At 39.3% G+C, this 72,089-nt stretch overlaps 1 protein-coding gene and 1 non-coding gene across 6 annotated transcripts; both read right to left on the bottom strand.

Moving 5' to 3' along the window:
* Window positions 1-27,308: 27,308 nt before the first annotated feature.
* Window positions 27,309-44,582, bottom strand: LOC100803243 (ribonuclease II, chloroplastic/mitochondrial). Of its 5 annotated transcripts, none has more exons than XM_006602367.4 (14): window positions 44,130-44,580; window positions 41,474-41,633; window positions 41,227-41,340; window positions 41,050-41,127; window positions 40,849-40,980; window positions 39,066-39,287; window positions 35,473-35,658; window positions 34,443-34,505; window positions 34,222-34,328; window positions 33,990-34,139; window positions 33,157-33,316; window positions 30,188-30,583; window positions 28,577-28,801; window positions 27,309-27,898 (listed from the first exon to the last, which is right to left on the bottom strand). In XM_006602367.4, exons 1-14 carry the CDS (start codon window positions 44,363-44,365, stop codon window positions 27,773-27,775), a joined length of 2,355 nt encoding a protein of 784 aa, XP_006602430.1. In that variant the 5' UTR covers window positions 44,366-44,580; the 3' UTR covers window positions 27,309-27,772. The 5 variants fall into 5 exon arrangements, with proteins under 5 accessions (XP_006602430.1, XP_003551278.1, XP_006602433.1 ...); XM_003551230.5 differs by having other exon boundaries at window positions 35,473-35,655; XM_006602368.4 differs by lacking the exon at window positions 27,309-27,898 and adding an exon at window positions 28,897-28,920 and having other exon boundaries at window positions 28,678-28,801; window positions 44,130-44,582.
* Window positions 31,143-31,373, bottom strand: MIR10442 (microRNA MIR10442). The gene has a single exon (NR_161738.1). It is a non-coding gene; the product is annotated as a microRNA MIR10442 (primary transcript).
* Window positions 44,583-72,089: the final 27,507 nt, after the last annotated feature.

Below are 72,089 nucleotides of genomic sequence, written 5' to 3'. Positions count from 1 at the left end.
TGCAAAATATGTTTTTATTGAACAAAAGGTCATTTAAGGTGTTGAACCATTAAAATATGTTTTTATTGAACAAAAGGTCATTTAAGGTGTTGAACCATTAAACGGTCTTTTGATTTTGAAAGGGGAGAAACGTTAAGGTGTTGGACCATTAACGATCTCTTGGGGTGGTCGACAAAAGCGGGGCTTTTGCTCCTACGTATCCTCAATGAGGAACTCAGACCTACGTAGTTCTTGCTTATCAAATGATTCTTTTTTACTTAAGTGGTGATCATTTTAAGGCGTTGGACCTTAAAAATGATCCATTTTACTTAGTGTGATCATTTTAAGGCGTTGGACCTTAAAAATGATCCATTTTACTTAGTGAGAAATTGAAATGACAAACTTCAAAAGCCTATTTTTGTGGACGAGCTTGACTAGGCGAGTTGATTTTAGCCTTAATTTCACTTTAGTTATTAATCAATTCAATTAAGAATGAGAAATCCCAAAGAGAAAACGTCCGATTGATTTTCCGCTTTATTTCACTAAAAAGATATTTTTTTTATTATTATATTTTTTTTTACCTCTTTTTGATTTCCAACGTGGTTACGGCATGACCGAACGGTCGGAATTTATTTTAACCGAAGTTAATGGATAATACAACTCAAACGTTCGGTGGAAATTTATTTTATTTTTAAGTTAAGCGAGAAATGACTTAAGTAAAATGGCTTAAGCACGTCAACAGGGGGTATAAAAAGTAAACAAAACGAGAATAAAAAATGCACGAAACACAATGTGGACCACTACGGGTACATAGAATGAATCGAGAAGCTTGGTTCGAGGTACTTACCCGTTGAAGATCGAAGAACGATGAAGAACGAATGAAGAACGTCGAAGAACGGTTGAAACCTTTGCGAGATTCCTCACGGAAAACGTTACGGAAACGTTTCGGAAGCGCCTCGGCTTAGATTTTCTTCACGGAAACACTTTTTCCAAGCAAATTCCAAAGAGAGAGAAGTGCCTAAGGGGCTGGACCCCTTCCTTCTTCATTTCCTCCCCTATTTATAGCAAAATAGGGGAGGTGGTTGCCGCCCAGCTCGCCCAGGCGAGCTCAGCTCGCCCAGGCGAGCAGGGTTGCTTCCTCCAGAAGCAACCGCCTTCTGGAGGAATCTTCTGGAGGGCCCAAATGGGCCTGGGTGCTATTTGCACCCCCATTTTTACTAAGTACACCCCCCTCTGCTGTTTTTTGGTGATTCTTTTTTCGTAAAGTTACGGAAACTTACGAATTTCGTAACGATACTTGTTTTCTTTCCGTAATGTTACGGAACCTTGCGGATTACATAATCATCCCCTTTTTGACTTACGGAATGTTACGGAACCTCACTTAATTATGCAACGATGCTTCCTTTTGATTTCCGGTGTGTCACGGAAACTTACGGATTGTGCATCAATATTTTTTTGGTTTTCCGGCATGTCCTGAAATTTCACAAATTGCCTAATGATGGGTGCCAAGCACCTCACGAGGACCAAAGAATGGTCACACGTCATCGAGCAAAGGTTCCCGGACGAAATTAGGGTATGACAGGGAGCTTACTATATTTAACAGCTAGCAGACCCGACATCACCTATGCAGTAGGTGTTTGTGCAAGATATCAAGCCAATCCCAAGATAAGTCACTTGACTCAAGTAAAGAGAATTCTGAAATATGTAAATGGCACCAGTGACTATGGGATTATGTACTGTCATTGTTCAGATTCAATGCTGGTTTGGTATTGTGATGCTGATTGGGCTGGAAGTGCAGATGACAGAAAAAGCACTTCTGGTGGATGCTTCTATTTGGGAAACAACCTTATTTCATGGTTCAGCAAGAAGCAGAACTGTGTGTCCCTATCTACTGCAGAAGCCGAGTATATTGCAGCAGGAAGCAGCTGTTCACAACTAGTTTGGATGAAGCAGATGCTGAAGGAGTACAATGTCGAACAAGATGTCATGACATTGTACTGTGACAACATGAGTGCTATTAATATTTCTAAAAATCCTGTTCAACACAGCAGAACCAAGCACATTGACATTAGACATCACTATATCAGAGATCTTGTTGATGATAAAGTGATCACACTGAAGCATGTTGACACTGAGGAACAAATAGCAGATATTTTCACAAAGGCTTTGGATGCAAATCAGTTTGAAAAACTGAGGGGCAAGCTGGGCATTTGTCTGCTAGAGGAATTATAGCAGCTACTGCAATCTGAACGTGCCCAAACGAATCACTTAACATTAATAGCACGTTCACCACAAAGCAAATTCGACCGTTGCCTCACACGCCCCTCTACATTCTTCATTCAAATTTATATCTGCTTGGCATTCGTGTTTTCTCCAGCATTTCCCAATAGCTTTCTGAGATTTACGAAATCATTCCAAACGCTCTGCTTTTCCATGGCTACCTCACCAAAAGAAACTGCAGCTTCTGGTTCACCCGCAGTACCATCATCTCCGCACCAGGAACAACCTGAATTCAACATCCAACCCATCCAAATAATTCCTGGTCAAGCTTCTGTCCCTGAGAAACTGGTTCCCAGAAGACAACAGGGAGTGAAGATTGCTGAAAACCCTAGCCTTGCAACAAGTCCTAGGGAAGTAGACACGGAGATGGACAAGAAAATCCGCAGTATTGTGAGTAGCATTTTAAAAGACGCCTCTGTTCCTGAAGCTGATGAAGATGTTCCAACATCTTCCACCCCGAATGTTTCTGTGCCTGATGTTGAGAAAGATGTTCCAACATCTTCCGGGCCAAATGCTGAAGTACTCTCTTCCCCCAGCAAAGAGAGATCAACAGAGGAAGATGATCAAGCGACAAAGGAGACTCCTGCACCACGGGCACCAGAAACTGCTCCAGGTGACCTCATTGACCTGGAAGAAGTCGAATCTGATGAAGAACCCATTGCCAACAGGTTGGCACCTGGCATTGCGGAAAGACTTCAAAACAGAAAGGGAAAAACCCCCCTTAAGAGGTCTGGACGAATCAAGACTATGGCACAGAAGAAGAGTACTCCAATCACTCCTGCCACATCCAGAAGAAGCAAGGTTGCTATCCCCTCCAAGAAAAGGAAAGAAATTTCCTCATCCGATTCTGATGATGATGTCGAACTAGATGTCTCGACATCTAAGAGGGCCAAGAAATCTGGAAGAAAAGTGCCTGGAAATGTTCCTGATGCACCATTGGACAACATCTCTTTCCACTCCATTGGCAATATTGAAAAGTGGAAATATGTGTATCAACGCAGACTTGCGGTTGAAAGAGAACTGGGAAGAGATGCCTTGGATGGCAAGGAGACCATGGACCTCATCAAGGCTGCTGGACTACTGAAGACAGTCACCAAGTTGGGAGACTGTTATGAAGGCCTAGTCAGGGAATTCATTGTCAACATTCCCTCTGACATATCAAACAGAAAAAGTGATGATTATCAAAGAGTGTTTGTCAGAGGAAAGTGTGTTAGATTCTCCCCTGCTGTGATCAACAATCATCTGGGCAGACCTACTGAAGGAATGGTGGATATTGATGTTTCTGAGCATCAGATTGCCAAGGAAATCACTGCCAAACAAGTCCAGCATTGGCCGAAGAAAGGGAAGCTTTCAGCAGGGAAGCTAAGTGTGAAGTATGCAATTCTGCACAGGATTGGAGCTGCAAACTGGGTTCCCACCAATCATACTTCCACTGTTGCCACAGGTTTGGGTAAATTTCTGTATGCTGTTGGAACCAAGTCCAAATTTAATTTTGGAAACTATATTTTTGATCAAACTGTTAAGCATTCAGAATCATTTGCTGTCAAATTACCCATTGCCTTCCCTACTGTATTGTGTGGCATTATGTTGAGTCAACATCCCAATATGTTAAACTACACTGACTCTGTGATGAAGAGAGAATCGCCTCTATCCCTGCATTACAAATTGTTTGAGGGGACACATGTCCCAGACATTGTCTCGACATCAGGGAAAGCTGCTGCTTCAGGTGCTGTGTCCAAGGATGCCTTGATTGCTGAACTCAAGGACACATGCAAGGTGCTGGAAGCAACCATCAAAGCCACCACAGAAAAGAAGATGGAGCTAGAACGGCTGATCACAAGGCTCTCAGAAAGTGGCATTGATGATGAAGAAGCAGCTGAAGAAGAGGAAGAGGCAGCTGAGGAAGACAAAGAAGCAGCTGAAGAAGAAGAAGAAGCTGCTGAGGAAGAGGAAGATGCAGCAGAAGAGACAGAATCAGATGATGATTCTGAAGCCACCCCATGATCATCAGACCCTTATGTTTGCTTTTCACTTTTATTAGCTAAAGGGGCATGTCCCTTTGAACAATTGATTGTTATTGGTCTGTAATCTTCGCACATTAATTTCATGCATCCTACTTTTGCCAAATTTATGTCTAAAAAGGGGGAGTAATAGTATTATGCTTGCTATTATGCATGATTTTGAGTAATAGGATACTATGTATGCAATAGTAGATGTATGGCAGTAGGATACGATGTATGCATGATTCATGACCTTGAGGGGGAGTTGTATGTACACGATTTTGAGGGGGAGACTGCTGCTGATGACGATTGATGTAAGCTACTAGAAGATGCTGCAGTAAAGAGCATGAAGACAGGGGGAGCAGATAGCGGATGTCACATGAGATGTCTCGACATCCTGGAAAAGACTAGTAGCTGATAGAAAACGCTGCAGTAAGCATGGAGACAGGGGGAGCAGTAGCAGAAAGCTGATGTCACGAGAGATGTCTTGACATCCTGGAGAAGAATTGTAGATTTGCAACTTGAAGAATTTCCGCTGTGCTTGATTACTCTGATAATGAAAGTTGCTGATCCCACTTGCATAACTGCTCGCACCTGCTCAGGAAGTGTCTAAGTATGTTTTAGACAAAATTTGCCAAAGGGGGAGATTGTTAGTGCTTAGCTCTACTGAGTGTTTAAAAGGTTGGCTAAGATTTTGTTAAAACATAAGCACTTAGACAATGAAGGAAAGCTGGAGTTGCTGCACATGATGTCCAACGTTATGTCAAGGAACAAGATCGGGCTGCACAATGCACAAGGCAAGATAAAATGTCAAATGAAGAAGTGAAGTTGCAGGATCCACGATGTCGGATACAATGTCCTGACATCCTGCCCGAGAATACTGGAGTTGCTGTACAATGCAAGATAAAAGTCAAGTGCAGAATTGAAGTTGCAGGATCCACGATGTCGGATACAATGTCCTGACATCCTGCCCGAGAATACTGGAGTTGCTGTACAATGCAAGATAAAAGTCAAGTGCAGAAGTGCAGCTGCAGGATCCACGATGTCGGACACGATGTCCTGACATCCGGCCCGATAATACTGGACATATAAATCTGTTATATCTTTAACAGATTATTGTGCAGTTAGCAGAAGATTAGAAGATCTATCTCTTGGAACGAATTAAAAGATAATTAAAGTTCGAATTTCAAGTAGAAGAGTTCGTTCAGGGATTAAAGATTAAAGATTAAAGATTCAAACTAAAAGATCAAAAGTTATCTTTTAGTTCTTTAACTGCAGATTTTTCAGAAGAAGATAGATCTCCTCCAGCATCAAGCCGTTGCAGCCCAGAAACGCAAATTGCTATATAATCATGGAGGCTGCACGAGTTCTGTACCAAGTCCGGGATTGAAGAGTTAGTTTGTGAGTTTTTGGGACTTGAGTCTTTTGTGAGCCACCTTGATGGTACCCTAGCATCAAGTGTTGGACCTATGTGTGTAGAGTTGATCTCTTGTGTCTAGAGTTGATCTCTAGTGTGTAGAGTTGATCTCTTTTGTTCAGAGTTGATCTCTGGTGTGTCTTTGACTTAATTGTAAACACGGGAGTGTGAGTGAGAGGGAGTGAGCAGAGGTTCTCATATCTAAGAGTGGCTCTTAGGTAGAGATCGCACGGGTAGTGGTTAGGTGAGAAGGTTGTAAACAGGGGCTGTTAGACCTTGAACTAACACTATTGAGAGTGGATTTCCTCCCTGGCTTGGTAGCCCCCAGATGTAGGTGAGGTTGCACCGAACTGGGTTAACAATTCTCTTGTGTTATTTACTTGTTTAATCTGTTCATACGGACACATATAATCTGCATGTTCTGAAGCGTGATGTCGTGACATCCGGTACGACATCTGTCCCCTGGTATCAGAATTTCAAATTTTTATCTTTACTTCTTTTTATTTTTTTAATATGCACTTATTCCCCTTTGCTCCTCTATTCCTTTGGGATTTAGCCACTTATTCCATATTTCTCCATACCTTGTCCTTGGCCCCATTACAACCTTAAAAGACCTTTTGATCCTCATGTGCTTGTGTTTATGGGTTGATTGTCAATTTTAGAATCTTGCCAAGTTTATGTGGTGTTTGCTTTCATGGGTGCTTTGAGGGTAAATAGTAGCCTAGACACTTGAGAGATAGAGTGTATATCTTGTGAGGCTTTATCACTTTTCATTCTTGAGCTGATTAACTATTTTGCCATGATTGGGTTGCTTGGATGATTTTCATGAATGTCTTGACTTTTTGGATCTCCTTATGTTAGATGTTACCCATTCCTTTCATTCCTTGATGTTCATTGAGAAATATGTGAATGTTTTTGTTTGTCTCCCTTTCATATCCTTGGATTTTGTTCTTTGTTTCATTTTGCCCAGGAGTGCAAAAGGCTAAGTATGGGGGGTTTTGATGTGCCATCATTTTCTTCTATTTTCTAAACCCTTTTTGCACCATTTTAATTATTGATTGGTCTTAATTGTCAATTAATTAGGCAGTTTTATTATTTGGGCTCATTTAGCTAATTTGATGTTTTTAATCTAATTTCAAGAATTAATGAAACATTGGGCTTAATCCGGATTTTGGTTGTGGACTTGAAGAGGGCAAATAAAGCAGCGCTTACCTTAGTTAATTTCTAATTAGGAAATTTCGCAATTTTATGTTGTTCAGTGTTTATTTCGTTTTGGGCCAGAGTATTGTAATAGGGCCCAGTGACTTTGAGTGACTCTTTTTAAATAGCTGCCTTGGGATTCGTGCAGGGCATTCGATTCGGCTATGCTATTTTCATTATTCAAAGCTTTGGTTTTAGGTTTTCACGTTTTTCTGTGCCCTTGTTACAGTTTTCGTAATGCAAATTTCCGTTTTCTGCTTCTAATTACGAGTTCATTCTTGCTTCTTCTTCTACTTTCATTTACGTTTATGTTCATTTACGTTTCTGTTCATTTACGTTTCTGTTTATTTACGTTTCTGTTCATTTACGTTTCTGTTCATTTACGTTCTTGTTCATTTACGTTTCTGCTTCATGTTTCATTTGCGTTTTCTGTTTGAATCCATGGAAGGCTAGATTTTCTGGTGTTGTTTCCTTTTGAGGACGAAGCCCAACTCTCTTTGAGGTTTCGTTTGTAATGTGGTTTCCTGGCAGTTTTCCCTTCACCAGTTATCCCAATTTCGTGAATATTAATCAGTGCACGCTTCGTGTTCGATTAAGTGCCTCTGAGCCTAACTTGCGTTCATGCTTAATGGACGAAGGGCTAACTGGTGTATGTGGTGCCTAATCACGTATTGAAAACCCTAAGTTGATTTTCGCTTAGTAAATTGAAATAGGGTTGGATTAAGTGGTTGACTGTTAGGGACGAATTCTCCATAACCCAGGATAAGAGAGTGGCTTCTGAATCAGAGGAAACAACCCGTTTTTAATATTAGTAGTTTCGTATTCCATTTTATTTGTCTGCTCTTTAATTACCAAACAACCAAACCCCCCCCCCCCATCATTACTGTTACTGCAAGTATATTATGAACATTTGGCTTGTCACTGCTTGTTGGGAAACGACCTAGGATCACTTCCTAGTTACTGCATTTTCATGTTTATTTGATTCGGGTACGGCCTCGATCACTCTCGTGTCCGTAAAATGCATTCATATCATGCATCGCATAAGCATCTCTTCATAACATCATAATGAACATATCGTTCCTGCATTTGTCCGTTATCATATTCCAGTCTCACATTTTGCATGAGTCATTGCATCATCATGCATATGCGTTCAACATACTTTTTGTTCTACAAACTGCATACCTTTTGTTTTCATTTTTGCTCATGCATGAACCTTGCATTTTCCTCTACAAAACAAAATCAAAAAAGGAAGCATGAAAATTCATGATGCATTCTTGGTTGCATATATTCGGTACCATGAGCCAACCATGTTGGGATCATAAACCCGTTTCACTTAAAAACAAAATGAGTGAACATGGTACCTAATGCATAGTTAACTAAGAAAAGATGTTTCTTCGGGCATCTCAATTTGATAATTACATTCTCCATGCATAGTATGCGTATTCCCGAATCTTTCATCCCTATGAAATGTTGTTGAAGTATTGGCGATCAAAATTGCCATTCCCTGGGTTACGGGGTTGAACCAAGCTCATGCTTTTTCGAAAAAAGTTCATCAAGTCAAGTTGAAGTATGGAAGTAACTATCTTGCAAAAATTGGGGCAAAAGATGAATCGAGTCACATCACTGCTTCGTCTACTGCCAAACATATTTAGGATTGTTGATGTCCTTGTTACTTCCAGTTTCACCTTGACAAAGATGTCATGGACCATGTTGAAAATCTAAATTGATTCAACCCCATGTCCTGCGTAAAAATTCGCAATACTTCAACTATGCATCATTCGCATACATCCATACTTTTCATTGGTTGCATTGCTCATTACATTCTTTCCTTGAAAAAAAAAAAGAGAACTTAATCATTGTTATAAAAAAGAAAAAAAAAACACATGCTTTACGGTGCCCTCACCGAACTTGTGCTAGAGCTAGAGTAATGGGTGAAGTAGAGGAGATACAAGAGAAGATGAAGGCCGACATGGAGGCCATTAAAGAGAAAATGGCCACAATGATGGAGGCCATGATGAGCGTGAAGAAGATAATGGAAGCCAATGCGGTTGCAATTGCCGCTACCAGCGTTGTTGCTAAGGTGAACCCGACGTCCCCATCCGGCATCAACCAAATGAATCATCCAACCTCAGATATGGTAGGCAAAGATTTGGGAAGTACGGGCGGCCCCCATGATGTGCAAATTCAAAACGAGCACGCCTTCCCGTCATATGGCTTGCCTCTCAACTATACGCCACCCAATGTGGCGTACACTCCCAATAAGAATGTCAATAACTCCACTCCTATCCCCATTGAGAGCCAGCAACCCCAAACTGATCATGCACATGTCTCTTAAACCGTGGAAGAGACACATGAAATTCCCCACCACAATCTAGCCGACTTCAAGCCTTGGCTCGGATATGCCACTGAAGGGCAAGCAGTTGGTGGTATACCCCTTGAAAACACTTCGGAAGGCCCTCAGTATCACCCCCAGCTACACCTCTTGCATTCCACAACAAGTAAAAACCCTCGTGCTATGGCAGAAATGGAAAAGTTGGATCATTTAGAGGAAAGGCTCAGGGCCATTGAAGGAGGTGAATATTATGCCTTTGCTAACCTAAAAGAGTTGTTCCTAGAACCCAATATCATCACCCCTCCCAAGTTCAAGGTGCTGGACTTTGACAAGTACAAGGGGACTACTTGCCCCAAGAACCATCTAAAGATGTATTATCGGAAGATGGGGGCATGCGCAAAAGATAAGGAATTACTGATACATTCCTTCCAAGAAAGTCTTACTGGGGTAGCTGTTACCTGGTACACTAACTTGGAACCTTCCCGAGTCCATTCTTGGAAGGACCTAGTGGTTGCCTTCGTTAGGCAGTGTCAGTATAATGTCTTCGGATAGGATGCAACTACAGAACATGTGCAAAAAGGGGGCACAAATCTTTCAAAGAATACGCCCAAAGGTGGAGAACCTGGCAGCTCAAAGTGGCACCTCAATGACGAAAAAACGATGACAATGATAGTAGACACATTACCAGTATTCTACTATGGAAAATGGTGGGCTACGCACCTTCAAAGCTTTGAGGATTTGGTCTTTGCCAGTGAAAGGATCGATGTGGGTCTGAAAAAAGGAAAATTTAGTCATCCTGCTTGGACGAATGAGAAAACTGGGGCAAATGAAGAGGGTGAGAAAGAGGGAGAAACCCATGCTGTGACTGCCATTCCTATACGGCCAAGTTTCCCACCAACCCAACAATGTCATTACTCAGCCAATAACAAACCTCCTCCTTACCCACCGCCCAGTTATCCACAAAGGCCATCCCTAAATCAACCACAAAGCCTGTCTACCGCACTTCCAATGACGAAGACCACCTTTAGCACAAACCAAGAAACACCAACAAAAAGGAATTTTGCAGCAAAAAGCCTGTAGGGTTCACCCCAAATTCCGTTGTCATATGCTCGAACGCAACGTGTGCTTATAATGGAGGAGCCCCGGGGCATTCCATTGAGCATTGTATGACCCCGAAGCATAAAGTGTGAAGTCTAATTGATACGGGCTGGCTGAAATTTGAGGAGAATCGCTTGTTGAATCCTAACATTGACAAGCAACACCATACATGGGGCAATTCTGGAAGCTGTTGTTATGACTCATCAGGATTTTCAAGTTTATGCCATAAACCACAGTTACAATGCTAAATGATATGGATAAAATGGACATCCTCTCACGAACACATCTTTGCTTATTCAACTTCCACCGGAATGTGAGTGTAAGCCATTGGTCTGTTTGCTCAAGCAACCTGCGCTCCTGAGTGTTGACTTCCAAGACCGTTCAATCAGAGATTACTCATCTTGCACGTTGGTGGGGGTGTCGTAAAATGACGAGTAAAGTAAAAACAAAAAAACAAAAAAAGAAGAGAGGGCATTTGATTGACTGTGTTTTCAAGTAAAAATATAGACGTTCATGTGACCTCATTTTATCATGCCGGAAAGTTTGTCTTCTTAGAGAAGCGAGTTGTCAAGAATAGGATGTTGGACAAATGGCCTCAGTTATCTTAAGAAAGGGGGGGTTGAATTAAGATGCAAAGACTATTCCCCAATTGAACTATCACTCTTTCTTTTTGGATTAACAATGCACCCTTAACATGAATTACTCAAAAGACAAATCAAAATAAACTTCTTTAAAGCAAAAGATAAATAGCAATAAAAGAAGTTTAAAGGAAGAGAGAAATGCAAACTTGATTTATACTGGTTCGGCCACTTCCCGCGCCTACGTCCAGTCCTCAAGAAACCCACTTGAGATTTTCCACTCTCTTTGTAAAACAACTTTTACAAAGTCTGAACCACACAGGGACAACCCTTCCCTTGTGTTCAAGAATCCTCTACAATAAGAGACTCTCAGTCTCTTAATCCCTTTTCAGAAGTAAGAAGAAGAGAAGAAGAAATCTCTCTTAAAAAAGATAGATTGTACAATGAAGATCAATCAAAATTCCTTATTGAATATGCAAGTGGTTGACCAAGGAATCTTTTTGAGAGGATAAGACATTTCAGTTCAGAAAAACTCTTAATCTTTTGAGAGGATAAAACTTTTTGGGCAATGAAAACTCTCTTTAAATTCGTGTTTCCAAGTCACCTTTGATGGCCATTCATAAACCATTTGAATAGATGTGACTCTTGGAAATTATTTTCTGAAAATCTCCTCTGGTAATCGATTACAAGACTTGTGTAATCGATCACAGGCTTTAAAATTTGAATAAACTGCTGGTAATCAATTACCATCCATGTGTAATCCATTACACATTATAAATTTTGAATTCAAATTTCTAGTGACTATTATAAACATTTTCAGCTGTTGGTAATTGATTACCAGAGAGTAAATCTCAATTTAAAATGATTTAGATAGAATTCTTTGGCCAAACCTTTTGCTTTTTCAATTTGTAAACTTCTTCCTAAGATTCTAGAGATCAACTTGATCATATATCTTGATTTTCTTGGATTCTTGGATTCTTGTCTTGAATAAAACTTGGAAGCACTTGACCCTTTGGCATCATCAAAACATCTTGCTTCTACATAGGAGTCATTTGACTTAATCCATCAAAAAATCCTTCAACTATTTCTCGTCCTTGGAAAAATTCTTTTTGCAAGAATCAACTGCTTCTTTCATTCTTCCTCACTACGGGGCTATGAAAACAAGACAACGATGGTTACCTCATAGCCCTACACTAGGGCAATGAAAGGCATCGTGCATGAGCCTCAAGTGAACCTAGGTGCAGATTAGAATTTCTCACCCAATAGGTTCCCTCCTACAAGGTCATGACGAAAGACAACGATTGGTACCTCAAAGCCTTACACTGGGGCAATGAGGGGCACCGTGCATGAGCCTCAAGTGAACATAGGGGCCGATCAAAAGTTCTCACCCATCGATGTTTTTAACAAAAAAAAGGGGACAAACCCTAGGATTTCAATGGATTGATTAAACATCAAACGACTCCATTGCCGTCACTCCAAAATGGTCAAATGACTAAATCAAACAGAACACACACTCTGAGGGAGTTCTCGGAGAGATTTGCAAAAGATAGGATAAGGTTGTATGGACTATCACCTCTTTCAAAAGGAGAGTCAATTTGTGTTTTCCAAAAAAAAAAATCAAATCAAAATCAAAATCAAAAAATAGGGAAAAAATGTCATGAACATTGTACAACTTTCCATTACATTGCATTGTTTCATATGAAGTCCGCATTTACCAAATTTCACGACAAAGGTTGCATGCATTTGCATCCCTAAAAATCATGTTAACTGCATAGATTTCCTACATCTAATGTCCAAATCTTGTGGATTTGGGATGATCGGCCCTCTCGATGAGTCGATCTCTTGCTTTCTCATAAGGGTGGACCCTTGGGTACTTATCCCTATCGCCTTGAGAGGACTACACGTCCTCACCTTGAGAGGACTACACGTCCTCGCCTTGAGAGGACTACACGTCCTCACCATCAGAGGGCTGCACGCCCTCACCTCCAGAGGACTACACGTCCTCGCCTTGAGAGGGCTACCCGCCCTCGCCTTGGGTACTAGTTACCCTCACCTCCAGAGGACTACACGTCCTCGCCTTGAGAGGGCTACCCGCCCTCGCCTTGGGTACTAGTTACCCTCACCTTCAGAGGACTACACGTCCTCACCTTCAGAGGGCTACACGCCCTCGCCATCAGAGGACTGCATGTCCTCACCTTCGTAGGGCTACACGCCCTCACCTTTAGAGGACCACACGTCCTCACCTTCAGAGGGCTACACGCCCTCGCAATCAGAGGACTGCATGTCCTCACCTTCGTAGGGCTACACGCCCTCACCTTGAGAGGGCTACACGCCCTCGCCATCAGAGGACTGCATGTCCTCACCATCAGAGGGCTGCACGCCCTCACCTTGAGAGGACTACACGTCCTCGCCATCAGAGGGCTGCACGCCCTCACCTCCAGAGGACTACACATCCTCGCCATCAGAGGGCTGCACGCCCTCACCTCCAGAGGACTACACATCCTCGTCTTGAGAGGGCTGCACGCCCTCACCTTTAGAGGGCTACGTGTCCTCATTTTCAGTGTGCTCCACATCTACACCTTAAGAGAATTTAAGGTCCTCTGTCCTTAAATGCTTAACCGAGACTTGCACTCCCGGTTAAGGGGCCAGTAGTTTCCTTTTAACGGTTCCTAGGCCACCCCCTGATATTGGAGGAGGGCCAACTGTGCGAGCACAACCAGAGAGGGAGGCTGTCACACAGCTACTATGCATACCAGGGCAAGATTTCACCCGTGCTGCTGCAAAGAGACGAGTGCGGATCATGCGCACCAACATGACCACTCTTACACAGATATAGATGACATTGCTACTTAGCAACATTCTGCCCAGCGACCGCAATACCATCAGTTGGTCTGTGTCGTCCCGACATGGGTAAGTATGCATATGGTTCAACTGATTTCTGATACCATCTATTGTTTGCAGGGATCGTACCCACAAAGACACCCAGTGAACCTGAAGAAGTCCAACAGGGCCCTGGGGTTTTCAGCTCTGGTTACGGGCCTCTGTCGGCCCTACAGGGCGCCCGTCCCCCCAGCAAGCTCATGCCATCATGACATAGGTAAGTATGCACCTCCCCCAACTGATTTCTGATGTCATCTATTGTTTGCAGGGATCTTGCCCACAAGACACCTAGTGGACCCGAAGAAGGCCAACAGGGTCTTGGAGTTGCCAGCCCTAAATACGGGTCTCTATCAGTTCAAGGGAGTGCCTGTCGCCCCCAGCAAGGTCATCAGGCCCCCCTACCAATCGAGCTTTCATTAAGAAGTACTGCGCCCCCAGGCAGGCGCAGGGCGAAACACCACATCAGCATTGGGATGGCCGGTAGTGGGCAATAGACACACCGCCACCACCTCTAGAGTTCAACTCAGCTCATCCATAAAAAGGTTAGAGTGTTGCCTACGACACATGGTCGACCCATAGGCGACCAAGTCCAAAGCCAAAGGTAAGCAAAGTACTAGGTCAGTGACCAACAAGTCATAAGGCGTCCAGCTAAAGACGTTAAAGAAGCGCTACTAGGAGGCAACCTAGTAACTTTTAAATTTTTGATTGTTATTTGATCACCTTTTGTTTCTCAAGTCATAGTAGGACACACCTAGTTGCTCTTGATCCTAGGAATTTAAATAAATCAAGCACAAGCTCGAAAGGTAGTCATACCTCACAAAATATATATATGTATGTTTATGTAGAAAGATACCTTAAATATGCATGTATGTAAACAAAAAATACTTCACAAAATATATATATGTATGTTTAGGTAGAAAGATACCTTGGATATGCATGTATATAGCAAAAATACCTTACAAAACATATATATGTATGTTTAGGTAGCAAGATACCTTGGATATGCGTGTATATAACAAAAATACCTCACAAAAATATACACATGTTTAGGTAGCAAAATACCTCATGAAAAAAAAAACAAACAAGAAAAAGAAATAAACAAATGATAATGATAAAAAAAAGGAAGAAAAAAAAAGAAAAATAAGTTTTCTAGCTGAAAAACCAACATGCTTTTGAAAAGAGATGACTTCCAACTCTTCTTTGAAAAAAAAATTTCGCTGATCATAGCTAGTTTTTGAAAAAAAAAATGTGTGTACACCTGAAGGGTGAATGCTGTGAAATTTTCCCGAGTACCTGAAATGGACTCGGATGAATGCACAAATTGATAAAAGAACATATTTTGGAAACATTGGGTTGATTTAAAATAAAGGAAATGAATCCTGAGCCCTAGCATCACATGACCATAAAAATTTGACACTTGAGTGTCCGCATAGGTGCATGCATGACCAGTTTTGCATAAAATTTCCAAATCATCATCTTTGCATTTGTGTCATGGAAATAATGTGGGGCATCCCTTTTTATCCTTGAACCAAACCAAACCCTGACATGTATCATGTCTAGCCATTCTACAAGCCTTGAGCCAAAATCCTAACTCACCATAAACCTTGACCCAGGGTGAGAATGTCAATCCTTACCCTCGGAAGCAAAAAAGAAGAGAAGGAAAATTTCCAATCAAAGAGGAAGCAAAAAAAGAAAAGAAGGAAAATTTCCAATCAAAGAAAAAAAAAAGAGGAAAGGAAATTCCCAATCAAAGAGTGGGAGAAAGCAAAAAGAAAAGAAAGAAAATTCCCAACCAAAGAATGGGAGAAAGTAAAAAAGGAAGGAAAGAAAGTTCCTGATCAAAGAAACTAGAAGAAATGTGCAGAAAGGTCTTTTGACCAGACAATATCTGAACAATACAGAATTGTCACCAAAAGAACAAAAGGAAGGAAAGGAAACCATGACCTAAAGTGGTCTTCTCCCTTTGATTGCCAACCAAAATCCTGTGCGTTGGTGACTTGCTCGCCTTGCGTCAAACAAAAACAGAAAAGGAAAAGGCCAAAAACACACAAAAGCCGAAAAACCCACCAAAAGAACCCGTTTCCAAGGGAAGTCCTATTGATCCATGATCACGCATGTAATCTTTGATTTGATAGGAAATGATTTGTAAAATCAAGTCATGACATATCTATGGTTCGGAATTAGGATGAAACACTTACCTGTGTGAGATTGATATACTTTGAGTGATTTTCTTCTATTTTTGTCGAACCCAGTGTTTCCTCTAAATGGTCATTTAGAAACGAAATGCTAAACATCCAAAATCTCATTTGTGGTTATGAGAAAATTTCATCAGCAGATTCTCCTTCCCCGGTAGACACATTGTTTTTTGTCCGAAAAGCATATGTTGATCTGATTAGTTGGAAGTTTTATCTCTTTACTAAAGCACGTTCGCATTTTAGGGAAGAAAACATCGAGACTATTTCTAGTCTCACAAGTTATCCAGAACTATGTAGGTCTGAGTTCCTCATTGGAGGATACGTAGGAGCAGGAGCCTTGCTTTTGTCGACCGCACCGCTTTTTGTTACCATGACCCAAAAGCTGGTAGCCCGCTTTGACACCTTACGGTTATCCGCACCTCGTCATTCAGTGACCCCAAGTGTGATTAACGAGCGGAGGCCAATATGGTCATCTGCGCCCTTTCCGGAGGTGTCAGCATTTTCCGGTGGAGACTTTTTCAAGTCTCACAAGTTATCCAGAACTACGTAGGTCTGAGTTCCTCATTGAGGATGCGTAGGAGCAAGAGCCTTGCTTTTGTCGGCCGCCCCACAATCTCTATCATACTAACCCTGAGGTCATGTGACATGCGGAGACAAATTATGGTCATTCCGCACACCTTTTTGCCATTCAGACACAGTTGTGTCCGATGGCACGCAGAGACAAATTATGGTCATTCTACGCCCTTTTGTCATCCAGAGGCGGCGGGCCCGATGACATGCGGAGACAAATTATGGTCATTCCGCACACCTTTTGCCATTCAGACACAGTTGTGTCCGATGGCACGCAGAGACAAATTATGGTCATTCTGTGCCCTTTTGTCATCCAGAGGCGGCGAGCCCGATGACATGCGGAGACAAATTACGGTCATTCCGCACACCTTTTTGCCATTCAGACACAGTTGTGTCCGATGGCATGCAGAGACAAATTATGGTCATTCTGCGCCCTTCGTCAATCGCGGCCGACAAGCCCGTTGACACACAGAGATTTACGTCATCTTCCGTGCTCACAAGATCTGTCATACTGACATTTGAGTCACGCTGACGGGCGGAAATACCCGAGTGGTTATCCGTGTAAACATTCTTTTGCTATCTGTAAGACAGAACGCTTGATAGCATGCAGAGACTGACATCGTCTTCTGCACCTTTTGTTCCCCCGGGGACATCAAGTCATTTACATGCGGAGGTATTTTATGGTCACCCGCGACTCTCGTCAACCGAGAGGAACGAAATTAGTGTCTTATCTTTACTTCCCTTTTATCTCCAATAAAAGACAAGTAAAGAGGGGCAACTGTCATACCCTAATTTCGTCCGGGGACCTTTGCTTGATGACATGCAACTTTTGTTTGGTCCTTGTGAGGTGCTTGGCACCCATCATTAGGCAATTTGTGAAATTCCGGGACATGCCGGAAAACAAAAGAAAATATTGATGCACAATCTGTAAGGTTCCGTGACACACCGGAAATCAAATGGAAGCATCGTTGCACAATTAGTGAGGTTCCGTAACATTCCGTAAGTCAAAAAAGGGGATGATTATGTAATCCGCAAGGTTCCGTAACATTCCGTAAGTCAAAAAAGGGGATGATTATGTAATCTGCAAGGTTCCGTAACATTACGGAAAGAAAACAAGTATCGTTACGAAATTCATAAGTTTCTGTAACTTTAGGAAAAAATAATCACCAAAAAAGGCAGGGGGTGTACTTAGTAAAAATGGGGGTGCAAATAGCAACCAAGCCCACTTGGGCCCTCCAGAAGATTCCTCCAGAAGGCTGTTGCTTCTGGAGGAAGCAACCCTGCTCGCCTGGGCGAGCTGGGTGGCAAGCTTCTCCCCCAATTTTCTATAAATAGGGGGAGAAGTGAAGTAGAAAAGAGTTCAGCCCCTTAGGCACTTCTCTCTCTTTCGAATTTGCTTAGGAAAATTGTTTCCGTGAAGAAAATCCAAGCCGAGGCGCTTCCGTAACGTTTCCGTGAGTGATTTCGCGAAGGTTTTCGACCGTTCTTCGACGTTCTTCATTCATTCTTCATCCGTTCTTCGTTCTTCAACGGGTAAGTTTTCGAATCCGAGACTTTCAATTCATTTCTTGTTTTTTAAGCTTTCATCTTTATTTCGTTCATTTTCGATTTCTTTTCTTCCGTCTTTAACGCGCTTTTACCGTTTATTTAAGCCGTTTTCTCACCTAATAAATGATAAAATGAATTTCAACCGATCATTTGTGTTGTAATCTCATTTAATCACTTTTAAAACGAAATCTAACCGATCGTTCACGCTATAACCTCGGTTAAACTAAAAAAGTAAAATAATAATAAAATAATCAAAATATCTTGAAAAATAATAATAAAATAATCAAAATATCTTTGAATAAAATAAATCAAAAAAATCAATGGGACGTTTTTCTTTGGAAGTTTCCTTGAATGAATTGATTAATAACCAAAGTGAAACTAAGACTAAAATCAACTCACAAATCAAGTTTTGTCCGAAAAATCACTAAAAACCGTTTTAAGGTCCAACGCCTTAAACGGTCCTCTTTGCTTTAATCGGTTAACATGGACCGTTCAAAAGCATAAAATCAACATGTAACTTTACCGCTTTTGCAAGAACTATGTAGGTCTGATTTCCTCATCGCAATTGAGGATACGTAGGAGCAAAAGCCCCGCTTTTGTCGACCACCCCAAGAGATCGTTAATGGTCCAATGCCTTAACGTTTCTCTCCTTTCAAAAACAAGAGATCGTTAATGGTCCAAACGCCTTAACGTTTCTCTCCTTTCAAAATCAAAAGACCGTTTAATGGTCCAACACCTTAAATGACCTTTTGTTCAATAAAAACATATTTTGCAAAAAAAGACAAAAACAACTTAACCAAACACTTTGTTCCGAAAGAACTACGTAGGTATGATTTCCTCATCGCAATTGAGGAATACATAGGAGCAAAGGGAAACACCCTTGTCGACCACAAAAAGAGAAAAATATAAAAAGGGTATAAAGGATATAAAGACATAAAAAGGGAACGTAAAAATCAAAGTCATGTTTGCACATTCGATTAAAGGCTGCCGTCCCTTGGGACGGACGTGTGGGGTGCTAATACCTTCCCCGTGCGTAAATACAACTCCCGAGCCTTTCACTTAAAAGTTCGTAGATCGCGTCTTTTCCGGTTTTTCCGACGTTTTCCTCAAATAAACGTTGGTGGCGACTCCGCGCGTATTCCTTTCGTGGAACACGCATCCCGCGAGTCACACGTCGCCCTCCCGCCGGGAGAGCGAATAGAATGCTAAACCCAATTTCCCAAAAGAAAGGGATGGGGAAGGAGAAGTGAAAAGAAAGAAAAGGAAGAAATGGAAAGGAAGAAAAAGAAAAAGATGAAAATAAAGAAAAGAATAATAAAAAAGAAAGAAAGAGAAGGATTCCCGATCAAAGGTCGAAAGGAAGTAAAAATGGAAAAGAAGCAATTCTCAATCAATGAAAGAAAGAGAACGGAAGATCTTCAGACCAGATAAATTTTCAGTAAGGAAAGGGACTGCTGGCAAAGGAAAACCCATTTTTGGTGTCTCTTCCCTTCAGATTGCCATTCAAGGTCGTTCTCGACTGGCGATATCCCACCCCACCTGAACAAAGAGGAAAAGACCGAAACACCCAGCTTCCTCTCCAAAAACACTACCCTCGAGAAAATCCTATTGGTCCGTGATCGTACGTTTGATCTTTGATTCGATAGGAAGTCATGTGCAAAATAGAATCATGGTGCAGTTATGGTTTGGGAATAGGATAAAACATTTGCCTTCTGAGTTTTATACACTATGAGTGATTTATTTTCAGCTTAGCCCGATGTTTCCCCTGCGTGTTCATTTAAAAGCTAAAAGTTGACATCCTGCCCTTCATTCTCGGTTACAAGGAAGATTACCCTTGGCACAAGTATATTGTTTCTCTAAGATATGGTGCTCTAGCGAATGATTTATTTTTCTTTACAAAAAGCATGTTTTCCTTTTAGGTGGAAAAACCCGGTGGACCGTTCGGTCTTGCCAATCTTTTCCGGAGCTTCATGAATTGCGTTTTCGTTCATGTTTCCTCCACTTTCGAGTTTGGAGCTGTGTTTCATGATTGCCTAAGTGCGGACCCTCAAGGCAATCCTCCATTCTCCCCCTTTTTCGGAGCTCCGTGAATTGTGTTTTCGTTCATGTGTCCTCCACTTTCGAGTTTGGAGCTGTGTTTCATGATTGCCTAAGTGCGGACCCTCAAGGCAATCCTCCATTCTCCCCCTTTTTCAGAGCTCCATGAATTGCGTTTTCGTTCATGTGTCCTCCACTTTCGAGTTTGGAGCTGTGTTTCATGATTTCCTAAGTGCGGACCCTCAAGGCAATCCTCCATTCTCCCCCTTTTTCGGAGCTCCATGAATTGCGTTTTCGTTCATGTGTCCTCCACTTTCGAGTTTGGAGCTGTGTTTCATGATTGCCTAAGTGCGGACCCTCAAGGGAATCCTCCATTCTCCCCCTTTTTTCGGAGCCCCATGAATGTTATTGCCTAGCGCTGTTCATGTGTCCTCCACTTTCGAGTTTGGAGCTATGTTTCATGATTGCCTAAGTGCGGACCCTCAAGGCAATCCTCCATTCTCCCCCTTTTTTCGGAGCCCCATGAATGTTATTGCCTTGCGCTGTTCATGTGTCCTCCACTTTCGAGTTTGGAGCTATGTTTCATGATTGCCTAAGGCGGACACTCAAGGCAATCCTCCATTCTCCTTCTTTTTCGGAGCTCCATGAATTGCGTTTTCGTTCATGTGTCCTCCACTTTCGAGTTTGGAGTTGTGTTTCATGATTGCCTAAGTGCGGACCCTCAAGGCAATCCTCCATTCTCCCCCTTTTTTCGGAGCCTCATGAATGTTATTGTCTAGCGCTGTTCATGTGTCCACCATTTTCGAGTTTGGAGCTATGTTTCATGATTGCCTAAGTGCGGACCCTCAAGAAAATCCTCCATTCTCCCCCTTTTTCGGAGCTCCATGAATTGCGTTTTCGTTCATGTGTCCTCCACTTTCGAGTTTGGAGTTGTGTTTCATGATTGCCTAAATGCGGACCCTCAAGGCAATCCTCCATTCTCCCCCTTTTTCGGAGCCCCATGAATGTTATTGCCTAGCGCTGTTCATGTGTCCTCCACTTTCGAGTTTGGAGCCGTGTTTCATGATTGTCTAAGTGCGGACCCTCAAGGCAATCCTCCATTCTCCCCTTTTTTCGGATCCCCATGAATGTCATTGCCTAGCGCTGTTCATGTGTCCTCCATTATCAAGCGCGGAACCTCTGGTGACTGGGGAATATGTTCTTCTGTTGTTTTCCGGATCGGTTCCTTCGCCAGATATGCGTATATGTGTATATGTATATTATATTCGTTGTTCTTGTTGTTGTTTGTATTTTGTTTTGTGCAGAAGAAAAAAGAAGGAGTAGAGACGAGAGTCGTCATCATGGAAAGGGCAGGACGAACGAAATCAGTGTCTTATCTTTGCTTTCCTCTTATCTCCGATGAGAGGTAAGTAAAGAGGGGCAACTGTCATACCCTAATTTCGTCCGGGGATTATTACTTGGTGACATGCAACCTTTGGTTAGCCACTTTGAGATACTTGGCGTCCTTAGTTGCACAATAAATGAAGTCCCGAGACGTGTCAGAAATCAAAAGGAAGTAGGCTTGCGCGATCCGTGAAATTCCGTGATGTGGCGGAAATCGAAAAGATGTGTTTTTGCGCGATCCGTGAGTTTCCGTAACTTCTTCGAAATCTAAAAAAGAGTAAATACATAATCCGTAAGGATTCGTAACCTTGCGGAAGGAAAATAAGTATCGTTACGAAATTCGTAAAGTTTCGTAACGTTACGGAAAAAGAATTACCAAAAAAAATAGAAGGGGGTGCATTTAGTAAAAAGGGGGGTACAAATAGCAATCTGGCCCACTTGGGCCTTCCAGATCCTTCCTCCAGAAGGCTGTTGCTTCTGGAGGAAGCAACCTTGCTTGCTTGGGCGAGCTGGGTGGCAAGCTCCTCCCCTATTTTGCTATAAATAGGGGGAGGAGTGAAGAAGAAAAGGGTTCAGCCTTCTTGGCACTTCTCTCTCTCTCGAAATTGCTGAGGAAAATTATTTCCGTGAAGAAAATCCAAGCCGAGGCGCTTCCGTAACGTTTCCGTAACGTTTCCGTGAGTAATTACGCGAAGATTCTCGACCGTTCTTCAACATTCATCGTTTGTTCTTCGTTTTCTTCATTCTTCAACGGGTAAGTACCTCAAACCGAGCTTTTCAATTCATTCTATGTACCCATGGTGGTCCACATTTTTGTTTCATGTATTTTTATTCTCGTTTTCATTTGCTTTTTATACCCCCTTTTGACGTGCTTAAGCCATTTATTTAAGTCATTTCTCGCTTAATCTAAAAATAAAATAAATTTCCACCGATCGTTTGAATTTTATCATCCGTTAATTTCGGTTAAAATGAATTCCGATCGTTCGGTCGTGCCGTAACCACGTTGGAAATCAAAAAAGAGGTAAAATAATAATATAATAATCAAAAAAATACCTTTTAGTAAAGTAAAGCGAAAAATCAATCGGACGTTTTCTCTTTGGGATTTCTCATTCTTAATTGAATTGACTAATAACTAAAGTGAAATTAAGGCTAAAATCGAACTCGCCTAGTCAAGCTCGTCCACAAAAATAGGTTTTTGAAAGTTTATCATTTCAGTTTCTTACTAAGTAAAAAGGATCATTTTTAAGGTCCAACGCCTTAAAATGATCACCCCTCAAGTAAAAAATCAATCACTTGATTCACGCATAAAAAAGAACTACGTAGGTCTGATTTCCTCTTCGATGGAGGGTACGTAGGAGCAAAAGTCCCGCTTTTGTCGACCTCAAAAAATAAAAAGAAATAAAAGTTAAGGTAATACAATTTCCACAATTCTAAAAAATAGGCTGTTGTCCTTCGAGACAAACGTGAGAGGTGCTAATACCTTCCTCAAACGTAAATACAACTCCCGAACTTAGAATTTTCATTTTGACCGGTTTCCTTCGGTTTTCCCGACGTTTTCCTTAAATAAACGTTGGTGGCGACTCCGTGCATCTTTCCTCCTTTGGAAAGCGCACCCATGAGCCTCACCTTCGCTCGCCCGCAAAAGGTCATGTTGCGACACAAACACAAATTGTAACTATCCAAGCCTTAAGCAACATAAACACTACTCTTGATTTCTAGGTTGAAATCGCTGGTGTTGGCAGCTTGAACATACGAACTTGTATAAATTACTTGGAATTGGTCACTACATTTTTTGAGCTGAAAGTTTTACTGAATTTTCTAGACATATGGACCAAAATTATAAAAAAAGAACCAAACGATTTGGATTAAAGGAAAAAATAAGAAAAATCGCAATGGTTGGTAGAAAAATCAGTGTCCAGGAAAAAAAAAGTGAAAGGAAAGTGTGCTTGTTGTTTTGGCTCAAAATTTGTTCTATAATTGGTGCCTATTTTATACCAATCCGAGTTCTGAAATTTCAATTGAAAATTATTGTGAAAACAAGTGCCAAAACTAGAGGTTTCTTGAGTCTTTTTTTTTAGAGTTTTTCTACTCTACTCCAGAGCCATTCTAGGTTTCTCTTTGAGTCCTAGCTTGCTTTTTTGTGCTTTTCATTGCTTTAATTGTTGAATAATCCTTGGAAATTTGTCTTGTTAAAACTCTATTGGTTTAGCTTTCATTTCATTTTTTTTGGTCTTTGGTTATTGCTTGTCTCTTTGTTTCCTTGATTGTGAGTTGCCATATAGGGAATTGGAAAGGAGGATTGGTGCTATATCTTTAAGAATTTGAGTCAAGAAGCAAGGGGCCAACCACCTTAAGAGCTATTGGACTAAAAAGCACTCCAAATTGAGTGAAATACTAAAGAGAGAATAGCCACCACAATTGAGGACTTTTTTTTTGTAATTTTGTAATTGGCAATTTGCTTTGCTTTCAAATTTTGTAACAAAAAGGCCTTTCATTGGAAGTAAGTTGGGAGCCTCCGCTAGGTCACCCTACTTCCATTTGTGTGAAATAATTTTAGGCAATTTTCCCTTAGGATAGTGAGTGTTTTGTTGGGAACCTTAAATGAGGTCATCCAAACACTCTTAGGATCCGCCTAGTTTGCATTTCTTGCACTTTAATTTCTTGCTTACTTTCATAGCTTATTTCCTTTACTCTCCATTGTCAAACCGCCTAGGTAGTTTGCCTTTTACCAATTAGTTTTTACCTTAACTTTCACACCTCTTTTAGTGTTTATTTTTGGCTAGTTTCAACCATAGTTTCTTTTACCTTTTGTTTTCAAACCCCCAACAAGAAAGAACCATAACTTAGGAACCAACATGAGTCTTCATTCTTCATCTAGTGTTAATGGTAAGGGTTCTACTACTAAGGACCCCTTGTATAAGATATTAGATGAGTTGAGATCCCTTAAGTTGTGGAAAGAAAAACAAGAGAGAAAAGAAAAAGGGAAAAAAAGATTGGAAGAAATAAGTCAAGATGAAAGAGAGAAAAATAAGAGAGGAAGAAAGAAGAAAAATAATAAAAGAAATGAAAAGAGAAAAACATGCCTCCTTTAGTAGTCATGACTCTTGCAAGAGTTTAAGTGAAGAACTTAGTGACTATTATAGAGGGCACCATAGTTCACATACTAAACATCACTCCCGAAGAAGAGAACATGAAAGAAAGCCTCAAGAGGCTAACATTAACCTCCCATACTTCCATGGGAAGGACAATGTGGAGGCTTACTTAGATTGGGAAATAAGGGTAGAGCAAAAACTTAAAAGAAAGTTTACTTTAAAATCTTATGGCTCTCATTCTTATCCAAAGAAAGACCAAGGTCTAGGCATCTTAGGGGCAGCACCTTCTAAGCCCAATGATGATAAGGGGAAGAAAATAGAAAAGCAACCCCCTAAGGCTAGTATGCAAGAAAAGACTAGCTCTATAAAGTGCTTTAAATGTCTTGGAAGAGGACACATTACTTCTTAATGCCCCACCAAGAAAACCATGAATATGAGGAGCCAAGACATTTATAGTAGCCAATATGAGGCTACTACTTCACCTTCCTCTAGTGAAAGTGAAGAAGCAAAAGGGGAAGAATCTAGTGAAGAAATCTACCCCCAAGAAGAAGGAAAACCTTTAATGGTTAAGGAGGAGTGTAAGGAGGTAAGTGTCACCTCCAAGAGGTTAGCTAAGAAGGAAAGCCATTTTGAAATAAAGACAAATACTAAAGAAATTTCCCTTCTTAGACAACCTCCACATTTTCTCCTTTGTAAAAAGACACTTGTTAGCATTGCCACACCTCTTGGGCTTGAGTTTATTCCTCTAGTAAAGGAGTTGTTGGATGAGGGTTTGGTTCGCAAGAGCTTAAATCCTTGTGCTTTGTTGGTGCCCAAAATAGGTATTATTAGGCACCAAATCCCTAAAATAGGTGGTATGATGAATGTTTTGAGTGGTGCAACCCTCTTTTGTGAAATCACTCGTGCACCCAACAACTTCATGATTTGTGTACATAGGGACTCATTAGGTAGGTTTGTTCTTATTTTTAGTTTCAATACAAACTTAGGTACTCATATGGGACACCTTAGGTTTGTCATAATTTTTTGTAGGAATAATCAACATGAAAATAAAGAAAAAGGTATGTTTTCTTCCATTATTTTCCTTAACTTTTTAAATAGTGATCAAGGGCTTCCCATGGACCCTAAGAGAATAAAGGTCATTCCTGAGCGGCCTACTCCAACAAGTCTAAGGGAAATTTGGGGCTTCAATATCTTAACAAACTTTTACAAAAGGTTTGTCCCATATTTTACTATACTTGTAGCACCACTCATTGAGTTGGTGAGGAACTATATTCTCTTATGGAAAGATGGCCAGGAAAGGGGTTTTTAGTCCTTACCGTACTCTAACACACCCAACATAACTAATACATATGTTTTTATTCTTTTTACAGGTGTTGAGGAAAGAATTAATGAGTTTCAAGAACCTCGGGTACTACTTTTGTAAGAGATTATAGTTGGCTTTGTAATATCTTTCTAATCAATATACAAATCCATTTTTCTCTCTTCAATCATTTGTACATAATGTATGTATCCATAATTTAAAATTAAAATTATAATCTTATCCTTGAGCTTTCACTTAAACTTATTTTAGTCACTATACATTAAATTGATAAGTTTAATCCTTTCACTTAATAAGTGAATTTAGTCCCTCTCAAATTTTGTACTAGTAAACAACCGTCACTAAAATATACGAAAGAACTAAATTCACTTTTTTTTTTTTTAAAAAAAAAAAGTTTAAACGTTAAGACAAAAAAAAGTAGTATCTTTCTAAATTCACTTTTTTTTTAAAAAAAAAAAAGTTTAAACGTTAAGACAAAAAAAAAGTAGTAGGTCACGAGAAAATTGGAATTGAGGGAAAGTTGAATAGAGAATGGGCACGTCTAAACGAAAAGAAGAAAAATATCAAATAACTACTATATTGTCACTACATTTTGAAAGGGTGTATTTTTTAAAATACTGAAAATGATCTATTTTTTTTTTTCAAATTTGAGTTTCTTTCAAAAGCATTTTTAAAGAAAACATTTTCTAAAATTAAAATCAAACATTGTGAGTTGTATTTTCAATTTTCTTTGAAAATAAAAATAGAAAACAGTGAACCAAGCAAGCCCTAAATTCATCAATTTGAAAATACAAAAACCAAAATCAAGTTTGACTGACTGGGATAAAATAATACATTTTTTTTTCTCTTAAAGTTATTAGGATGTCCCTATTTAAATAGAGTTACTCTAAAAATTAACATAGAAACTAAAATCAAGTTTGACTGACTGGGATAAAATAATACATTTTTTTTCTCTTAAAAGTTATTAGGATGTCCCTATTTAAATAGAGTTACTCTAAAAATTAACATACAAACTAAATTATTTCAAAATTTATGTTTTAATAACAGAAAGATAAATTTACTTTTCGAATAAATGTTTTAAAATTGAATTTCTTTTTATTTTTATTTTTTGCTCCATTCACTCAAATCTAATTTTTAACCAAAATGATCTAAAATAAAGTTTACAAACTCTAATCTAAAGACACCTAGAAATTGTTAGTAGTAGGAACAAATGTCTCCAAATATTCTTAGCCCCTGAATGCAAATGTTATGAACAGTTACATAATGCAATGATCATTTGAGATGACATCGCTTGTATTCCACAATTTTAGCCCTTCATGATCAATTATAGTGGTATATGGGAAACTGGGTGTAAGCGTATATCATGTAAAAATGTCTCTTCCGCGTAATCACCCGCAGTACTGAAACTCTAGATTTTCGGATGTTATTGCACGAAGAATGTGATATTACAATGAAAGCTCACTTAGATCTTCATATGAATTGTAAGGCCAACCATATACTACTACTACTACACCAAATCAGGTGAATGGGCAAAATTACTTGCTCAAGTGAGGAACAAAACCGATAGACCTCATGTGACTATGGTTGGAGAAAATGTTTGAAGGACTGTACACTTGTTGGCTATTACATCCATGAACTTCTCTGCCAGAAATGACACTTCAAGATTTGATTTGAACCACTTAACAATGTTTCAAATGATGAAATTCTGCCAGTGAAAGTGTGATCTCTCTTCCATGCAATAGACCAGGAAGGAGGCTGCATCCTACCAGCCAAATTGAGTGGATTTGGGATGCGGAAAGATGTTTACCCTATTGAATAAATCGTTGAACAATGATAAAGCCTATTCAAAATCCTATCTTAGCTCATCACTCTTTTACAACCTCCTTCAGAAATAGAATATCATCACGTGGATGTGCTTCTTCCACCTTAACTTCTACTTCATCCCCTATCTGCATTCCTACAGGGATCCAGGCAGAAGCTTGAAATCCAACCTGCAAATAGAAATCACATTAGGAATTCAAAACAAGAAAATATCATAATTTGCATCTTTTCACCACATTAAACATGGGGCAAGACACTGGTAAAAGCAATATCTATGAGGACTAAACATAGCCATAAGCATAGCCAAGTAAAACAAGAAACTGACAAGGGTGAGAAATATTATAATACCAATTTTAATATCTGTATTATTTGGACAATGAGTCATCCATCAGTTTGAAAAACCATTTTTTCTTTGCAAATATTTTTAACAAACTAGAAATTACCTCCAAACAAAACAACCCTGTGAGAAGTGTGCACTGGCATAAGAACGGCCAAATTAAATATTCAGTTATTAACTGAATAAAAATCTCAATCCAAGTGTAACTACTAAAAAATAGTAAAATTCGATCACAGAAGTGGGTATCCCTATAATTATGTTGTATTCCAGTAAATCTGGAGAAGGTAACCAAAGAAATTAATTCATCATTCCTCGCAGATTAATAAGATGATTGAGATTACATTTCACCACTGATCTAAAAAAAAGTAAAGTCATCCCTAACTAACTAATCACAGATGCAACTAGCCCATCTTGGATGTTTTATACACTGAGATTTTGTACTAGGGCAATCAACAAATGGCATGGAGAGTCAAACAGATTATACAGGAACCATTAGCTGCCTAGTGCTTACCTCAAGCAACAATAGAGCTGCAATTCGATCTTTCAAAAATCTAAGGACCAATGCACGATATGTTCTCTCTTTTGGTTGTCTTCGTAAATATTCTAATATCCAGTACCGAAGACTGCTGCTGCAGAGTTTCCTCACTGTTCTAACATTCTCATTTACAACAGCTGCTATCCCTTCAAGCTTACCAGCTGTAAAGGGTGGAGGCTTGCCTCTAAGGAATGCCTTTACCTAAAGAAAACAAACATTCCAGACAATCAAAACAGAGACAGCAAAATGTCTTAAAGAAAATACCAAAATGTAGTAGTATACTAATATAAGCATACCAATTATACTTTATTGAAACACTTCTACAAGGTGGTTAGGAAGCAAAGCCCACAAAAAAAGAAAAAAAAAATATCTCAGTAACTTGCAAATCCAAACATCTAAAGACCAAAACATGAATTATTAAAATCAAGTATTCTAGGTTGTATGCCTTGCATAAATAAATCCAATTAGTACTTATATTACATGCATATAAATGTCAAATGGCATTTTATTTCCCAACTATAAGTAACTCATCTAAGGAAACCCAAAAGGTATTAGTAAATAGTTAATGCAAAAAAGGAAAATAAATGAGATAAAAAGTTACAAGTGGATTATGACTATGGAATGGACACACTCTCATACGGCGTATAAAGGTCACAAGCAAACAAAGTATTACCTCCGTTCCTATTTATAAGACTTAAATTAAAAGTGATATTGTTTCTTTTCATAAGACCCAATCCATAATATCCCTTGCAGTAATTATTTTTATACTAAAATACCCTAATTAAATATGAGAGGGGTTGTATTGACAAACATTTAGGAGAAAGAGAAGCATTAATGACAATGGTATTTTTAGGGAAATATATACATTTAGAACAAATTTATTGCTATAAAAAATTAACTGCTTTCCTTAATCCTAATGAATTAGGTAATTGAACCTTATTAATGAGAACAGAGTACAATATAGGGAAGGGAAAGAAATTCTCAAAAGAGAGAGATACAGAGAGAGAAGAAAAAAATAAGTAAACAAAAAAAAAAAAGATAACAAGAAATTCAACAAAGCTGTCCAGTCTTTGAATATAGTAGATGTATATCTCAAAACACAACTACAGGTAAATAGGTATCCTTAAATATGATACGGGCATTTAACTTCAACCAAGTACACCCCAGAACCATTGGAACCTTCTTGTACAAAAAAAAGTTACACCCCAGAACTCTAAGAAAAATTGCATGCTGATAAAAAAATTAGCTTGTTTGATTTTACCTGTAGTATTTTTATTAATCCAATAAGGACTTTAGATGTAATCATTACCTAGTTAGATCAATAGATCCCATAAAAGAATTTTATACATCAGTGAAATTTTTTGTATATCTATATTCTTCCAAACACAAGTAGAAAACAAAATTCAATGGCTCCAGTGTTTGCATAGTCTGCATCCTGTCCCTTGGTGAAGGGAGCATGTATCACGATATTTTTCATTTCATTTGACTTTGCTGATTCTTGCAGATTTTAAAAATAAGAGTTTCATAGCAAGCATCACCTTCTGCAATCTATTATAACTGCAAATTATAAAATTGAAAATGACTTACCTGATAATGAGCAAGAAGATCCAAATATCTACGGATGGGGGATGTAAACTGAACGTAACCAGGAATCCCCAAAACACCATGGCGTGCTGGCTTCCTGAAATCGATTTCAGCAGCACGCATTACTCTGACCAGTGCAAAGCTCCTAACAGGTCCTTCTGGGAGATGGGAAAATTCAGAAACATTCATATCTGATTGGGGCTGTCCCCTGTATGGTAAAGGAATGTCATTCCGAGATCCAAATGTGGCAACAGCTTCACCGCAAAGTATCATCATCTCAGAGACTAATCGCATTGCAGGGTCTGCCTGGTTTTCCACATAAAGTTTCATTGATGGCTCTGGATCCTCTGGATTAGACACTTTAATGCGAGTATCTAATGTTGCTGTCTCAATCGCGCCCTGAACAACGGCAGGGAAAGGAAATGTTTACATATCAGAGGCTATTAATTCTCAATAATATATATATATATAGGCAATTTTATGCTAAATCAACCTATATAGGCAATCCTATACTGAGTTGACTATATTTAAAGAATGAATCCTACACACTGACACGAGCCGGCCGGCGCAGGGTGGAGGTGGGCGGCGTCATGTGCATCAAGCTTGAGGAGTGTGCAAGTGAGGAGTGCTCCAAGGAGAACACCACCATAGGAGAATGTTGCTCCAATGTGAATGAGAAACACCTCCAAAAAAACAAATGGACCATCCCTGCCTAAAGGCCGGAATTTCTCCGCCAAGCCTTGAATCATTTTACTTCTCTCCGAGAAGAAGAAACCACAAACGAGGTTCAAGAAGAAATGCAAGGGGAGCCATTCATGTCAGAGGAGAATCAGCCACTGTGGTTCATGTCAGTACTTATCTGATGACTCAGTTTGATCTTGTAATGCTATGGGTTCGGTGATTACACTCAACTTACTAGCACCTGGGCCAGGATCTTCTCTCAATGTGTGTATTAGACTACTCCACTCACTACATGCTGCACATGGATCCTAACTGAAGTGAAGCAGGACTTGAGATTGGCTGGCAACAGTATATGTTGCCATCGCTCCTTTCCTTAACAGTATATGCAGTGATTTGCTCCACAAGCATAATAGAAATCTTGCAGTGCATGCGGCCAAGACGAGCATGCTCTAAATGGAGTGATTCTTCACTTAGTGAGGATCCAAGTGCAGCATGTAGCGAGCGGAGCAGTCCACACCATATCTTGAGAGTAGATCCTGGCCCTGGTGTCAGTGAGTTGAGCATAACCACCAAACCCATTGCAATACAACATCAAACCGGGGCAGCAGATAACCCATGCAAGTGTAAGTACTAACACGAACCACACCACAGTGGCTGCTTCTCGATGTGAATGGCTCCCCCTGCATTCTTCTCGAAACTCGTTTATGGTTTCTTCGAGAGTGAAATGGAATTATTCAAGGCTTGGCGTTGGAATCTCGGCCTTGAGGCAGGGGTTGTCCATTTATTCTAGAGGTGTTTCTCATTCACACCGGAGGAGCATTCTCCTACAGTGGTGATCTAGGAGCACTCCTTGCTTGCACACTCTTCAAGATTGACACACATTACGTCGTCCACCACCACCTTGCACTGGTCAGCTCGTATCAGTGTGTAGGATCCACAGTTAACTCAGTACAGGATTAACTATATAGGTTGACTTAGTTTTCTCATGGATTTAGCACAAAATTAACTATATAGGTTGATTTAGTAGACATACAGATTGAGTACAGTATAGATAGACCGACAAAGTAATACATAAAATGTCTCAATGTTTGTCAATTTCTTGCCACTCAAAAAAAAAGTTGCTATACAGTGGGCTTGGGACATAACTCAACCTTACAAAACCGACTTGTAAGGTGAGGATTGCTTCTCACTTATATATCATAGCACTAAAGCCGATGTGGGATTTCAGCACACCATTCTTTACCCATGGCTACCCACCACAACTATGATGGGCTAGGGATAACTGCAATTCAGGCGGCTTTCCAATACTCCCCATCACGCTGAAGACTATCCAGCTGAAGCGTGATAAACATAAGTGAGCGACCAATGGATCTAAAAAATGCTTTTTTACCATCTTAGAAAGTGGGTTATGGACCTAACTCAACCCTACAAAACTAGCTTGAAAGGTGAAGTTTGCGGCTCATTTTTATACTCTATTTTAGCCATATCACTAGTCTATGTGGAATCTCCAACATATAAATATATATATATATATATATATATATATATAGCTAATTCCACATTGCTTTATGAATTCACATGCATGTGTTTCAATCACTAAGCCAAATTATTCATTCAAGCATTCAGATAAACCTATTATTTAATTAGAGTCAATATAGAGTACAAACTTTCCTATAAAATCTCAGAATGTTTCTAACTATGCATGTTGAGTAAAAAAAAATGTTTAAAAACATTTCATAGCCTCTCGGTACATTAGATCAAAAAAGCTTTTCTACAGCATAGAAAACAAACAGGTAAAAATTACATCCATCTGAGCATAATACAATTTTACAGTATTTGTGGTTGCTTTGCTAAATAACAAAATATAAAATAGCAAAGCAAGTTTTCATCACTTATCCGAGGGTAACGAACTTCTGAGTTACATGAGATGGACAAAAGCTCCAGAACAAACTACAAACATTGTTGTTGCACAATTTAATACCAAGTTCCATGGGATGGACCAAAGAGCCTAGACAAATATAAATATTATTGGACAATTTAATTAACAGGTCTCAGGTTATGATTTATTTACAGTTTTGAAATCTGCAATGTCATAATTTGTGAATCATTGATAAAGTTAAATGGAAAACCTTCCTCAAATGTATACAAGATATGTGAATTTTCAAATTATAGCAAATTGTGTGACCTAAGCGAAGAATCAATTCCTTTTATCAAAAGGAAGAAAGAAAAAACCCAAATTCCTCAAAACACAATTTTATATGCCCGAGTCAAAAGAACAAATTACAACCTACCTGCTGACGGCGCCAATTTGAACGAAGGTTTGCAGCCTCAGACAAAATTCTGAGTTCACCCTCCTCCTGAAGGTTCAAATGGAGTAGCTCAGATGCACTCTCATATGTAAGCATGTATGTTGGTTTAATCACTGAGTTAAACACTGAATATTCTGCAATGCTGTTACACCCACATAGAACATCTATTATTATTACTACAATTACTTAGGACAGAAGATTCATTTATAGAAGCAGGGGTTGAGGACTAGGAATCACCCTAGGGAAAGGAAAGAAAAAAGAACTGAAAAGGAAATTAATGATCCAGGACATGAGTATAAAGTTAAAAAGAAAAACAGACTTAAGCTGTTAAGTGAGCAAAATTTAAACAGCTTTATATATTTAGCACATCCCTAATGCAGCACGAGCCTTTAGGTTTGAAACATGAACAAAGTGCATGTACATTTTACCTGGTGGGCTACTGAAATTAAACTTAGTTATGAAAAATAGAGAGCTGAGGAACAAATTCAAGTTTAAAATGAGTTGGCCATCACAGCACATTCACATAAATTAAACAAAAGAAGATAAAAAAAATAAAGGTTTTGCTAGTCAATTTTGTTCAAACTTCAAACCATCCCCTACCCTATTATAGGCTTCAACAACCCCCTTACTCCTCCAACCTAACAAATATGGAGTTCTATTGTTACCTCCAACAACTCCCACCCCCATTTGGCCATTTCACAATCCACGCTTCATGACAGGTCCTAACAGATTATCTCACTTTCTAATGTGATGTTATACTCCTAGTAAATCAGGTGAATTTCTACCACACAATGGAACAGTGCATTTAAATTTACCTGCCATCATTATGCAGCACAACTGATACAGTAACTGCATTACAAAGCTCTCCTTGTCTCAAACTCATGCCCCCCATGGCAAGATTTTCTGGAAACATAGAATATGTAGCAGTGGGCAAGAAAACAGAAGTTCCTCTTCTCATAGCCTCCCTGCAAGCCATGAAGCACATTATAGAGGAACACACAACACCAAATATTCAATTAAATATCTCATTGAATCTCAGCCAGATACCTGTCCACAATACTTCCAGGTTGAACATATCTAGTTGGATCTGCAACATGTATCCACACTTTAATCCGACCATCTTGCAACTTTGTTGCACTCAAAGCATCATCAAGCTACATATTATGGATCATCAGTTAATAAAATAATAAGCTTCCTAACTAAGATAAATGGAGAAACACTTGAAAGAATCTCAACCAAACCAATTATAGAAAGGATTTATTGTTCACCTCATCAGCCTCATCAACATCAATGGCATAGACCTTTAAATCGGTAAGATTCTTCCTATCAATCTGAACATAGTAAAACACAAAATGATTATCTACCAAAAATATTAAGATGTGATCAAATAATGATTAGAATAATTACAGCAGTAAAGTAGAACAACATGTAAGAAAAGTTTTAGAGTCCAGCATCTACAGCAATTTAAAACACCCAGAACAGCTGTAAAGTTCAAGTATTTAGCAGAAGAATTTTTTTAATCCATCCTTCTACAGGAGTTAGGTATATAAACAGGAATTAGGTACATAAACATCATGAAAGGGAGTAAGACAATGGGGAATAAGAAATCTAGATATTTAAAATTACCATGTTTGTATGACAACAACTCAAATTCCTAAATCCTAGGTATGATTAATGCCCTAGGTTAAATGCATGTAGCAATCTTAGATATTCAACTTTAAACATCTAACAATATCTAATAAGAATCTTTGGAGAACCTAAATACAAAAGCTGGCCAGTGTAGTTGGAGAGTCAAGACCTTATAAACCCCACACTAGAATCTCATACTTCCAATATGGGATTCAAGCCCCTACCATGCAATTTAATCCAAACAATATCCTTTCTCAACACTATACACATAACTGAAAATAAAGATATTGATACCATGTAACTGCAAGATATTGATACCATGCAATAGCATATTAAAAATAAACAGTTAATGACTAATTGTTGACAAAAGTATTTATAAGAAAAATTATTCATAACAAATTTTCTTGTTACCCTTTAACAACATAAGACAGCTTAAACCCTCATTAACAATCTACAAATCTCAGTGTGCTTCAACTCTATACTTTGTAGTATTTGGTTTCAAAGGATGGGAATTAATAATAATAATAATGATAATAATAATAGTAATGTCAACAAATTTCGAAATCTTAATTCTATGTAACTTAAAATACCATCATAAAAAATCCAGCCATGAAAACATATATAATTGACCTCATATTTGAGCAATGTTGTCAAGCAAATGAAACCCACCTCGTCTGGATCAGATGAGTCCAATAAAAGACTTTGAGCAGCCGATATGATTTCATCTGAATGATCAGTGGGAATTCCCAACTTCAACAGATCAAGATTGATATGTACAGGAAAATATCCAATATCTATCAGAAGTTTTACAGCTGAAGATGCTGTTTTTGCCAAACCCATTTCTTTAAGTACCTGCTAGTAACAGAAGATTAATTTATTAGAATATCAAGAAAGTCAACTGTTGATAGAGGACAAAGGAGGAGACTTCAAGTTTTTCTTTTAGAATAGGAATCTACGTAATTTGGGCCTTTTAGTGGCCTTTGTAATTGGCTTTAGTTTTGTTAGCAAGCACGTGGTTAGCTTGTTGGGCCCAAGTGCCAAATGGTCTTTGTTAGTAAGGGATATAAATAGAACTCTTAACATTTTGTTAAGTCAGATTTGGATGAAATCAGAAACTAGCTTGTGCTAAGTGAGAGAGTGTTCTCTCTTGGTTCTTGTGTAGAACCCCAAATTCTTATCAAAGAATTCCTATTCTTTACGGTGAATTCTCCTCAACTAATCAATCCTTAGGGATTGTGGCATTGTTCATTTCCATTTCTCACCTCAATCTGTTTTTCTCTTTTCTTCACCGATATTTCCTTTAATTTTGATCTGTTAAGATGCTGAATTGTGATCCATGAAAAGGGATTCTCATCATTTGGTAATCAGAGCAAGGATTTCAACATTATTCTTGAGTTTGTTGGTTCATGAATTTTTGTTGGCAAAAGAAAACACATGTTGGATTTTGATCTAGGAACTTTCTTGCTGCTTGTGTCACAATATGTTCAGTGTGCATCGAATTCAATCCCTATCCAATATAAATCTGAAGCAGTGCATTCAGATTTATTGTCTGTCTTTTCCATTCCAATATCTGAGTGTCCAGGTGCTTAACATTGTGCAATCAGGTTTGTGACTTTTGATCTAGCTGTGCCTGCTTTGTCTTGATCCAGATTTGCTTTTGTGTCATTAATGGCTAAGCTGTTCAGTGCCATATTATTATAGTTATGTCTTTTTGTTTCATCTCTGTGCTTAGATTCCTTGTGTCAAATTTCGTTTTTCCTGTATGTGTGCTTAAATCTGATTGGTCCATGATAAAATTGTTCCTTTGAGCTTCTTTTTATGCGTCAGTTTTTGCTGTCTTTGCATGTCCAAACTTGTTTCCAATTTAGAGTCAATTCTGCACTTGTTGAATGATGAACCTAATTCTTATTGTAATTTTGTTTGAGCATCTAACCATGCAAAGTCTTTTGTTTTGATGCCTAAGGAAGAATTGTTCATCAAGGATCAATGGGCAAGGCAACTTGGAGAAGAGGTGGATGCACATGAGAATCAAGGAAACCATTGGGAGAAGAAGATTTTGAATCATCTCATCTCTAGGCCTAATGTTTTGATTGATATGCAACATGTGTTAATTATTGATTTGCATGATACTTGTGATGAGCTAGATGCATATGATTTCCATAATCTTGTTTTAGGTCATGGCATTAAGTCCTTGAATTTTGAGATTAATGTACATTAATTAGACTTGGGTAATCATGATGAGTCTTCCTCTGTGTTTTGTTGTTTATGAGGAAAATGAAAATTATGAGTTCTCTAAGCATGAAAAACATATGTTGAAAGATGTTACATTTTTTTAGCCTAAATTTGATCTGCATGATCCATTAATTAGAGGAACTCATGGTGAGAGTTTATTAAGGCATGAATATTTCTTTGAGCATTGCATGAGGCATGATGTGCTTTCATTTTTAGTTCATGATTTGGGAATTTCTTTACTTGTTTTTAATCCTCATTGGATTCACTTAGCTATGGAATTTGTGCTAAAGGGCCCAAGATCCAAGAGAAGAAACCATTTCCATTTAACATCATTTGATAGTTTCCTTTCCTTGTGTTTGTATTTGATCCAGGAGGATGGATAGGTAAGCACATAAATAATAAGAAATTTGTCCTTTTCAAGGATTTCACGTCTCCTTAGAAGTAGGATTTTTTTTTTCATTGAAACTAATACTTGTGTTTTCTTTTCATGTGGGTAATAAAGAGCTGAATTCGAGGTCAAATTCTCTTCAAGGAGGGTATGATAGAGGACTAAGGAGGAGACTTCATGTTTCTCTTTTAGAATAGGAGTCTGTGTAATTTGGGCCTTTTAGTGGCCTTTGTAATTGGCTTTAGTTTCATTAGCAAGCATGTGGTTAGATTGTTGGGCCCAAGTGCCAAATGAGCTTTGTTAGTTAGGGATATAAATAGAACTCTTAACATTTGTTAATCCGATTTGGATGAAATCAGAAATTAGCTTGTGTCAAGTGCACCCTCTTGGTTCTTGTGTAGAACCCTAAATTCTTATCAAAGAATTCCTATTCTTTGCAAACGAATTCTCCTCAACTTATCAATCCTTAGGAATTTTGGCATTGTTCATTGCCATTTCTCGCCTCAATCCGTTTTTTTCTTTACTTCTACAAGATTTCCTTTAATTTTTATCTGTTAAGATGCTGAATTGTGATCCATGAAATGGAAATCTTGGATCACAATTCAGCATCTTAACAGATCAAAAATAAAGGAAATCATGTGGAAGAAAAGAAAAAAATGGATTGAGGTGAGAAATGGAAATGAACAATGCCACAAACAATATGAATTCTTTGATAAGAATTTAGGATTCTACACAAGAACCAAGAGAGAACACCCTCTCACTTAGCACAAGCTAATTTTTTATTGCATCCAAATCTGAGTTAACAAATGTTAAGAGTTCTATTTATATCCATATCCAACAAAGCCCATTTGGTACTTGGGCCCAACAAGCTAACCACATGCTTGCTAATAAAACTAAAGCCAATTACAAAGGCCACTAAAAGGCCCAAATAACATAGACTCCTATTCTAAAAGAAAAACTTGACGTCTCCTCCTTAGTCCTCTATCAACTGTGGTGACATGAACAACAAACAACATTCTAGACATGCATTATTATTCAATGATTTTATACTAAACTTCCAAGCAAGGAGATAGCTGAATCCACCAAGATCATCCTTTCTCATTGTTAGTAAATGTTACTTTAGTAATTGACAACTAATACTAGGATAGGCTTTGTATTAGAATTGAATACGATTCAATTCATAAGTATACAAAGATATACAGATAGTCTAATTAACATATGTTCAATGATCTCATGCAAAGATTCTCCCCTTCACTATTTCCTTATCTTTTCCTATTTCTTTTTTTGGAAGGCAAAAGGTATATTATATATTATTAATAATAAACACAGCAGCACCAGAAGTACTGCTGGTGATTTATACAAAGGTGCAATGCACCTAATATACCACCCTCCAATACAAAATTAAAGATCAACATTAGCCCCACCACATATACTAGATATGTGTAACCCATATTAACCAAAATATTCCATAAGGTTGGACGACCAGTGGTTGAGAGAAGTACAGAAATTTTTGTCTCTGGACTTTAACCATGACCACATGAGGAATAAAGCATCTTTTCATATTATTTGCATACTTGAAGACAAGCACCAATTGCTATAATGCTACATTAAATCAAAACAATGCTTTGAGGGAAAAAGTTACCATCCCAGCCGTTTTCCTTTGTTCGTCATTTTTACATGCATCAATAGCATATGCTTCAAGTGACTCAATTCTGCTCCAAATTCTCTCATCCTTCGTCCATGAATGTTTTGGAGGTTTGTCTTGTGAAGACATTGACTTCACAGAGGCCAGTAATTCAATAAACTCCTGAAATTCTTTCTCAACAGCCTCCTTTGCAAGCTTCTGATGAATAAGCTCCTCAACCTGCCTTTTGAAAAATAAATTTTTGGATAATTATTTCCATTTGTCTCGTCATAACTAGAAAAGAAAACCAAAAGAATAAACACAGCCTCATACACTAAAAAGTTATCACACTTTTATGGCTATGTGGTGAAATTTAAGATCTAAGTTAGTTCCATTAATGGTTTGAAGGTAGACAATTATAAAGAGAATGTGATAGAAAATAACTGGTTTTGTAATAGCAAGTCTATTAGAAAGCATTTCTGTATTAGAAACTGCATGATGATAGCTATGCCTAGAAAATAACTGCAAGTTATGCATTAGGATTTAGAAGTATATATCTGGTTAAAAAATCTATTAGAAAGAGATTCTGTATAAGAAACTGTGCATATAAAATTGTTGCTTATAGTTATGTGATATGTATTAGGAGTATATATTTGAAAGTAGATACTAGGATGCGTAATTAGGCAGGGTGTAATTATTTGCAATTTGAGGATAGAAAATACTCTCTTTAGAAGACTTTGGTCTCTAGGACAACAAATGTATTGCTGTATTGTGTGTGATTTCAGTGTTCAATATTATATTTTATTAGTTTATCAATTTTTGTTCTATCACTGTCCAATTAACAGTTTCATGAGTTAGCACTTCAAATGATGAGCAAAGCACAAGCAATGAATATAATCTCCACCAGCACAAACCTCTCACTGCATCGCCTTACCTACCCAAAGCAATTTCCCTCTCTTTCTAAAACAATCATGGAAGAAATAAATTATCATAAATTTTGGTGGATAAGGAACTCTCTTCTTACCCTAAAAGAACAAAATCAGCAAAGAGAAAGAAAACATCAATGTAGCTAAAGATGCTAAGTTGCCCAATCACTCATCATATTTGTTAGGGAAATGTCCCTAAGAAGATCCCAATTCTTACAACAAATAAAGGCTTAAAGCCTAACCTATTCCACATCAGCAATATTGTCAAAGAAATCTTAAAATATACGATTAATATGAGTGAGATACAATAATAACAATTTTTGGCATGTTCTTAAAGTTGAAAGGAGTAGTACTTCATAGTTTATACCTTGTGGAAAAGTCTGGTTTAAATACTTAAATAGCAAAGTAATTAAGATGTAATATAAAATCATTAATGCGATTTGTCTTCGTCTAACAATTTATACTTTTGCGATAATTGGTTGAAGACTTGGTACCAGACCACCTATGACCAAATGATCTAGTGATCCTAGACACCGTCATTATCTACACTAGAAGTCCAAAGGATACTTGTGTGAGCGGACAAGTCAAAGATATAACACCATCAATGTATCTTCACTTACAACTTCAAAGTTTTTGAGATAGTTGACTCATATATTACCTAGTGTCAATGAGTACTGGTTTTAAACTACTATTCTCTTACCCCAGTTTACAATATATAACAAGTAAAAGCAAAACACCTATAGTAATCCACAACTCTCCTTGGAGAACATGTGTATATGTTAGGAAAATACTCCAAAGAGGAGCTACATAACTTATGAGTAATGAAAAATCCATAATTTTTAAAGCTACTCTACATGTGAAAGTAATACATTTACCTGCCCACTTGGTCGAGGGCCATAAACGGAACGAAATCCTTTAGTCTCCAGTACAGTAAAGTATACTTCGTCTTTTGATAGCAAGAGATGCGCAGAATAGCTCTCAAGGGCCTCAGTACTGCCAAAAATTATCTGCAGAACAAGCAACTCATGTAAGGACAAAGAAAGCATGCTTTGACATCTAGTCAAGAATCATGTTACCTCAGCCAACTCTTCAACTGTAACAGACTTATTCTTTTCAAGGAGCTCTACCCAAGCAAATTCAAGTAGTGATGGGTCCTGTATCATATTATCCAGAATTTAGTTATTGACATATGTAACAAGTTATAAATTTTGACTTATCTGTTACCATCCCCATTGTAGAACACTAGAACTGACCATATTATCCTGAGCCTTCTGAGCAAAATCTGCAATATCTGCTTGGTCAAAATTGTCAATACCAGGAACAATATATGTCACTTGCTGCGGTTTGATGGAAGAAGTGAAACCATTCTTCGGCCCAACAAAACCAAAAAAAGTTAGACAATACAAAAATCCAGCAATATTTGGCATTTATAAAAATGCGAGAAGTTCCAACACCTAGCAACCTATTAAACATGCTGCATTATGTTGTTTCTACTAGAACCTGATCAGAAACCATCCAGTTCTTCTTGCCATCAGGTCTCTGAGCAACTGCTAGCAATACTCTATCAGAATCCTTCTTGAATTCCAAAAGCAACCCTTTTTGCAATGAATGGTTCACAAGTCTATCTTCAGCAAGCTCTTCATTCAACAATCCCATGCGGCTAAATCAATAAAAAAAAAATCAATGGAAATACCAGATCAAGCTTTATACAAAAATTCACAAGCGTTCCTTTTTTTCATAGCAGTTGTTTTCAAAAATCAAAATCCAACGTGACTTTTGGTAGTATAAAATAGTTTTCCAGGTTATTAAATGTTTGAAACCACTATATCTCAGTAAAATCTTTCCTGTAAACAGAACAAAAACATAAACATTTTCCAATTTTGGATATAACTACTTTCTCATCCAGAAAACTTTCTTGCCAAAAGTTTTCAGAAAATTATCCAGCTGTTACTTTTGCACTTTCTCCTTTAAAAGAAAATTAAAAAAAAAAACCATTTTTGGAACCTTGAAAATAAAAACAAAAGCCAGGCTTTTATTTATATTCTTTAAACCACAAACCATAAAAAAGAAAATTATTAATCCATAAAAACCAATTTATGCTACCAAAAAGTTGAGACCAACAAGCTCTTGATCTGAAGAAATATAGTGCACATAGAAAACAAACAGTATTTGCTTCTAAACTCTATAACCACAACCATCAGTGCTTTCATATTATAAGGATTCCATGACATAATTTATTTCAACCAACTAATTTAAGCAATCATATCCATAGTTGTTACAAAATTTGTTACATTTATGCCGTGATACTATAAACTCCGTATTCAAAGTGGAGAGAGTAGGTTGGGGATAATAAGATCAAAAGTTCAAAATATGCTCATCATTAAAATTCATGCATAACAAAATACTTGAAATTTCCTTAATAGCAAAACAATATATCCCTATATTTTTAAACTAATGTTTTTTGTGTTATACAGTAATGTTGTAACATATCAAAATGTTGTCTTGGGTTTAATTGAAAGCAGTGCATCATTTACAGGAAGGTAGATATATAAAGACCATAATCTAGGAGTAAAAATGGAATTGTGTAAGATACTAAACTTAGTTGATATGTATATCACCATCTTATAAAACAGTCATTTTATTTTACAGAACTTAGCACTTAAGAGTCTCAAAACAAATAACTTATTAAATTTAAGAAGTTAGAACTTGGATTTAAATTTAAGAAACTCTTCTCCAAAAAGGAGACAACAACAATCACAGTCAATATATTGTTATTATTGGGATTTAAACAAGAGGAGAAAAAACTGTTGTCCACACGCAACAGTGCATAATTTGAACCATGTCTTCCTGTAAAGTCAGGCACAGAACCAGAACACAGAATTTGCATGTGTCATTAGTGAATATCCTATTTGCCAGCTTTAGTTTCTCACCTAATGTATCCATATCCACAATTCTACACCCACATTAAGGTTTCACTCAGCTCCCAATCCCATAGCAGTTACAAGCAGTGATCTGTTCAACCATGATATCCACATTTTCTCTTTGTTAAGATGTCTTTCTTATTTATTTTTCTTTTTGCTTAATCGAAACAAGTTTTTGAAAATCAAATAACATGGAAAAGAAAAATTTCTGCCCCCTCCCCCCAAACAAGAACTAGAACATTGTGCAAACTACCTAAAACCCTACCACTAGGTCAATCCTAGTGGGTTTAAACTAGTTTTACTCTAACATTACATATATTCTCTATTCTTATTTAAATGACATCCCCAACCCAATATTTAAATATTGCATAAACCCAAACACGACACGAACAAGCTCATATAATTATATTAGTAGATTTTGCATAATTAAGCCGAGGTTTCATTTTCAGTTTGTAATTTTAAGGCACACACACAGTTACTCCCACAATTTTAAGGGAGAGAGGAAGGTACTAGGAAGCGGGGTTGGAGACAGACAAGGCATCCAAATTGTTTGAAAAGGTTCAATAGATTTGCACTACAAGTCTAAAAGTTTTTACACTAGCGACTAATCAGAAATCATGTCAAAATCCCAAACCAATAACCTGCTTAATTATGCTAATAAACAAACTATTAATCCTACGTTTAGATGTTGCATAAACCCAGACACAACACGAAGAAGCTCATATAATTATATTAGTAGACAGAGTAAATTATACTGACAGTTAAATTTCTTCCGATACCTTTTCTTTCATTGTTTGAAAAACATTACACTAACACCCCTATGTATTATTTTAACCCCTTTAATTATTTGAAAAACGTTACACGGTATACTCATATAAGGTGGTTGTTGTAAACGTTAACAAAGCAAGGGGGGTTAGCTACAATCTCAAGAAACTTTGAGGTGTCCGTGTAATTTACTCCAATAGATATTGCACAATTAAGCCAAGCTTTCGTTTCGAGTCTACATATTTACTCTAAGAGTGTGTTTGGTTGAGGGGAGAAGAGAGAGATAAAGAAGAAATTGTGTGGGTCCGATGTAGGTCTCACACCTCCTACACTCTACTATAGTTTAGAAATTCATCTATTTTCATCCTCTAAACCAGAAACAGCATAATAGATATTGCACGATTTCGAATTGAAGATATGACAATAAGCGTAGTTAGGGAGGGAGGGAGAGGGAGAGAGTTGAAGGGTACTTGGAAGCGGCGGCGGAGACGCGCTTCTGGCGGCGTTTGCGCGCGGCTCGAAGCTCCTCCATGAGGCTGTTGAAGAGGCTTTGGACGGAGCGCGTCTGGGTGTGGGCCCCATAGCGGAGAGAGAGGGAAGGGGGGCCGCGGGAGCGATAGGGGAAGAAACGGAGGGCGGAGGAAAAGAGGGGCGGAGAGGAAGGGCGGAAGAGGGAGCAGGAGGTCACTGCTCGAACGGCCATCATGAAAGAAATAAGTGGGTTCAGAAAAACATGGGTGGAGTGGTGTAGAGTGGTGTGGTGAGGGTGGTTTTGTCTTTCATGGGTGGAGTGGTGCAGAGTCAAGCTTGGGTTTACGGTACCATTTCAAGGGGAAGAGCTTGCTCTTAAACAACAGATAATCAGATAAAATTTTATACTGGATAGGTCATGTGCAAGCCGCAAGCCGCAAGCGCGCAATTCACTAAATCTTATCCTTTGTTACTTAAGGACGTTTGATACAAGTAAAGTTGTTTCTTTATATCCGATGATCATTATTCCTAGAGTCATAAATTTTGAGAATTATAATTCTTAAAAATGATTAAAAATTAAGTAAGATTTTTTGGATCCAATATTACCGTAATATTTTTACTTAAAATTTTAAATATTTATCCTACTAAATGATTTAGTAAGAGTAAAATAGATTTACTACAGTAAAAAAAAATAACTTACGAGAGTCATATTCTCACTCGCTTGCTATTCTATGGGAATGTTTTGTGGAAACTCAGTTAAAAAATATTCCTGACATAGGAATGATTTTTAAAACTATATGGTAACTCGTGCAGGTTTGTTGCTATATTTTAAAATTATAAAATTATCATTTTAATTTACGTTTATTACAAATTATAACATGTAAAATTTAGATTAATGATTACAAATAATTAATCTAATTTAAGTTTTAAAAAATAATACACAATATTTGACAATAAAAAATACTTAACAAATACTTAACTAAATCAAAACATGACTTAAGTTACTTAATCACAAATGTTTTAATGAAGTATCTTAAGTCATGTTTTGATTAAGTAACTAAATCACAAGTGCATGGTATTGTAAAATATCGTTCTCTTCACATATGAATTATATTTAACCAAGTGAAATCACATATTTAAATAGAATTAGAATAGATTGAATAAGATTTGATATTGAAAATTGATTGTGGTAAAAGCAGAAATTAGGAATTAATTGTAGAAATAAGAAGGCAAATGATAATGATTATGTTGGAAAAGATTCAAGAAATTTTATTCAAATAGGAAAGTTCAGATGATAAAAGGAGAAGAGAAATATCGCGCAAAATTGTTAAGTTTATTGCAAATAACAAAACTTACATTGTAGGGTTCAAAACACGCTCAAGCTCTCTAAACTCATAATACAAAACTCCTTATAAAGGAGATAACAACTAACCGTCGAACCGAAAATTATTACAATAGAAAGAAAAAAAATAGTTACCGTTACCGTTGCAGTTACAACATAATCTATGTTAATGAACCATCGGACTGAACGCTTCCTTCTATGTAATTGAACATTCTACCAAATTACAGAAGATTGGATGACCAATATAGAACACAAGAATACTGGATTAGACGACCAAGGATGTCATTCACCCTATCTCTAATGTCCATCATTCAACAATCAACAATATCCACCTTGGTTCAATAATATTTTTGAATTACAAGTACTGAGTTCATTTTCAGCAATCTATGTTTAGTAGATCCATACAATGCATGAACTTATTTCTTGGAATAGGCTTTGTGAACATATGAGTTGGATTCTCCATCGTATCAACTTTCTAGACTTTGACCCTCTTCTATGAATGGATGAAGTGGTATCTAATGTCAATGTTCTTAGTCCTCTCATGATGTACTTGATCCTTGGCTAAACACATTGGATTAGACTATCATAGAAAATGATAGTCTTTTTCTGTGAAAACCCAATATTGCTAATCAAACCCTTCAGCTAGATGCCTTCCTTTGTCGCTTCTTCCACAACCATCAATGTGGGCTGAAATGTCGCCTTCCAACCTACAAGAGAGTTGTCAATCGTGAATTGTACCCAATCATAGATATCCTTGCATCCAAATTTGTAGCATAGTTAGAATCTGAGTAACCACTGAGAGCACAAGATGTGTCTCCATGGTAGACAAGTCCAATATCAGTTGTACCCTTAAGGTACATGAATATATGTTTCACAACTTGCCAATGTTCATTCCCAAGATTAACCATATACCTATTCACAACAATGATTGCTTGTGCTAGATCCGGTCTAATGCATACCATAGCATACATGAGACTACCTAAAAAACTTGCATAAGGAACATGAGACATGTACTCCTTCTCTGATTCGGATTGAGTAGTATTGAGTTTAGATAGACAAATAAACGATGTCAGAGGAGTACACACTGGTTTTGTAGATGTCATCCTAAAACAACTCAAAAAAATTATGTATTCCTTCTGGCATAGATAAAGCTTCTTTTGGACTCGATCCCCCTTTATCTCCATGCCCAAAATATTTTTAGCAGCTCCCATGTCCTTCATATAAAACTACTAAGTAGTGACTTCAGCTTCTGAATTGGCAACAAATTTTCAGATGCTATGAGCATGTCATCCACATAGTGTAGTATATAGATGTAGGAACCATCCTCCACCTTACTATTATAAACACATTAGTCATAGGGACTTCTAATGTACACATGAGAGACAATGAACTCATCAAATCTCTTGTACCACTGCCTTAGTGATTGCTTCAACCCATAAAGAGACCTCTTCAATATATAGAGAAAATTTTCTTTTACTTCCACCTCAAAACCTCTAGATTGATGCATCAGAATATCTTCCTCCAATCTTCCATGGAGAAAGACAGTTTTGACATCGAGTTCCTTTAACTCCATGTCTAGAATTTTCACTAGGACCAATAAAACACATATGGAGGTTTGGTGAACTACTTGAGAGAATATCTTGTTGTAGTCCACTCCGTCCTTCTGACTATAGGCTTTAGCTACCAGACGTGCTTTATAACAGATGAACTTCTTTAGTGCATAATGATGGAGGTAGAATCAGCCCATCTAATGATCCTTTACAGGGGATTGAAGGTCCTATAACATAGTCCAAGACTAAGAGGATGAAGCAAGCACTACAAGGCCTGATTATAAAGATCAAAGAGAAAGAAGACCAATGTGAATTAAGGGTTGCACCTAATTGAGTCACTCTCTTACAAATCGATGAAAATGCTTTGAGGTCAACTTGAAGAATCACTTTGGAAGCCTAATTTACAAGACAAGAAGCATCCATGGGTTGAGTTGATCAATTTTTGTGGACTATTAATATTGGGCCGATGAAGCAAGCATTACAAGGCCTGATTATAAAGATCAAAGAGAAAGAAGACCAATGTGAATTAAGGGTTGCACCTAATTGGGTCACTCTCCTACAAATCGATGAAAATGCTTTAAGGTCAACTTGAAGAATCACTTTGGAAGCCTAATTTACAAGACAAGAAGCATCCATGGGCTGAGTTGATCAATTTTGGTGGACTATTAATATTAGGCTGATTAGATAATAATTAAGCCTAACATAGATGGACCAATCACTAGAGCAAGGAGTAAGAAATTTCAAGAAGAGCTTGGCGAGAGACTAAATTCTCTCATGGAGGAAAAAAAAGAAGAAGCAAAACTCATAAATTTTAGCAAACTTTTAGAATAGGATTTATTTTCATTTTTTAATTATATTTTGGACCTATTTTCGGACTTCTAATGGGCTACCATGACCTTTTATTGTTATTTTAAAGTCTTTTAATATTAGATTAACTATTGGGTCTTGGGCCTAAATTAGGGTTATCAGTAAGAGTATAAATAGACTCTTTAAATACTTTGTTGGCAGAATAAGAAGATTAATGAAATTTGAGAGTTTCTCTACTGAGAACCTTTTCTTTGTTCTTGGGTTAAGAACTGATAGTGTTGGTTCTACTGGCAAGTCGTTGTTAGGGTCAAGTTCCTTTCTTTTTATACCTCTTTCCAAGACAACCCTAAGTGTTCTCTTATCATTTGGTATTAGAGCTTTGGCTGTTGAAATGAGGTGTTATCTAATCCTTTGTGTTTTCTTTCTTCTTATGTGTTTCCTCCTTTGTTTGTTTTTAGCCTTTTGTTTAACTTTATATTATTATGTAGAAGCAAGCTTCATGATGATGAATAGCAATTTTGATGATGCCAAAAGCCCAAATGATTGATTCAAGATTCATTCAAGATTTTAAGAATCCAATCCAAGATTCAAGATTCAAGAGAAGAAATCAAGAAGCAACAAGTCAAGACTTCATATAGGATAAGTATTAAAAGATTTTTTTCAAAAACCAAATAGCACAGTTTTGTTTTACAAAAGAATTTTCTCAAATTTTCTAAGTTACCAGAGTGATTACTCTCTGGTAATCGATTACCAGTTGGTAGTAATCAATTTCCAGTGACCAATTTGGTTTTCAAAATGTTTTGAAATGATTTGTAACGTTCCAAAATGATTTTCAAATAGTGTAATCGATTACACTATATTAGTAATCAATTACAAGTGAATCTGAACGTTGGAATTCAAATCCAATTGTGAAGAGTCACAACTTTTCATAAAATACATTGTGTAATTGATTACACCATTGTGGTAATCGATTACCAGTGAATAGTTTTGAAGAAAAAGTTAAGAGTTATTATAACTCTTAACATGATTTTCTCAAAAGTCATAACTCTTCCAATGATTTCTTTGACCAGACATGAAGAGTCTATAAAAGTATGACTTTGGCACACGTTTCAAGATATATGATATTCTTCCAAACAATCCTTTTTCACAATCTTTCTTTAACCATTGGCCATTGCTTTTTCTTTGCCAAAAAGCTTTCTAAACTTTGTTTTCAAAACTTTGTTTTTCTGCAAGTGGAAATTCTACAGAAAACAAAAGTGTGCTATCTTTTCTTCCTTCTTCCTCTTGCCAAAAGATTCAAAGGACTAACCGCCTGAGAATTCTTTTGATTCTTCCTCTTCCCTTTAAACAAAAGATTTCAAAGGACTAACCGCCTGAGATATCTTTTGTTTCCCCTTACAAAGATTCAAGGGACTAACCGCCTAAGAATTCTTTGTCTTAACACATTGGAGGGTACATCATTTGTGGTACAAGTAGAGCATACATCTACTTGGGTTGTAATACTGAGAACAAGAAAGGGTATATCTCTTGTGGATCAGTTCAAGTGGAGTGTACATCCACTTGGTTGTTCAAAGAGAACAAGGGAGGGTACATCCCTTGTGGATCTTTGCTTGAAAAGGATTTTACAAGGTTATAGGAAATCTCAAGAACTGGTGGTTGCTTGGGGACTCGACGTAGGCATGTCTTGTGGCCGAACCAGTATAAATCTTGTGTTTGTCTTTCTTCTTCCCTACACTTTTTATTTTTCCGTTGTGCACTTTATATTTCCGCTTTACTTTTGTCTAAGTTATTGTTTCTGTTCTTTACTGTCATACCCTAATTTCGTTCGGGGATTATTACTTGATGACATGCAACCTTTGGTTAGCCGCTTTGAGATACTTGGCGTCCTTTGTTGCACAATAAATGAAGTCCCGAGACGTCTCAGAAATCAAAAGGAAGCAGGCTTGCGCGATCCGTGAAATTCCGTAATGTGGCGGAAGTCGAAAAGAGGTGTTTTTGCGCAATCCGTGAGTTTCCGTAACTTCTTCGAAAGGTAAAAAAGAGTAAATACATAATCCGTAAGGATTGGTAACCTTACGGAAAGAAAATAGGTATCGTTACGAAATTCGTAAAGTTTCGTAACATTACGGAAAAAGAATTACCAAAAAAAAGGTAAAGGGGGGTGTATTTAGTAAAATGGGGGGGTGCAAATAGTAATTTTTGAATCTGGGTCCTTCTAGAGGTTTCTGGGCCACTTCTTGCTTAAGGTTGAAGAAACCTAGCTCGCCTACTAGGTGGCTACCACACCCCCCGTTTTGTTGAAAAATGGGATTCTGGGACACCCTTAATGCTTCCGTAAAATTCCCATAATCCTAAATAAGCTTATTTAACTTAATACGGGTGAGAGGGAAGAGAAAAAAAGAAGAAAAGCAAGTCCTATATACTTCCGTAAGGCTTCCGTAACTTTTCCGTAAATTACGAAAGTGGGGGGTGAACTTATCAAAATTGGGGGGGTGCAAATAGCAATTTCGAAATTTTGAATTGGGCCTTCCAGAATGTTTTTTGAAGCTGGGTTTCTTCTGGAGGAAGCAACCCAGCTCGCCTGGGCGAGCTGGGTGGCAACCTCCTCCCCCTTTTTTCCTATAAATAGGCTGAAGGGGGTTGTTCTAATGATCCCGGATGCCCCTGGTGAGGTATTTCAACTGTTTTGGGTGAAAAAAATTGTTTCCGTTAAGAAAATCCAAGCCGAGGTGCTTCCGTAACGCTTCCGAGAGGTTTTCGTAAGCAAATCCGTGAAGGTTTTCCTCCGTTATTCATCGTTCTTCATCCGTTCTTCGTTCTTCAACGGGTAAGTTTCCAAACCGAGCTTTTCAATTCATTCTATGTACCCGTGGTGGTCCACATTTTGTTACATGTATTTTTATTCTCGTTTTCATTTACTTTTTATACCCCCTTTTGACGTGCTTAAGCCATTTATTTAAGTCATTTCTCGCTTAATCTAAAAATAAAATAAATTTCCACCGATCGTTTGAATTGTATTATCCGTTACTTTCGTTTGAAATGAATTCCGACCGTTCGGTCGTGCCGTAACCACGTTGGAAATCAAAAAAGAGGTAAAATAATAATATAATAATAAAAAAATGTCTTTTAGTAAAATAAAAGTGAAAGATCAATCGGACGTTTTCTCTTTGGGATTTCTCATTCTTAATTGAATTGACTAATAACTAAAGTGAAACTAAGGCTAAAATCAACTCGCCTAGTCAAGCTCGTCCACAAAAATAGGGTTTTGAATATTTATCATTTCAGTTTCTTACCAAGTAAAATGGATCATTTTTAAGGTCCAACGCCTTAAAATAATCACCTTTCAAAGTAAAAGAATCACTTGATTCACGCATAAGAAAGAACTACGTAGGTCTGATTTCCTCTCCAAAGGAGGGTACGTAGGAGCAAAAGCCCCGCTTTTGTCGACCTCAAAAAATAAAAAGAAATAAAAGTTAAGATAACACAATTCCACAATTCTAAAAAATAGACTGTTGTCCTTTGAGACAAACGTGAGAGGTGCTAATACCTTCCTCAAGCGTAAATACAACTCCCGAACTTAGAATTTTCATTTTGACCAGTTTCCTTCAGTTTTTCCGACGTTTTCCACAAATAAACGTTGGTGGCGACTCCGCGCATCTTTCCTCCTTTGGAAAGCGCACCCGTGAGCCTCGCCCTCGCTCGCCCGCAAAGGGCACGTTGCGATAGTTGGCGACTCCACTGGGGACTGTTTTTGTGAGTTAGGCCTATTTTAAGGAATTGTGGATTTGTGAAACTTCGTGTGTGCAATTGTTGAACTGTGTAAAATGTAAATAATTATTGTCTATTTTGCATTCTTTACACTGCATTCTAAGCACCCACGGGTTTGAGTAAAAAAGAGGCCCTATACCCGGGTTCATGGGAATTTAAGGAGTGGAGGTGAATCTATCATCATGCTAGGTCTCCGACTTGCTTGATAATAGTGAAACCTCGTCTAGAGCTTTCTCTCTTTATAATGTGTTGTCGCTGGTATTCCATACCGCCACAATATTATTATCTTGAGTGATGATACCTCTAGAAAACAGCCGTGTGAGTTATGAATTGTTGGGGAGTAGTTATTAGAGACCCCTAGATATTGTCCTATAGGTTCCCAAATAGGGGCAAAGAGCAAACACGCTCCGTGCCATTCGTTCTCATGCATTTTTTGGTAAATAGCACTAGTTTATAGTTTTGCTAGTGATGTTTGGTTTCTTTAGAGTAATGCGTAACCTTTTTAATACTACGTTGAGGCGCCATCATGCCCAAAACGTAGCATTAAAGTTGGATCTCTGCAGTCTTGTATGTGTGAATTACCCCTTTGTGTTGTTTTCTTTCCGTTTCATGCATGTGCATCTGCATCATACCGTCACACATGCGTTGTATGTGGGTCTCGTCTTTTGTCATGGGAAGCCGGAAGGTCCATATCGTCTTCTTAACTGCACACATGGGGCACTGCGCCCCCCAAATACGCAATAAGGAGAGATAATTTTCCGGGCTCTCGCGTCCGTAAATGCATTAATATCATGCATGGCATAAGCATCTCTTCATGGCATCATAATGAACATATCGTTCCTACATTTGTTCGTTATCATATTCCAGCATCACATTTTGCATGAGTCATTGCATCATCATGCATATGTGTTCAACAAACTTTTTTGATCTACAAATTGCATACTAATTGTTTTCATGTTTGCTCATGCGTGACCCTTGCGTTTTCTCCTGCAAGACAAAAACAAAAAAGAAAGCGTGAAAATTCACGCTGCATTCTTAGTTGCATATATTCGGTACCATGAGCCAACCATGTTGGGATCATAAACCCATTTCACTTAAAAACAAAATGATTGAACATGTATTAAACTTGAGATTGGATAGTTTGTAATCTCCATTCCGATCTAGAATCGTAGACAATTAACTTCAAAAGAAGAAGAGAAGGAGCAGTATTCATATGCAAGAAGTCATGGAAGAAGGCGAGGAGGCGAACCAAGAAGAGATAATCATTTGGGGAGCATTAAGATGACAATGCATACGTTTCAAGGTGAAAATGATCCTGAATTGTATTTGGAGTGGGAGAGAGAGGTTGAACATGTGTTTGATTTGCATAATTATTCTAAGGAGAAAAAGGTTAAACTAGTTGTTGTTGAATTCACCGATTATGCTAGTATTTGGTGGGATCAACTTGTTACTAGTAGGCGCAAGAATGGTGAAAGGCCTGTTAGTAGATGGGAGGAGATGAAGGCTATCATGAGAAGGAGATTTCTAGCTAGCCACTATCATAGGGATTTGCACAAAAAATTGAAAACTCTAACTCAAGGTTCCATGAGTGTGGAGGACTACTACAAGGAGATGGAAATAGCCATGATTCAAGCCAATGTTGAAGAAGACTGTGAGGCAACTATGGCCAGATTCATTGGAGGTATAAAGAAAGAGATAGCTAATATGGTAGAATTGTAGCATTATGTGGAGATGGAAGACTTGTTGCACAAATCTATTCAAGTGGAAAGGCAATGCAAAGCTAATAGTACTTCCAAATTTGCTTCCACTTCTTTGTGGAAGTCAAATTGGCAAAACAACAAATCTGTGACAAAGTCAAAAAGATGAAGCTAAGTCCAAAAATTCATTTGCGACACCTAAAGGTAAAATGGAAATTAATTCATCTTCTAGATCCCGTGATATCAAATGTTTCAGATGCCAAGGAGTTGGACATATTGCTTCTCAATGTCCAAATAAAAGAGCCAAGATATTGCTGGATAATGGAGACATAGAGAGTGAAAGCTTAAGTGATGATGACACCATTGGAGGATTGCAATGATGTTGATGTTGCTGAACCTGTAAATGGAGATGTGCTTGTTAGTAGGAGTGTTCTTAACATGCAACCTAAGGTAGGAGGTGATGAGGAGCAACGTAAGCATATTTTTCATACAAGATGCCACATAAAGGACAAGGTATGCAATTTGATCATTGATAGTGGAAGTTGTACTAATGTTGCTAGCACCTTGTTGGTTGAGAAATTGGGTTTACCCAAATTAAAGCACCCTAATCCATATAGACTTCAGTGGCTAAATGATTGTGGAGACATAAGGGTGACCAAGCAAGTGTTGGTTTCTTTTTCCATTGTTAAATACAAGGATGAATTTCTTTGTGATGTGGTACCTATGCATGCTAGGCATATACTTCTAGGGAGTCCATGGAAATTTGATAGAAATGTTACACATGATGGTTACAAAAATAGATGTGCTCTTGTTTTGAACAATTGCACCATTGTGTTAACACCTCTTCGGCCTGCTGAGGCCTATGCCAATCAAATTAGAATTGTAAGAGAGTGTAATTTGAGAGAAGAACAATTGAACATTCAAGAAAAAGAGAGAAAAGAAAAGAAAAATGAGAGTGAGCAAAAGAAAGAAAAGAATAAAAAAGAAGACAAAGAAGAGAAAAATATGAAAGTGAGTGCATTTGCAAAGAAAAGAGAGGTTGAAAGTGCTTTGATGGCTAGAGAGTAGTTACTTGTAATCATGTACAAGGATGTTTATTTCACTAATGATCTTAACTCTTCTTTGCCTTGTGAGGTTGTTTCCTTGTTACAAGAATTTGTTGATGTTTTTTCAGAAGAAATTTTTTCATATGGATTACCTTCTTTAAGAGGTATTGAACATCAAATTGACTTCATTGCTAGTGCTTCACTTCCAAACAGGTCAGCCTATAGGTCAAGTCCAAAAGAAGCAAAGGAGATGAAAAGGCAAGTTGATGAGTTCTTGCAAAAGGGATTTGTAAAGGAAAGTCTTAGCCCGTGTTTTGTTCTTGCGATCTTGGTTCCAAAGAAAGATGGAACATGGCGCACGTGTACAGACTGTCAAGCCATAAATAAAATCATTGTAAAGAATAGATATCCTATCCCTAGATTGGATTATATGTTTGATGAATTGCATGATTCGTGTGTGTTTTCTAAAATAGATTTGAAGAGTGGATACTATCAAATCCGCATGAAAGAAGGCGATGAATGGAAAACAACTTTTAAAACAAAATATGGATTATATGAGTGGTAGGTGATGCCATTTGGTTTAACTAATGCACCCAGTACCTATATGAGGTTAATGAACCATGTTTTCTGTGCTTTCATTGGGAAATTTGTTGTGGTGTATTTTGATGACATTTTGATCTATAGCAAAACATTAGAGGAACATGTTGATCATTTACATGTTGTTTTTAATGTTTTGAGAGAAAATAAATTCTATGCCAATCTTAAAAAATGTTCTTTTTGCATTGAATCTGTTGTGTTCTTAGTTCACTTGTGATGCAATCCTCCCTAGGAAGGGACCAGTCATTAGAGCCCTGAGCAAGAGGCTCCAAGAGGATTGGGCTAGAGCTATTGAAGAAGGCCCTAGGATTCTCGTGAACCTCAGGGTAGATTACTGAGCCCATAGGCCAAGGTTTGGTCCAATTATCTTTGTACATATTAGACTAGTGTCGCAACCTACCCTTCGGCGGGTGGGCGACGCGAGACTCACTGGTGCATCTTCCAAGAAAGGAAAATGCGCGGAGTTGCCACCAACGTTTATTTGAGGAAAACGTCGGAAAAACCAGAAAGGTGCGGTCTACAAACTTTAAGTGTGAAAGGTTCGGGAGTTATATTTACGCACGAGGAAGGTATTAGCACCCCACGCATCCGTCACAAGGGACGACAACCTTTAATCGAGTGTGCAAACATGACTTCAATTTGTTTTATTTTCCCTTTTACGTTTTTATGTCTTTTTATGCCTTTTGTAGTTTTTATCTTTTTGTGGTCGACAAGGGTGTTTCCCTTGCTCCTACGTATTCCTCAATTGTGATAAGGAAATCAGACCTATGTAGTTCTTTGAGAACTAAACGTTGGTTAGGTTGTTTTTATCTTTTTTGCAAGATATATTATGACCAAACAAAAAGTCGTTTTAAGGCGTTGGACCATTTAAACGATCTTTTGATTCTTTTTGAAAGGAGAGAAAACATTAAGGCATTGGACCATTAATGATCTCTTGGTTTCTTGAAAGTAGTGACAAAGTTATGCGTTGGCTTTAGGCTTTCAAAAGTCCACATTTAACCAAATAAAAGCAAAGAGGACCATTCAAGGCGTTGGACCTTAAAATGGTTTTTAGGTGATTTTTAATGACAAAGCTTGATTTGTGAGTTGATTTTAGCCTTAGTTTCACTTTGGTTATTAGTCATTTCAATTAAGAAAAATTCCAAAGAAAAGCGTCCGATTGATTTTTTTTGATTATTTTATTCAAAGATATTTTTGATTATTTTATTATTATTTTGCCTCTTTTTGGTTTTAAACGTGGTTACGACGTGAAAGATCGGTCGGATTTTATTCTAACAGAGATTAAAAGATATTGCAACTCAAATGATCGGTGGAAATTTATTTTATTTTTGATTAGGCGAGAAAACGGCTTAAATAAATGGTTAAAGCACGTCAAAAAAAGGGTACGGAAAGCAAACAAAATAAAAATAAAAGCACGTGAAACAAGTTGGGACCACTAAAGGCACATAGAATGAATTGAAAGGTTCGATTTCGGGAACTTACCGATTGAAGACCGAAGAACGAACGAAGAACGATGAAGAACGGTGGAGAATCTTCACGAAATCGCTCACGGAAATGTCTCGGAAGCGTTACGGAAGCGCCTCGGCTTGGATTTTCTTCACGGAAACAATTTTTCTCACTAATTTCAAGTGAATCCTAAATACCAGAAGCGCTGAACGAATTTGCTCTGCCTTCTTTCCCCTATTTATAGGGGAAAAAAGGGAGGTGGTTGCCGCCCAGCTCGCCCAGGCAAGCTGGGTTGCTTCCACTAGAAGGCATCGCCTTCTGTTGGAACACCCTGGAAGGTCCAAGTGGGCCTGGTTGCTATTTGCACACCTCTTTTTACTAAAAACACCCCCTTTTGCTTTCTTTTGCTGATTCTTTTTCCGTAACGTTATGGAACTTTATGGATTACGTAACGATACTTGTTTTCTTTCCGTAATGTCGCGAAACTTTATAGATTGCACAACAATGCTTCCTTTTGACTTCCGGCATGTCGCGAAACTTCACGGATTGCCTATGTAGAAGCAAAGCTTCATGATGAATCAAGATTGATTCAAAGATATTTTGATGATAACAAAGGTGATGACAAAAAGCTCAAAGGTCAATCAAAGAATGAGTTCAAGATGTTCAAGATAGAATCAAGAACACTTCAAGATTAAAGAGGAAAGTTGATTTCAAGATTCAAGACTCAAGATTCAAGAATCAAGAGAAGACTTAATCAAGATAAGTATGAAAAGGTTTTTTTAAAAAACTGAGTAGCACATGGATTTTTCTCAAAACATGTTTACCAAAGAGTTTTTACTCTCTGGTAATCGATTACCAGATTGTTGTAATCGATTACCAATAGCAAAATGGATTTGAGAAAGTTTTCAAATGAATTTACAACGTTCCAATTGATTTCAAAAAAAGCTGTAATCGATTACAATGTTTTGGTAATCGATTACCAGTGCCTTTGAACGTTGAAATTCAAATTCAAATTCAAATGTGAAGAGTCACATCCTTTCACATAAAAGCTTTGTGTAATCGATTACACTGATTTGGTAATCGATTACCAGTGATTGTTTCTGAATTAATCAAAAGATGTAACTCTTCAAATGGGTTTTGACTTTTTCAAATTGGTTTTAAGTTTTTCTAAAAGTCATAACTCTTCTAAATGGTCCTCTTGACCAGACATGAAGAGTCTATAAAAGCAAGGCTTTGTTTTGCATTTTAAAACAATTCAATCAATCCAATACAATCCTTTACAAGCCTTGAATCTCTTTGAACTTCTTCTTCTTTCTTTTGTGCCAAAAGTTTTCCAAGAGTTTTCTGGTTTTCTAAACCTTGAAATCTTGTGCTATTCATTCTTTTCATCTCTTCTCCCTTTGCCAAAAAGAATTCGCCAAGGACTAACCGCCTGAATTCTTTTTGTGTCTCTCTTCTCCCTTTTCCAAAAGAACGAAGGACTAACCGCCTGAATTCTTTTGTGTCTCCCTTCTCCCTTGTCAAAGAATTCAAAATGACACAGTCTGAGAATTCTTTTGATTCTTCCCTTTCCCATATACAAAAGATTTCAAAGGACTAACCGCCTGAGAATTCTTTTGTATCCCCATTCACAAAGTATCAAAGGTTTAACCGCCTGAGATCTTTGTCTTAACACATTGGAGGGTACATCCTTTGTGGTACAAGTAAAGGGGACATCTACTTGGGTTGTTGACTGAGAACAAGAGAGGGTACATCTCTTGTGGATCAGTTCTAGTGGAGGGTACATCCACTAGGTTTAAAGAGAACAAGAGAGGGTACATCCCTTGTGATGCTTGTAAAAGGATTTTTACAAGGTTGAAAAGGAATCTCAAGGACCGCAGGTCACTTGGGGATTGGATGTAGGCACGAGTTGATGCCGAACCAGTATAAAAACTCTTGTGTGTTTGTCTCCTTCTTCCCTACTCTTTTACTTTCCGTTGTGCATTTTTATTTCTGCTTTAACTTTTGGTTAAGTTTGTATTCTACTCCTTATTCTCCTAACAACATAAGTAAAAGCCTTAGAAGAGTAATTCTTTAATTAGTAAAGATTTATGAATAATTAATTCAACCCCCCCTTCTTAATTATTTTGAGGCCACTTGATCCAACAACCTAACAATGGGTGTTAAGTACCTCGAAGTGGTCAAGCGATGGTTGCATCCCACCAAACAAATGGTCCCCGGACGAAATTAGGGTATGACAGTTGCCCGTCTTTACTTATCTTTTATTGGAGATAAAAGCGAAGTAAAGATAAGACACTAATTTCGTTCGAGCGGAACATCATTCGGCTGGTCAATATCCCCGCCAGCGGAACCTGTCATTCAGAAAGAAAAGAAAAGGCATCAGAAGCGTCAACAAACTCCAGTGTCCTGAAAATGACAAAGTTGGACAACCATGACACTTCCCTTCACCATTGCACTCAATAGTCCCTGCTCAACAGAGAAGAATCTCACGCGTCGTTGGGCTTGAATGTTTCCAGATGACAAGAGTAAAAACCTGCAAAAATTTTGAAAATGATCAGCACCGAACGACCAACATCATCCTGATACCGTCGAATTCGTTCCCCTCGGTTGACGAAAGGCGCAAATGAACACAAGGTATCTCCGCCTGCCACCTGACTCGCTATCCCCGGATGGCAAAATGATGTAGGAGATGATGTTAGTCTCTGCGCATCAACAGGCTCGTTTGCCCCTGGTTGGTGAAAGGTGCGGGTAACCATAAGGTAACCTTGCATATCACCTGACTTCACGGGTTAGGACGATAGAAGGTGTAGGAGACGATGTTAGTCTCTGCATGCTATCGTGTTTTGGGTCTGATGGATAGCAAACAAATGTTTATACGGATAACCACTTGGGTATTTCTGCCTACCCCCTAACTTCACAGGTTAGTACTGACAGAGGTTGTCTGCACGGAAGACGACATAAATCTCCACGTGTCAACGGGCTCGTTGGTCGTGATTGACAAAGGGTGCAGAAGACGACATTAGTTTCTGCATGCCATTGTGCTTTGAGTCTTACGGATAGCAAAAGAATGTTTATACGGATAACCACTTGGGTTTTTCTGCCTGCCCCCTAACTTCACGGGTTAGTACTGACAGAGGTTGTCTGTGCGGAAGATGACGTAAATCTCCAGGTGTCAACGGGCTCGTTGGCCGCGATTGACAAAGGGTGCAGAAGACGACGTTAGTCTCTGCATGCTATCATGCTTTGAGTTTTACGGATAGCAAAAGAATGTTTATACGGATAAACACTTGGGTATTTCCGCCTGCCCCCTAACTTCACGGGTTAGTACTGACAGAGGTTGTCTGCACGGAAGACGATGTTGGTCTCTGCATGTCAACGGGCTCGTTGGCCGCGATTGATAAAGGGTGCAGAAGACGATGTTAGTCTCTGCATGCTATCATGTTGTGAGTCTTACGGATAGCAAAAGAATATTTATACGAATAACCACTTGGGTATTTCCGCCTGCCCCCTAACTTCACGGGTTTGTATTGACAGGGGTTGTCTGCACGGAAGACGACGTAAATCTCCGCATGTCAACGGGCTCGTTGGCCGCGATTGACAAAGGGTGCAGAAGACGACGTTAGTCTCTGCATGCTATCGTGCTTTGAGTCTTACGGATAGCAAAAGAATGTTTATACGGATAACCAATTGGGTATTTCCGCCTGCCCCCTAACTTCATGGGTTAGTACTGACAGAGGTTGTCTGCGTGGAAGACGACGTAAATCTCCACGTGTCAACGGGCTCGTTGGTCACGATTGACAAAGGGTGCAGAAGATGACGTTAGTCTCTGCATGCTATCGTGCTTTGAGTCTTTCGGATAGCAAAAGAATGTTTATACGGATAACCACTTGGGTATTTCCGCCTGTCCCCTAACTTCACGGGTTAGTACTGACAGAGGTTGTGTGCGCGGAAGATGACGTAAATCTCCGCGTGTCAATGGGCTCGTTGGTCGCGATTGACAAAGGGTGCAGAAGACTACGTTAGTCTCTGCATGTTATCGTGCTTTGAGTCTTACGGATAGCAAAAGAATTTTTATACGGATAACCACTTGGGTATTTCCGCCTGCCCCCTAACTTCACGGGTTTGTACTGACAGGGGTTGTCTGCACGGAAGACGACGTAAATCTCGGCGTGTCAACAGGCTCGTTGGCCACGATTGACAAAGGGTGCAGAAGACGACGTTAGTCTCTGCATGCTATCATGCTTTGAGTCTTACGAATAGCAAAAGAGTGTGTGCGGGTTACCGTCAGGTGTCTCCACATGCCACCGGACTCTTGGGTCACGATAACAAAAGGTGGGGTGGTCGACAAAAGCAGGGCTTTTGCTCCTACTTATCCTCAATTTGTGATGAGGAACTCAGACCTACATAGTTCTTAATAACTGTGAGACTAAAATAGTCTCGGTGTTATTTCACTAAAATGCGAACATGCTTTAGTAAAGAAACAAAATCTTCAACTGATCAGAGCAACATATGATTTTTTTTATGAAAAACAATGTGTCTATTGGGGAAGGAGAGTATGCTGATGAAATTTTCTCATAACCATAAATGAGATTTTGGATGTTAGCATTTCGTTTCTAAATGACCATTTAGAGGAAACACTGGGTCCAACAAGAATAGAAGAAAATCACTTAAAGTGTATCAATCTCACACGGGTAAGTGTTTCATCCTAATTCCGAACCATAGATATGTCATGACATGGTTTTGCAAATCATTTCCTATCAAATCAAAGATTACATGCGTGATCATGGATCAATAGGACTTCTTCTTGGGGCATGGTGCTTTTTGGTGGGAAATTTGGCTTTGAGTATTTTTTGGCCTTTTCCTTTTCCGTTTTTGTTTAGTGCTCGACGAACAAGTCACCGACGCACAGGATTTTTTGGTTGGCAATCAAAGGGAGAGGACCACTTTAGGTCGTGGTTTCCTTTCTTTTCTTGTTTACTTGGTGATAATTCTGTATTGTTCAGATATTGTCTGGTCCAAAGACCTTTCTGCATATTTCTTTTGTTTTCTTCCGATCTTTGATCGGGAATTTTCTCTCTTTTTTGCTTTCTCCCACTCTTTGATTGGGAATTTTCTTCTTTTGCTTTCTTCCAATTTTTGATCGAGAACTTTCCTTCTTTTTTTTTTGTTTTGTTTTCTTTTGAAGGCAAGGATGGACATTCTCACCCTGGGTCAAGGTTTATGGTGAGTTGGGATTTTGGCTCAAGGCTTGTAGAACGGCTGGACATGATATATGTCAGAGCGTTGGTTTGGCCAGCGGTTCAGGGATAAAGGGGATGTCCCACATTATTTCCATGACACACATGCAACAATGATGATTAGGAAATTTTATGCAAAACTGGTCATGCATGCACCTATGTGGACATTCAAGCATCAAGTTTTTATGGTGATGTGACACTAGGGCTCAGGATTCATTGTCCCTATTTAAGTCAACCCAGTGTTTCCAAAACATGTTCTTTTATCAATTCATGCATTCATCCGAGTCTATTTCGGGTGTTCGGGAAAATTTTCACAACATTCACCCTTCAGGTGTATACACATTTTTTTATTTTCAAAAACTGGTTATGATCAGTGAATCTTTTTTCAAAGAAAAGCTGGAAGTCATTTCTCTTCAAAAGCATGTTGGCTTTTCAGCTAGACAATTTATTTTTCTTTTTCTCTCTCCTTTTCTCTTTTTCTATTAAGTTATTATCATTTGATTATTTCCTTTTTCTCTGAAAAGATCGTGCGGACGAGGGCGCACACTACCTATTCATGTCGAACCACAAGGTAAACAAAAGAAACATGCAATGGTAAGTCGCAATAAAAACAATGACGAAATAACTGAGAGCCATAATGTCAAACTCTAGCAGAAACAGAAACAATAACTGAAAACAGTAATGTTAATAACAAAATAAACAATAACTGAAAGCAGTAATGTTAATAACAAAAAGTGCGGTGACCTTGGTCACGTGGCTCCGCTCCCTCCCAAGAAACCGAGCAGGTTAGTCATATCTTCATCTGTGACATCCTGGAAATTTCTACCCGGAATTTTTGAAAACGATGTATTTTGAATGATTATATATATATGAATATTATTCAGTGTATATGCATATACGTTCTTGGTAGAAGTAGGAATAGTGGGGGCAAGATACGCGGTTAGGCTAATTAAGGAAGAGAAATCCATAACTGGGAGGTTATGGGTTAATTCTTAATTAATTAGTCTAAAAATCATCGTTTTGCGTGCGACTTAGAATTTAACAAAACCAACCTTTGAACCACGCTCGGGGTTTCATTCTGAGCATTTTGATATATATTGCCTACTTTCGAAAACTGGCCTCGACGGGCGCAGAGAAACGCGGGGGACTGGGACCTGAGAAACGACACGCAAACCGAGGAAGGATTTTAGCATTTCACAAGGGTCATATTTTTCTCACTTTCTGTGGCTGTGTATGGGTCACATCAAAAGAGAAAGTGAGCCCTTTTTGCTCCACTCAAATGGAGACATGTGGCATAATTTATAATAAAATAATAAGAAAAGAGGAAAGAGCCTTTTTAAACTAAAAAGCAACTCTCTCTCTCTCTCTCCTCACTCAGCCCCAAAATTCAGAAGCTCTCTCCCTCTCCCTCACGTTGCTTTTTCTTTCTTCTTCATCCTCCATTGAAACCTCCATTAAAGCTTCAACCTTTGGCCATCATTTATGCTCCAAATCGCGAAAGGAAGGCATTTTCGGAGTCGTGAAGCGCATCTCTACGTGTGGGACCTCGAAATTTCAGGTTTGGGTAGACTTCTTTCTCACTTGATTTTCGTGGGTATTGAGTTTTGGGAGATATGATGGGTAGTTTTGCTAGGTTTCTGCTTCATGATAGTTATTTGTGAAGGGATTTATTGAAAGCATGTTGAACTTGCCATGTTTGGATGAGTTAAGCTTACCCATTCAGTTTTAGGGTTTTTATGATGATGCTTGTGATGTTTATGTGCTGAAATTGCTTATGGAAAACTGTTAGAGATGAAGGTAGAGTTAACCTAGGGTTAGAAAGTGAGAATATGGTGTTATGAGTGGAAAAAGAGTGAGGTTTTGAGAGTTGGAAGGTCAAATCTGGATTTAGTGGTATTTGGAGGTTAGAGTGAGTTAATCCTAGCTTGAAATGTCTTTTAGGACTTATGAGAAAGCTTGGGCTGTGCTAGAGAGAAAAACAAATGACCAAAGTGAACAAAGAGCCATTTCTAGGGTAAATTTGGGTGTTGAGGAGTCAAATTTTGATTCGGTGAAATTTTAGGTGTAAGTTCAGTTTGAACAAGTTTAAATTGATGTTATAGACTTGTGTGAGGTGAGAGTTTGCTTCAAATTTACCCCATTCTCAATTTCACTTCTCAAACCTTGAAAATCCATTAAATTGAGGGGTTTTGGATACCTAGATTTTGTGTTGCTGTGGTTTGAAGCTTGACTTTGGTTTAGACATGATTCATACATGATTTGGGACTTGTAGGATTCGATTTGGGCAAAATTGGATGAGGGAAAGTGTGGTTTTCGAAATCTGCACTTTATGCAGAATTTTGCTGTGAAAATGTGCAGCAGAATTTTGCATAAGTGCAGAAAAATGCTATGTATTTGCTGGTTGTGGAAAGAGTAGTACAGAATGAGTTCTGGATGTTTACTAGCAGATCCCAACGGTCAAAATGTAGACTTATGTACTAGAGACTTCCAGTAAAATATTGGAGTCGATCCAACGGTTAACGAATTGGAACGAAGGAAATGTTACTGGGGTCTTTAAGTGAGAAATACCTGGATGTTGGGGAAGCTTGGGAGGATTGATGGGGACCCGGTGTTGAGAGAAACGAGGATATGGGCTACGTGGGAGTACGTGAGCTCAGTTGGAGGTAGGCAATAGGGGATGGTGGTTTTATACGTGATTTGTGGATGTGGAGAATTGTTGTGCACCATCGCCCGACCGCCACCTAGTACCACATGTGATGGGTACCCCATAATCCTACAAGCTTGAAATGAGGGAGTGTAGAAGGGTGAAACTTCCTGCTTTTATTCGTTGACCACAAAGTGGTACCTGGAGATATGTCGCGGGGGTCAGGAGACCTTGGGGACGTCAGGTGGGGTGCTATTGCCCAAAACCAAGCTTGACCAATCCCGACCCAACCCGGGCATAGTCAGTCAGTGAGAACCTGTGATGTACCTAAGCAGGCGAGCTCCTGGCAGTCAACAGATAAAAGGAACAAAGACCACAAAGCAAGGAGGCTTGTGTGGTGGCTGGCCAGCTGTGAACTTTGATTGATATATGGGATATGGCCTCTGATAATCGATTACCAAGGGCGGGTAATCGATTACAAGGCTTAAAAATGAAGACAGGAGACTAAGATGGTCTCTGGTAATCGATTACCAAGGGGTGTAATCGATTACCAGGCTTGAAAACGAGGTCAGGAAGCTAGGAGGGCTTCTGGTAATCGATTACCAAGGGGGTGTAATCGATTACCAGGCTTGGAAATGAAGGTAGCAGGTTGTGGAGGCCTCTGGTAATCGATTACCAGTCTGTGTAATCGATTACACAGAGGAATGGGTCACTGGTAATCGATTACCAGCTATGTGTAATCGATTACACAGTGCCTTTTTCAGGTTTTCATGTCCTGAAGTTGTGTGATTTGAGTTTGGCCTCTGGTAATCGATTACCAAGGCTATGTAACCGATTACCAGAGATGAAAAGCCTTGAGATACCCCTTTTACTTGCATGTAGTGGTTATGAGGCGCATTGCGTTGCAGCGTAGTTAGATTTTCGTGAAAGAGTCTACCCCTTTCTTTTCTTTCTTGTAGATCGTGATGGCGGCGCAGCTAATCCATGATCGAGTGGAGATGGAGTGCCTAGAGGGAGCTTGGGAGACCCTCAAAGGCAACACGAGGTGTCAATTTCGATGCACGATTCGATTTACGGCCACTTCATTGGTGGAGTACGCTTCAGCGTGATGTGGAGTGGATACTACCCACGCCTACACCATATCGTTTAGTGGACCCAGTCCAAGTGATCGAGGTAACGTTATCCGAGGAAGACCCTGAGGAGGATCTTGAGGAGCCACCTCCTGAGCCTGCTGTGGATGCTCTTGACTTTCTAGAGGGTGATGAGGATCCCCTTCCTGAGGTGGATTCTCCCGAGGATGTCATGTCGGCATCCGAGGCAGACTCTACGGAGGATAGTGGCCCTGGAGAGATGGCGATCAGTGGAGGCTCTTCATCCTAGTGGACAACTCTTCGGATTAGTTTTATATACTTTTTGAGGGTGGGTGTATCTAGGACTGACTGTTAGGTTTACTCTTTTGTTTTTGTATGGGTAGACCTATTGTATAGGAATTTGATGATTGTATACATGTGGCTGAAGCCACCACTGTGGACACCTTTGCTCTGGATGACACTATGTATTTTGTAAAACTCCCATATTTTGGACAGCTTTAAATGATGAATGTACTTATGTTTAATCTTGTTATTTGAAAAGAAAGCATTAGCAAACTTTATTTGCAAAAGAGTTTACCGACCGTATTTTATTTTATTATTTTCACGTGACGACCTAAAGTAATGGCTGGTATACTCTTCCTTTTGAAACAGCAAAATAGTTTAGAGATTATGAGTGATAAGAAAGAAATGACTCTGAATAGAGTTGTGAACTGGCCATTCAGGACTCTATAGTGAGGATTTTCCTTTTGAATCTAATTATTGTGAAAAGAGAAAGAAATGAAAAAGAAAAAGAAAAAAAAATTTACCATGGTTTTTGTTATTTAAATCATTACTATTAAACCAGTCATTATTTTGGGGATGCCACATCATCCATATGGGATTCATCCGCCTCACCGGGGGATCCTGTAGGCTCCTCCCCTGCCTGGGCATCGGGCCAGTCTCCAGGCCATGCAACCTCAGCCCCAAACTGCTCCGGGGTAGGGCATACAAAACGGGTGGAACCCTGCCCCTGCTGACTGAGGCTGAACCGGTAGAGACACTCATGTATCTGCACCTGCCCATGGTGGTTGGCTGCCTGCTAGCGAACCAAATGCTGCAGATAACGCTCCACGCCCAGTGACCCAGCTGGATCGCCCTGCAGAGGTGGTGGCGGTGCGTCTGTGGCCTGATGTGCATCACCCTGCGCCTGCCTAGGTGTGCAGTACTTCTCGATGAAGGCTCGGGTGATCGGCGGTCGGATTACTTTACTGGGGGTGATGGGAACTCCGTAGGACTGGCAGAGGCCCGTGATCAGCGCCGGAAACCCAGGGCCCGGTTGGACTTATCTGGGTCTAGAGGGTGCCTGGTAGGCGCCATACCTGCAAACAAATTAATGGCATCAGCAATCACCTGGGCCACGTGGACGCTCATCCGTGTCAGGAGTTGTGATCGCTAGGCAAGACATTGCTGAGCAGCAGTGTCATCCATGTTTGGGTCAAAGTGGTCATGCTGGTGCGCATGATCCGCACCCGCCTCCATGTAGCAGTCCGGGCGAAATTTTGCCCCGGTGTGCACAAAAGTTGGCGATGGCTTCCTCATCAAAATCGTCGGCCTTGTTCCTCCTCTGGCTGAACTCACACTGCTGGCCTTCCTCCAAAACTAGCGGGTCGCCCAGGAACTGGCTGAGGGCATCTGCATCGAAGGGAATCCACTGACCCCTCACCCACTAGCACATGTCCCGAACTCCCTCCTCTGTGGGCCAAGCATTAGCATAGAACTCTAGGACTATCTCAGGGTCAAACTTGGCCATGGGAGTCACTAGCGGTGTCCAACGTCTGCGAGCTATCTCCTCCTGAAAGTCTGTATACTCATCCTCCCTGAGCTGGACACGCCTCTCCCTGTGGTATGGCCATCCCCTGATGGCCTCAAAGCGCTGCTAGTGCTCGGCACTCCGGAAACGATGACTATCAAACTCTGGGGCGGCACTGGATCCCTCTCATGTGGAGTCTCTCCTAAACCTCTTCGTGGAGAGCTTCTTCAGAGCCATTTCCTGCAAAAAAAACATTTGGGAAGTTAGTTCAAGAAACTTGATCAAAACAAGCTAGATCAAGCCAAACAGCGTACCTTTTTCCAACAAAACACGAATATCGACATGAATTTTGAAAGGAATGCCTACGTGTTAATGCGCGGGTTCTCCTAGGATATTCATACATTTATACCCATCTTACCCCTGATGAACGATATCCTATGAGATGCACCTACTTTCATTTTGCAAAGAAATTCCTTATGCTATATGTCAAGCTATCCATACATATTTTTCAAGGCATCTTGCTACCTACCTACTCCATTTTGAATGGCATTTTTGCTATATGTTCACATTTCATTCACATACATGTTCATACATTTGAGAGGCAACTTCATGCTATATATATTCACACACAAAAAAAAACAATTTCATGTTGCACATTCATTGGAAAAGCAATTTTGGTACTACTCATTCACATTTTGAGAGGCAATTTCATGCCATATGTTCCTATTTGAGAAGCATTTTCGGGCCATATTTAACATATATGCACATTTGCAAAGCATTTGACTACCTATTCAACATACACTTGTACATGGTTAACGACATTTTCACACCATTTAGGTATAAAGAAATCATGGTGTAGCCCAAACCAAGTGTTGGCCTAAAGGGGAAATCTCTCCAACATGCTCTCACTTTCATGCCTCCACGCATCCAAAAATCAAAGGCTTGGGTCCCTAGGCCTAAGTCATGTTTTGGAATTTATCCTAACTTTCGCAAGCTGTCCACATATCCAAAAATGGTAATCATACATGCACAAACCCAATTTATAAGCAATATTCACAAACTTAGGTGCAAACATCATTGAGGCATTTCATCGAGCACTTGGTGGGTGCACTTTTGGGTACCAACAACAAGGGGATAGGGGCAATGTGGCTTGCCCCATCATTTCAGAACACAACCTAGGCCTAAGGCCATCCCCTACAACCCCCCAATTCAATGAATCAAAGCATAAATTTACCCCAAATTGTCTCACGAAATTGGTCAAGTCATGTACAATTTAAAGCATAAAAGGCATAAATGGAAAGCTAGAAACCAAAGGATAATGCACTTACTTGTATGGAGTGGCAAGGACACTAAAATGGAAGCAAAAAAGCACACAATGGTGGCCTAGGGTAAGAAAAAGCTAGCAATCTCGTGAGTGCTGCGTTCTCAAGTAAGGGGGAGAAGTTCCTTGGGTGAAAACTGCACTCCCCCTCTCTTTTTTAAACCATTTCGTGCAGTGGGTGCTCGCCTAGGCGAGCTCAGCTCACCTAGGCGAGCTAACCCTGCATTTTCTTTTTATAAAAAAATAAAGGTACGCACTCTCTATGGGTCGGCGTTCGCTTACTCGAAGCCCCTAGGGTAAACTAGGCATCCGACCATCACCTTAAAGACACAACAACAACAATAACTAGGAATTTAAAGGATACTAGGCTACCTCCCAATAGCGCTTCTTGCTTGTCCGGAGCTGGACATGGGGCGACGATCCGTCGATCATGGGCCTAGCCTCTACTCGTGCCCGTCCCTAAGTACCTGAAAGCAGGAAATGACATTGCGCAGCAAATCGTGGCCACGTTACCGCTTACCTCGATTCGTCTCTGCCTTTGGATTTGGCTCGGTGTTTTACTGTTTCCTAAAACGATCCTGCCCCTGTCACAAGATAACAAATATGCATGTGTATGCATATGCATGAGCGTTTTCAAATGCAATAATCTTTTAGCAAAAGCTTATCGGGTTCAGTTTCAATTACGCGCTTGGGGCATCCTATGGACTGAGCGAAAAGTCTCAGGTCATTAAATATTGCACATCTTTTAAAGCACAAAGCGAGGATCAGAACCTCAACCCTACGTTTTTTAAAAGACCGCGATGAGAAAGTTACATAGGAAAGGAATTCCTAGGGGAAACCAAGAAGAACACACAAAAATAAAAAACATGCAGCGACTTCCTCAATTGCCCCAGATCTTAAGCGTAGTATCGCTTGACAACGTCGGAGTTCACGGGTGAAGGTAGCTCCTCGTCATCCATGTTGGCGAGCACTAGGGCCCCTCCGGAGAAAGCCCTTTTTACAACGAAAGGCCCTTCGTAGTTCAGGGCCCACTTTCCTCTGTTGTCTTTCAGAGCTTGGAAGACTTTCTTCAGCACCAAGTCCCCTTCGCTGAACCTGCACGATCGTACCTTCTTGTCAAAAGCGTTCTTCACTCGTTTCTGATATAAATGCCCGTGGCTCATGGCGGCCAAACGCTTACCTTCTATGAGATTAAGCTGATCAAAATGTGCTTGGGCCCACTCCGATTCCTTTAATCCAGACTCCGCCAAGATTCTCAATGAGGGGACTTCCACCTCAAACGGTAGCACAACCTTCATTCCATATACCAACGAGAACGGTGTTGCCCTGGTTGATGTGCGTACTGTGGTTTGGTAACCATGTAACGTGAATGGGAGCATCTCGTGCCAATCTTTGTATGACACGGTCATCTTCTGGATAATCTTCTTGATATTCTTATTGGCTACCTCCACGGCTCTGTTCATCTTTGGTCTGTAGGGTGTGGAATTGTGATGTTGGATCTTAAACTCCTCGCACATTTCCCCCATCATCTTGTTATTCAAGTTAGTGCCATTGTCCGTGATAATCTTCCTCGGCAAACCATACCGGCAGATAATCTCCCTCTTAATGAACCTGACCACCACACTCTTGGTGACGCTAGTGTACGACGCGACTTCGACCCACTTAGTGAAGTAATCGATCGCCACTAGGATGAAACGGTGTCCGTTCGCAGCTTTGGGCTCTATGGCCCTAATCACATCTATTCCCACATGGAAAACGGCCACGGTGCGGCCAAGACATTCAGAGGCAAGGGTGGAGCGTTGACATTGTCTGCAAACGTCTGGCATTTGTGACACTTCCTCACATGGAGACAACAATCACTCTCCATGGTGAGCCAATAGTAACCCGCCCTTAAGATCTTCCTAGCCATGGCGTGCCCGTTAGCGTGCATACCAAAAGAGCCCTCATGGACCTCCCCTAGCATGTTCTTAGCTTCCTTAGCGTTCACGCAACGTAGCAGAACCATGTCATGGTTTCTCTTGTATAGTATGCTCCCGCTCACAAAGAAGCCGGCCACCAATCTCCTCAACGTCCTTTTGTCGTTGTCAGAAGCCTCTGGTGGGTACTCTTTGCTTTCAATGTATCGCTTGATATCGAAATACCAAGGCTTACCATCTCGCTCTTCTTCCACCAGACAACAATGTGCGGGTCTGCCACGACACCTGAACTCAATGTACGGTAGGTCTCCATGAGGTGTCAGCTGGAACATGGATGCTAAAGTGGCAAGCGCATCCGCCATTTGATTTTCCTCTCGGGGAACGTGATGGAAGGAGATCTCATCAAAGAAACCAGCCAATTCCTTGATATAAGCCTGGTAGGGTATCAGCTTGTGGTTTTTAGTTTCCAATTCCCCTCTCAGCTGGTGAATCACCAGCGTCGAGTCTCTGTATACCTTGAGTAGCTTGATGTTAAAGTCAATTGCTGTCTGGACGGCCAGGGCGCATGCTTCATATTCAGCCATGTTATTGGTGCAGTCAAACCCCAGCCTGGCTGTGAAAGGTATACATTGATTGTCCGGAGAGACCAATGCTGCCCCAACGCCATGGCCTAGAACGTTCGATGCTCCATCAAACCACACGATCCACTTGTCCCGATCCTCGTCTAGTTTTTCCTCAAACAAGGCCATGATGTCCTCATCCGGGAGCTCGGGATGCATGGGTTGATAGTCATTGAGAGGCTACTGAGCTAAATAATCTGCCAAGGCACTTCCCTTTATCACCTTTTGGGTGAAATAGACTATATCGAACTCAGATAGCAAAACCTGCCACCGGGCGATCCGCCCCGTTAGAGCAGGCTTCTCAAAGATGTACTTGACCGGGTCCATCTTAGCTATCAGCTAGGTGGTATGGCTCAGCATGTATTGTCTTAGATGGTGGGATGCCTAGACTAAAGCACAACACGTTCTGTCCAGCAGGGAGTAGTTCATCTCACAGGTCGTGAACTTCTTACTCAAGTAGTAGACGGTGCACTCTCTTTTCCTGGACTCGTCATGTTGCCCCAGCATACACCCCATTGACTCATCCAAAATCGTCATATACAAGATGAGAGGTCTTCCGGGCACCGGCGGCATAAGCACGGAAGGGTTCATGAGGCACTGTTTGATCCTTCCAAATGCCTCTTGACAGTCCTCGTTCCAGCGGATGGATTGGTTTTTGCGTAAGAGCTTGAACAACGACTCACAGATAGCGGTGAGCTGTGATATGAATCTGGAAATGCAGCTCAAATGCCCCAAGAAACCTCGGACCTGCTTCTCGATACACGGTTCTGGCATCTCAAGGATGGCTTTTACCTTTTCGGGGTCCACCTCTATCCCTTTCTGGCTTATGATGAAACCCAGTAATTTCCCTGACTTGACCCCGAAGGTGCACTTAGCGGGGTTTAACCTCTATCGATACTTCCTAAGCCTTTCGAACAACTTCTGCAAGTTGACATGGTGTTCCTCCTCGGTTTTAGACTTCGCGATCATGTCGTCCACATAGACCTCGATTTCTCGGTGCATCATATCGTGGAACAAAGCCACCATAACCCGTTGATAGGTTGCCCCGACGTTCATGAGCCCAAAGGACATCACCTTATAACAGAACG

This window comes from Glycine max, chromosome 18 (assembly GCF_000004515.6).
Source record: "Glycine max cultivar Williams 82 chromosome 18, Glycine_max_v4.0, whole genome shotgun sequence".
Classification (NCBI taxonomy): Eukaryota; Viridiplantae; Streptophyta; class Magnoliopsida; order Fabales; family Fabaceae; genus Glycine; species Glycine max.
Note: the sequence above shows the minus strand (reverse complement) of the source record. Positions and strands in the feature narration are given on the sequence as shown.

Excerpts from the sequence above, each read along its gene's own strand:
- LOC100803243 (XM_006602367.4), bottom strand. The coding sequence starts at position 44,365 with ATGATGGCCGTTCGAGCAGTGACCTCCTGCTCCCTCTTCCGCCCTTCC. Across the intron at positions 41,341-41,473 it reads ACTGGATGGTTTCTGATCAG|AATGGTTTCACTTCTTCCAT; the intron begins GTTCTAGTAGAA and ends GTTGGGCCGAAG. Across the intron at positions 33,317-33,989 it reads GTGCTGCATAATGATGGCAG|CATTGCAGAATATTCAGTGT; the intron begins GTAAATTTAAAT and ends TGGGTGTAACAG.